Below are 72,089 nucleotides of genomic sequence, written 5' to 3'. Positions count from 1 at the left end.
TTCTTTGCAAATCTTTCTTTGGGAAACCGACTTAGTTCAGATTCTAAGTCTGACTTTTCCTAGCTCTGTGGTCTCATATCCATTGCTCAAAGCTCCCAGAGCTTCAGTTTATGTAAATTGGGATTAAGAATACCTACTTCCCAGGAATCTTGTGACAATCAAATAGACCAAGGCACAATGACAAGTATGAAATGGTAGAAAAAATTCCCCGGGAGCTTAGGAGCCAAATATGCCCCATTTCTGAAGACACCTTTTATCAAGAGGAATCATCACTCCATGAGATGGTGAGAAACCAGAATGTCTGGAGTCCCACAAATCTCAAATTGCATCCCTGTCTAGCCACGGCCCTTTCTTCTTATTACCTTGGTCTCTGGGTCTGCAGACCCACTGACAAGCCTCCATTCAAACCCAGGGCCTGTGCACCTGTAAGTGTTTAGATTTGTATTTTCAAATTGGCCCAGGAAGACTGTTACATGTAAAAAAATGAGAGGCAATCCATAGGGTAGTTGTAGAACCCCTTTGACTCAATGATGCTATTAAACAGCTTTGTATTTTATTAGTTACAACAGATTCCACATGTGTTTGACAAATAGTAGCATGTCCTTAACTTGACAATATTTGATCCCTAGGAAGATTTACCAACCTCATGCAATAACTACTTCCCCAAAAGACACAGTCACTGTGGGAAGAAACACCAAGTTCTGAGCTCCTGCTATTTGCCAGGCAGATTCTGAGATTATTGATTTTAAATCTCAGTTACCCTGCAGAGCAGTTGATAATATCACTGTTACACAATGGAGAAACTGAGGCTCACTGCAGTTAAATGATTCAGCCATGGCCACGTAGATAGGGTCTACATAGGGTCTGTGAAACATAATGAAATTAGCACAGGCCCTCTGGTAGGGGCCTTCATTTGCATGAATTAACATATACCATATTCTCTCTACAAAGTATCCCATTTTTTTAATTTAAAAATTTCTTAAAAAAAATTTCTTTTGGTTTTATTTATTTATGAGAGAGAGAGAGAGAGGGAGGGAGGGAGAAGCAGGCTCCATGTAGGGAGCCCGCCATGGGACTCAATCCCAGGTCTCCAGGATCACGCCCTGGGCTGAAGGCGGCGCTAAACCGGCGCTAAACCACTGAGCCAGCCGGGCTGCCCTCCACATCACTCTTTTTCGGTTATATGATTACTAATGAGTGACTTTTTAAAAAATTTTTAAAAGATTTTATTTATTTATTCATGAGAGACACAGAGAGAGAGGCAGAGACATAGGCAGAGGAAGAAGCAGGCTCCATGCAGGGAGCCCGACCTGGGACTCAATCCCAGGATCTGGGATCACTCCCTGAGCCAAAGGCAGACGCTCAACCGCTGAGCTACCCAGGCGTCCCAATGAGTGACTTTTTTATAATTCATTTACCTAATACCCTTTTGACAGTCATTTCATTTGCTTTACATTTTCTGCTATTGTGTAGATCGCTGTAATGAATGTGATTTTATATTTTTGTGCACCTGTGGAAATGGTTCCTTGAGAATAAATTCCTAGGAGAGAAATTATAAGGTCAAAAGTTATGAATATTTGTTTTCATAAATTCCCTCTTCCTCCCTACCATCTTCTTCCTTCCTTTTTCCCTTACTCCTTCATCCTCATTAACTGAAAGAAAAACTTTCCCCTTTTCTATGGGATGAGAATGCATACCATGTCCTGCACATTCTCTGTACTCAGATCACTGAACCCTGCACTTATGTGTGAAGGGACACATCTGAAATTTTGAAAACCTTCCTTCTCGAAAGAAAGAAAGAAAGAAAGAAAGAAAGAAAGAAAGAAAGAAAAAAGAAAACCTTCCTTCTTGGTCAGAGTCCACTGTTGTCTCATTTGAAACTCATTGCTGAGTCCTGGCCTAGTATTCCAGGTGGCTGTGTCCTCCCCATGAAGTGGAGGCTGCCTTTGACTCAATGAGTGTGTGGGGCAGCCAGAAACTGGGAAGAATCAGAAAAAAAGAGATACATCCTTCTGCATGTGGCTGTCCAATTTTCCCAGCACCATTTATTAAAGAGACTGTCTTTCTTCCAGTGGATAGTCTTTCCTCCTTTATTGAATATTAGTTGACCATAAAGTTCAGGGTCTTCTTCTGGGTTCTCTATTCTGTTCCATTGATCTATGTGTCTGTTTTTGTGCCAGTACCACACTGTCTTGATGACCACAGCTCTGCTCCATTGCCCAAACCAGGTGTGCCCGGAGTTAGCTCTGTGTGGCCTTTCCAATATGGGCTGCTGCTCAGAAAGGGGAAAGTCCCCTCAGTGTTCCTGGGGCCTCTCCCTCCACTCCTGCCCTTCCAGAGGGAAAACAGGCCACAGGGCCTTGTGCCCAGAGTCTCATTAATAAAGACCCCCTTTGAAAGACCTTTCCTCATTTCCTTTTGTTTCCCTACAAGTAATGCTCCTTATATAAAAATCAGAAACTATTGATGAGTGCCTCCCTCTACATACACACACTTTTATAATTGTCAGCATTTGGGCTGTCCAGAAGAAGATTTCCCCAGGATTATATGTGTCATATATATTTGTATAAGTATTAATCATATTTGTCATTATATTTAACTCCAAAGTCATCCATCCAGTAAGTACTTTTTTATAGCTTACATTTTGTTGTGAGCATCTTCTGCTGTCAACATTTAATATACTTAATTTAGATGCAGTGAAACAGCAGGACACCTGCACCCCAATGTTTATATAGCAGCAATGTCCACAATAGCCAAACTGTGGAAGGAGCCTCAGTGTCCATGAAAAGACGAATGGATAAAGAAGATGTGGTATGTATATACAATGGAATATTACTCAGCCATTAGAAACGACAAATACCCACCATTTGCTTCAACGTGGAGGGACCTGGAGGGTATTATGCTGAGTGGAGTGAGTCAGGCAGAAGGACAAACATTATATGATCTCATTCACTTGGGGAATATAAAAAATAGTGAAAGGGAATAAAGGGAAAAGGAGAGAAAATGAGTGGGAAATATCAGAGAGGGTGACAAACCATGAGAGACACCTAACTCTGGGAAACAAAAAAGGGGTGGTGGAAAGGGAGGTGGGTGGGGGTTGGGGGTGACTGGGTGATGGGCACTGAGGGGGACACTTGATGGAATGAGCACTGGGTGATATGCTGTATGTTGGCAAATTGAACTCCAATAAAAAATATGTTAAAAAATTATTAAATTGAATACATTTATTCATTTAGTTGACTTACTTTATTCTATGCACCATATAGAATACACCATGTCACCTCAATAGATCACCTTCTAGTGGACATTCCAGGAGGGGGGGTTGCTTTGTTGTTCTGTTTATTGCTGCTATTCTAAGCGATGCCTCAGTGATCATTCTTGCTAAATCTTTTTTTTTTAAGATTTTATTTATTTATTCATGAGACACACACACACACACACACACACACAGAGAGAGAGAGAGAGAGAGAGGCAGAGACACAGGCAGAGGGAGAAACAGGCTCCATGCAGGAAGCATGATGTGGGACTCAATCTCAGGACTCCAGGATCACCATTCTTGTTAAATCTTGTGACCCTCCTTATTATGTCCACGTGAAGAAACTGCAGCTCCTCAGATTTAAGCGGTCTACAAATCACACTGGTGGCTGGGAACACAGAGAATGAATGAGTTAGGATGTATTCCAGGTCTGTGCTTGGCCGAGTGGGAGGCACGGGGCTCTGGAACCTTCCCATCCCACCTTCACCACTCACCCATGTGGGGCTCAGGGCAAGTTACTTCATCTTGGATTCTTTGTCTGCAAAATGGGGTGAAGCCTATCTCTGAGGGGTGTGGTGAGGACCACAGGAGCTAAGGTAATAATGTATTTGGCCCCAACCCTAGCCCATAATTTGTAAGGAAAATGACGTGTAGGGAAAAGAAGGAGGTAACAGAAAACATTGTAACATCACATGGGATTTTGACTTGATTTCAAAATGTTATCCTGACACTTAGGAAGTGCATTTAATTTATATAATCCTTCATTTTCTTATCTCTGAGCCCCAGAAAATTATATCTCAGTGACTGCATTTCATGAGGATTAAATGAAACCTGTGAGTATATGTGGAATAAGCATCCAGCGAAGCATAAGTACTCAGGAAACAAGTGACTGCCAGGGTGTGGGCTGCTCTGTAGCGGAACTCAGGGGAGCTGGGGTGAGCAGAATGAGTCTAAGGGTCCTCTCCTCCCCGCCACTTCCCCCCTAAATAAGGAAATTTAATTCATGTCGCCCAGGAGAAGGAAATGAAACAAAAATTGGGAAAGGAGCAGATGTGACTCTCAGGTGACACAGTGTTTGTTTGATATTGCTCAGCCTCAACTGTCAAATTACTGTATTTGATTTGTGTAAGAAACTCCCCATTCCAAACCAGAAAACTATCCTGGAGAAGAAACAGACTCTTCAGGAAGCCAGTGTTTGTCCACTGGCTCAGCTGACAGGATGGTGACAGAGATTATCTCTTTCCTTCTGGAAATCATACAGAAGATGAGCTCATTCACCGAATGTTCTTGCAGACCAGAGAATAAATCATGTAAGGTTATACCATCCTCTAGACATGAACCCGGAGCAGGCAGTCTAGGGCCTGAACTCCCCTCCTGTCAGGCCTGATCCTGGCCTGAGGCCTTACAGCCAGGCTCTCTGGGGCAAAGCTTGCCCCCACATTAGCCTGGTTTCCCAAAGCCACGGATACCAGTGTCTCAGCTGGTGGACAGAGTCAAGGATGTTGCCTCCCCCTGCAGGTGGCCGGGGTTTGGTGCAGCTTCCCTTTCTCATGCTTTTCTACAGAGCTGGCCCCACTCCGAATCCCCTAGGAAGGCTTTGGTTGCATATTCTCTTTAGTTTGTCTTGCTCTTTGAGGGGCACCCTATTCCCATCTCCCTGGCCACCTTTCTGCACAATTCTCTACATGGTGCATCTGAACATTTTGAGAAGTCCCTTGGCAAGCTGCACCCCACGGCCCCCAGTTTACCCTCAACCAGTGCCCCAGACCAAACCTTTGGTCCCTCTGAATGATTTTCTTTCTTGTTCAATATGATTTCTTAATCTGTGAGCCATTAATAATTAAGGTCTTGATCCTGATATATGACTCTAAAGCACAAGTTGCAAACTCGGCCAAGCCACTTAGATGGGAGGAGATACTGCTTTGAACCTTTAGGATGCTGGTTACAGTGGCCACTCAGGCCCCTCAAGCATGCCATTGGCCTCGCTGCCAGAGAAGGGATTAGGCTGTGCTTCTGCTGTGGCCAGGATGACGGAGGGATCTCGTCCTAGATCTGGTGACTTTAATACCTTCGTCACAGTCCTTGATTTTACAGCTTCAATGATACAAGGTGGCTTTTGCTCAAATTAGCCTTTGATCAAGTACTCCTCTGCCATTCTAAGTATGTGGTGCATTTTCTCACTGACCCCAAGAAAGGGAAGAGAAGGCAATGAAGTTTGCCATGTGTCAGACTTCAGACACTGGAAAGACCTGGTGTTGGCTCCTGCCACTACATCTGGAATGGTGTCACAAACAGCAAGAGATCTCAGGAGGCACCAGGGCTCAGGGGGCTGAGCAGCAGCACTGTCTCCTTGGTGACAGAGGCCCTAACTGGGAGCCACACTGGGTATCATGCCACCCTACAACACCCAGGAGGGAAGAAGCCACCTTTGTAGATGCAAAGGTGGGAGTCATGAAGGCATCAGATGCCTGGGAGGTCAGGGATGATATGATTCCTCAACTGTTTATGAGTTTCTGCCTTGAAGGCTCACTGGTCACCTCCCTGCAAAAAAGCCCAGTTGTTATGCCTCCCAAAAGACACTCAGATGTATATGGTCCCAGCAGAACCAATCCGAGCTGAATCCATATGTATGTGTGTGTGTGTGTGTGTGTGTGTGTGTGTGTGTTAGGGAATCACAGAGAAGGTCTCTATTCTATATAGACTTCGGGGCCAGGGCCACCTGGGTTCTAACCCCAGCACCACCACTCATAAGCCCTGACTGTGGGCAAGTCAGTTACATTCTCTGAACTCCTATGTCCATGTTTCTTAAATGGGAACTTTATGCCTCCCAACACCTCTATTTTTGTACAACTGGCCATGTACAAGAATGGCTTGGTGAGCATGGAATCCTTCTTCTCCTTCTGTTTTCCTGCTGATCAACAGCATTGGCCAAAAAGCTGAAGCTTATTTCTCTGAATTTTCCTCATTTTTAAAATTTTTTGTTTTTTTCTTTATTAAAGTTACACTTTTCTTGCAAGAGCTAAACCAAAAGGGATAACTCTCCCTACACTCTTACACTCTTGAAATAATCGCCATTAGTAGCTGGGTGAACATTACTTCAATTTCTTCTATAAATATGCCGATTTAGACTTATTTTCACATTATGTCCTATTTCACATCATATTACATTATGTACTATATACTGTTTATAAGCAGGCCTGCTTCCAGATACCTGCATCTGAGTTGCCTTTGTATTCACTGGGTCTTTTCTGATGTCAGGAGCCTACGTGGCTCTCTGCCAAGGCAACCAGGAGTGTGAGGGCTGGAGAACAGTCTATCAGGAGGGGATATGGTCCAATCTACTTCTCAGCTCTGCCCGGATCCCCAAGCCCCACGTAACCCAGGGGGACTTGCTTAGCTCTGCCCACACTTCTCTTTCTTGGGTGGTTAATCCCCATGGTCTCTGCTTTCAGGCTTGTCATTCCTGGGGATTAGCATGACATGGCACTGTGTGTCTCTACTTTTTGAGCACAGAAACCTCTTCTTTTACTTCATTATACAAGTAATGCATGCCCATATTGAAATACTACTAATAAAAAAGAAATTATCCATCATCCTACCACCTGGACAACCATGTTAACATTTAAATAAAAGTTTCCATAATTCACAAATGTGTACACACACAGACTTTTGCAGATTTCACAATGGATAGAGGTTTATTTTGTGGTTACTGTGCTAAGCACTGGAAGGATAATTAAGGAGAGGTCTGTGTCCTTAAAGATCTTATAGTAATTGAAACGTATAAACAAGCCAACAAAAATCTAGGAAATGAACATGTATTTATGATTTTCACAAATGTGATGTCATCCCTAATCAATAAATCATCCCTAATCAATAAATACAGTTCTACCATATGTTTTAAATGGCTTTATTGTGTTAGGAAATAGGTATGCCTTATTTTCCACACCTTGTCCTGCTACACTTAGAAAATCTGTCATTTGGGGCTAAAGTTCTGTAACAAGTACAAGACAAATGTCCTTGAGTGAAATAATATTTTTTTAAAAAAAGATTTTATTTATTCATGAGAGACACAGAGAGAAAGGCAGAGACACAGGCAGAGGGAGAAGCAGGCTCTCTGCAAGGAGCCTGATGCAGGACTCCATTCCAGGACCCCGGGATCACGCCCGGAACCAAAGGCAGACACTTTACCGCTGAGCCACCCAGGTGTCCTGAAATCATATTTCTTTAGGAGAAATTCCTAAAAGTGGCATTGCCAAACGTCCAATTGAAAGTTTTGATGTATGTTGTAAAACTTCATTAGGCATTTACACCCCACATATTTGTAACTTAGTAGACAAATGTCTGCTAACATTTTATGTGTGTATTTAGGTATATTATTGATGTTTTTCTGTTTATATTTGTAAAATCACGGAGAAAATTCTGGAAGGAGTAGACATCAGAAACAGTGGATATCTCCTGGGAAGTGGACTTGGTGGGTTCGGGAAAGGGAGACTGACTTTTTACTTTATATAGTTGAGTGTTTTTTGTCTTTTAAAAATGAAAATGTATTATGAATATTGGCCCACCAGTAACTTTCCACAGCACTGACCCCAGTGCACTGGTAGGAAGCAGCTGCTTCCCTGGGCAGCATCATGTGCCATTTAGACCTCAGCAACATTGCAAGCCACCGTCAGGTGAGATGGTACTACTGTTAAAACCCAACCCTACAGGTCCCCTCTTAATCTCTCAAAGTTAATATGAATAAATATTATATATTATAATACAAATTATGCAGATATCTATATATTTTGAATTGAACAAAAGTTTAAACAAATAACAGCCCTCCCTTGCTCTCCTGCCAGGCTTGACAGTTCTCATTTTCTGGTGGTAGGTCTCTGTGTGGAATAGTGCCAAGGACACTGGGACTGTGGGGTTGACTGGCCATGTGTCAGTAGCCAATGCAGCCACGTCTGTGTGCCAGCCCAAGACAATGGTAAGAGCAACACATCCTGTTTGCATACCTTAGACCGACTGGAGGCCTAGCCCTGCCCAGACAATGGCTTCAGGCCCAACCTGTGCGTGCACACAATAACACACAAACACACACACACACACACAAAGTCGGCTGCAAGGGGGCCAGTGTTACCTCTGTGAAAATTAGAAACGATGTCCCTTCTCCCAGGTCTAGAAGACTATGAAGACAGATAAATAAAATCTTGCTTAGACGTATTTGTAAACCTTGAAAAACCTGGAAGTAGTCTTATTAAAACAAAAATGAAAAATCAGTAAGTTACCAAATTATTCCTCAGCAAGGGCCAGAAGGAACATGGGTATGAACAAGGTAGCCTATATCTCACACCCAAACAGAGGTCTGTTCAATCACTCCACCAATCTTTATACCTGCCCAGGCTGATTCTTGCCTGCTGTGGCTGGAAGTTGCTATTTTACCAGAGACACATGTAGCCTGAACATCACCTCATGCTGGAGTCCTCCGAGCAGGGCACTAGGAACCGAAAGCCAGCACACCCCACAGTGAATGATGTCAGGAGCCAGTAGGATGGATGGTCCAGTGACTAGTCTGGAGAATAATGCCCAAGGCAGTGATAACTGAATTGCTCTTCTAGTCACCATTCCAGTGCTCCACAGCGATTGTAAAGAATAGCCTCTTAGCTTTGGGGGTTTAACACCCAACTGGGTATAAGACATGCATTTAGAGAAGGAAAATATTTTATATAATATATCAGGTGTTAGATTTTTTTCTCTAAGTTATTTCCTTATCCTTACAAATAGCCCCAGGAATGAATAATCTGAGCCTCTAATCCTTGAAGAAACCTGCTGAGACTAATTGCCAAGGATGTAGTAGATTATTATTAGGATGTAGTAGAGCCTGCTTTTAGATCCAGATCTTGGTGGCTCCAAAACACCCTCTTTTTTTCCTATACTTCCTTCAGAAATTATAATTAGGATGTGTATTATCTGGCAACCAACCAATTTGAAAGCATGTATACTCCTTACTCTCCCGTGATGGGAAGCACTGATAGTATCGGGGCCTTAGGAATAGAACTGGAGGGTTTCTTAACATGGTTAGTGACTTGTTATGGGATCTTGATTAACATTTGGGAGACCGAGAGTTTGAAAGACCTGGACCAATTATGCAGTCTCTCTGTACCAAGTTAATTAAATAGTCCCTAAAATAGAGGCTATGGGTCTTGGGTCCTCCTAAAACTTTGAGAGATTAAGAGGGGACCTGTAGGGTTGGGTTTTAACAGTAGTACCATCTCACCTGACGGTGGCTTGCAATGTTGCTGAGGTCTAAATGGCACATGATGCTGCCCAGGGAAGCAGCTGCTTCCTACCAGTGCACTGGGGTCAGTGCTGTGGAAAGTTACTGGTGGGCCAGAAATCTGTGCATATTTCAAATAGGTCCAAATCTAAAATATGTATCATCCTACCCCTTTTCTCTTTTTCATTGAGCTTCACTTTCTCAGTTTCATGAAATCCCAGGGCTCACAAATATTCCCTCTACTATGCCAATACAACGCATGATAGTATAGCCCCAAAGTCCTCGAGCCCCACCCCCATCCCACCACAGCCTGTAGGAAGAAATAAAGTTACATCTAAATGACAGCATGGGCTGATACTCCTTAAATGCAGTAAAAATGTAGTATTTCATAACAGCTGTACCACCACCATTATTCACAAAATATCAATAGTGACTTCAAGAAATTAGAAATCTCAAAAACTGGCCAGCCTCTCTGTTTAGCAGTGCAGTGTGGATGGGGAGAGAGGAGCTGGGGGCAGGAAAGGTTGGACAGGAGAAAGAGATCAAACTGGTTTGTCAAAAGGGATGTGACTGATTAGAATTCACATTACATTAATTAGTTACTACAACAAATAAACTCCCAAGTCTTATGGGCTTACTTCAACTGAGGTTTACTCCCTTATGGTGTGAAATCTAAAATGTGTATTCTTGAACAACAGACAGCTTTTTTCTGAGTGGTAATTTGGGGACCAAGCACCTTCCATCTTGATTCACCAATTTCAATACTTGGCTTCCAGGATCATTAGTCTATGTGCTCAGGCTAGCAAGGGGAAGAAAGGAATGCAGGGTTGCGCATGGTAGGAAGGGAGGGATAGTTGGGCGCCTCACCCTAGAAGTGGTGCATATCACTTCTGTTCACATTCTGTTGCCTAGAACTCAATCACATGGCCATAGCTAACTGTGGGGGAAGCTGGGAACTGTAATGTACTGTTCTCAAGAAGAAGACATGAGTCTACCTGCTGCTCCTGTGGAGGTTGGCCTTCCTGACTATGGCCAAGGCTGCATAGTACTTAGACATTCCACAGAGCCATCCTTATAAGAAGAATGTTCTTCCAAACAGTTTTTCAAAAGGAAAAACAAAAATGTCTACATAAAAGCTGGATCAACATTTCTGAGAAGCTGTAGTAAAAGAAGGCTTGAGGATTCTATGTAAGGTGGAAGGAGGGAAAAAGTTGTTATACTCAGATATGGGGTTTTTCCTGCACCTGAACATGGCAGGAGGCTTTTTTACCTAAGGGAATCTCTACTTGTTAGCATTTCAGATAGCGTGACCAGATGAGGAATTCTAAATAATTCTGTGAAGACTGGGGGAGAAGTAGAGAGGTTCCCTGTTCATAGACCAGGCTCTGAGCCCTGCAATATTAATTTTTGGATCTAACATCTGGTGAATAGGTATGTGTAAGGAAAAGGCATAACTGTGTGCGGAGGAGAGAGCTTAGGATTTAGATCAGGAGGACCTGAGTAATTAGGAAGTTACTGGAGAGGGCCTTCTCTTCATGTGTAATGGCAATAACTGTGGAGAGTACTTTTATTTTTTATTTAATTATTTTTATTTTTTTTTACTTTTTGTTTTTAAAGGGGAGATAGAATGCATATATATAGTAGTTTAAAGATAAATTTATATATACTATTTAAAATAGATATCTATAATATCCAATTTGTATATGTGTATGTTTGTAAAATCTGGCATACAGAGGTGCTCAGTAAGTACCTATTCCCTTTCAGTCCACTCTCTTTCCTTCCGCCATTCACAGTGGCCTCTCTTCTAGGGCATCTGGCTGGCTCTTGTGGAAGAGTTTGCCACCCTTGATCTTAGGGTCATGTGTTCAAGTACCACGTGGGGTGTAGAGATTACTTAAACAAATAAAACTTAGAATAAAAGTGGCCTCTGTTCTTTAACAGTCTTGATTATTAAGTGGAAACTATTTTACTTGGGCTCAGAGAGCTTGTTTGAAGATACACCATTACTCAATATTAAACATGGATCTGTATAATCCTGAAAGGTCAGCTGCCCACATCAGGGCTTAAGCTTCCAAATACCTGTATCTTGACTCAGGTTCCACACCCTGGCCCATCTCAGTGGGAGGAAGGGTAAGGACATCAGCCTCTCTCTGCCCATCTGCATTGTCATCAAAGGAGACTCCACATAGCAATATGGCATGAGGGTGTCCTCTTCCTTGCAGCCCTCCCCACTCTCAGCGTAGAGCTTCAGGGTCTGCCCTCCAAACTTGCAAGGTGATTGGCAAATCCAATCAGCCACTGCTTGCCAATGCGAGAACAAGGAAATGGATAGAAGGATGCGGGTACAAAGATGAGCAGGAGGGGAAGGGAGTGGGGAAGGCAGGGGCACAAGGCATTGTACGGGAAGAGGAAGCCCAGGGTGGCATCTCAAGTACCACCTCCGTCTCTACTCACATGCTGTCCTCTTTTCCAGAGCTCCTTTGCAAGGGGCCTCTTCTGCTCCTGCATTCACTGGTATTCACCACGGCATCTTGCTGCCCACATAGCAATGCTCAAGAGCACTGGTAATATAGAATTCACTTCGTTTAAAGAAGCATACACCTGTGTCTGTGTAAAGGAGAAGTGCTCACATCCCTGGGGTTTCAAAAGGGGGTTGGGAGGGTACTTGTGAGCTTCCTGCTCTAGCAACAGCTCTTAGCAATGAGGAGCCTTTCATCCCACAAAGATGGAATGACTTAACCAAGGTCACACAATCTGAGGCGTAAACCTAAGTACATTTAGTTATAAGCGAGAATTCCTTTTTAGAAGTGCCTGGGTGGCTCCATTGGTTAAGGGTCTATCTTCAGCTCAGGTCAGGATCTCAAGGTCCTGGAATGGAGCCTCCTGTCCAACTCACTGCTCAGCAGGAAGTCTGCTTCTCCCTCTCCTGTTGCCCCTTCCCTGCCACTTGTGTGGTCACACTCTCTTTCTTAAATAAATAGATAAAATCTTAAAAATAAAAGAACTTCTTTTTAAATAACACTGACACTGATTCTGAAAATAGCTATAATTATAAGGTGCTTGCTGTCTTCCAGATATGGTGCTGAATTATAAATATAATTATCTCATTGAATTCTCATCCCAACACTGTGGGGCAGGTACTATTCTTATGCTCACTTTACAGGGGAGGAAACAGAGACTCCCAAGGGTTCAGTAACTTGTCCCTGGTCGCATAGCTACTGAGTGGGAGTCAGGATATAACCCCTGAGCTCAGACTCTTGCCTGCTACATGATCTAGATTTGACACAGCACAAAGAGGAGACATGTTTAGCATTCTTCTGAGGATCAGATGTTATCCTCTCTAGGTCACCTCCACCTTGGTCTCATGCTCTAATTGCAGAGCTCAGGGAGCAGCAGAGCTGGTATTTGGAGCAGGTGAATGTTCACTAGGCATTGCTGATAATGAGCTCCTTGTCCTGCAAAGGCTCTTATCTGGAGCAAGGACTCTTTGGATGGGGACAGTACCTTCTAAAGTGCTATGCTCTTTACCACTTTGAGGAGAAATGCTATAAGATTATGACTTAATTGACCCTCATTAGGCAAAACTTGGTCACATGCTACGTTTCCTGATCTTCAGATGGGAATCATGAGCCTACATACAGTTGTTGAATGGATAGTAATATCCATTAAGTCTTGGAGTCTCTTCATGGTTCAGATTATAATTTCCAGCAGCATAAAATATGGACAGGTTCTGATTCCCCTTTCTTTTGTGATATTTCCTTAATGAGCTGGTACATTTTTGCATGGGCTGTCTATAAGTGCCCTGCTATTGGGAATAGAAAGCTGTACATTCCCTTTCTCTCTCTTTCTCCTTTCTTTCTTTCTTTCTTTCTTTCTTTCTTTCTTTCTTTCTTTCTATCTTTCTTTCTTTCTTTCTTCTTTCTTTCTTTCCTGTCTATTCATGAGAGACAGAGAGACAAAGACATAGGCAGAGGGAGAAGCAGGATCCTTGTGGGGAGCCTGATGCAGGACTCAGTCCTAGGACCCTGGGATCACAACCCAAGCAGAAGGGAGATGCTCAACCACTGAGCCACCCAGGCACCCCCATGCATTCCCCTTCATAGAAATTAATTATAATGGTAGCTGCCAGTTTTGAGGACTGTGCCAGAAGTAGATATATGTACATATATGTTTATTTAATTTGCCCACCAAGCCAATGAGGTAGGAACTATAGTGCCTGCTTTACAGATGAGGAAGTGAGGCTCAGAAAGGGAAATTAATTTTCCCAAGGTGTTATAGCTACCAAGTAGTGGAGCCAGAGGCAAACCGGATCTGTTGCACCCTGGAGTCCTCACATTTATGCATTGGGCTATACTTGTATCGGCCTTAGTGAACAGCCAGAAATAAGGATCATATTGCTGTTCCTCAACTCTCTTAAAATCAAAGTCACAGTTTTAGGTGGATGAGTCCTACCTTTAACCTGATTGGGCATCAGAATCCACTGTAGCAAAGCAGTTGTGCTCTGCTAATAAAACCTTAGCACCAGGCCTATTGCCATGTCTTCAAAACCCATTTACCTGTGTCCCACAGAGAAGTCAAAGTTATTTTCTAGGAACTTGGACCTGGCCTGACAGTAATGTGTACCAGTTAAGAGCAGTCTTTGGCGTTTGATCTTAGTTCTGCTGTATTATTTTGGGTATGTTACTAAACCTCTGTGATTTCATTTTCCCACCTGTAAAAGGGAAGTAATAGTGCTTGTCTGTATTGGAAACCATATGGGGGGTCTTCCTAATTACAATGGCTCCCTCAATGGTCCCCCCCTGAACACACACACATAGGGCCCTCAGGAGCTTTGTTTGTATCATCAACAATCTGACAATCAAATTCTCTCCTGCAGCATTCTAAATGTGGGATTAAAAATATCTAGTACTCTTTGGATTGACTTTAAACTTAGGGTTCCAAAGTGGTCACATTTCCTCCAATATATGGCTTGAGAAGCAGGAAGAATCATGGGTGGGGAACCCTTTGAAGGTTGCTGATTTTTTGGGGGGGGTGGCAGATTGGAAGCACAATCAAGTTTAAATGCAAATGTCACTCCCCTTGGTAGGCCTGGAGGACATTTGCTCAAAATTTGCTTATATAAACAGATTATTTTCTTCGTTTCATACTAGCATGGGTGCTGTTGAATGTTTACCTCTCCGATTGTAAGAGGAAGTCCACCTTGTTCATACCACATCTCCAGCATTTACACAGGGTGTGATACAGAGTAAGAGATCAATAAGGCTTTTTCCAAAAAACGTTAAAGCAATTTTTTCATTCACTAATATTAATATTTGCCCACGAACACACCCAGGAAATGACCACATGGAAGGATTCAAATGAAAGTTTATCAAGCTGCAATACCATGTCTGTCCTGCTATTAGTGCCTTTATGGGGCTTCCATTCGGGCAATGAAAGGGTGCACAATGGGTGCTATTCAGACCCATTCTCAACCCCATGCACCAAAACCCCTTCCACTCTCCCACGCTTCTCTCTTCCCAACCTTTAGTCAAAACTCCCATTCATTTCTCATTGTCTCTACTATGTGTTCATTTAATGATTATTGAGCAAAGTAAATGCTTATCACTGAGCACAGAAGACAAAATATACATAGGATGACTCCCTCATCCTAGCCATCAGGATATTCACAGAAGAGAAATGTAAAAATAATAACAATTAATTGTAATGTAGTGTGCTAAGTGCTATGATCAGACAAGTATAAAGTTACCCCTCCCAGGGTTGAGGAGGGTTTTAGCAGTGATGTTTGCGCTGAGCCTGGCAAGACTCGGCAGGAAAAGAAAGGGAGGGATCCCTGGGTGGTGCAGTGGCTTAGCGCCTGCCTTTGGCCCAGGGCGCAATCCTGGAGACCCAGGATCGAATCCCATGTCAGGCTCCTGGTGCATGGAGCCTGCTTCTCCCTCTGCCTATGTCTCTGCCTCTCTCTCTCTCTCTGTGTGACTATCATAAATAAATTTAAAAAATTTTTTAAAACTTAAAAAAAAAAAGAAAAGAAAGGGAAAAAGGTGTTCCAAGTTCAAACAACAGAGTATGACGTACTGGCAAGGGGCAGCAACCAGAGCATCCCAGAGTGCCAGGGTGAAGAGGAAGGAAGGAGTCAGGGAAGCCGGCTAGGGCTGCATTGCCAAGGCCCTATTCAGCTCTGAGTAACCCAAAGGACAAACAAAGCATGTGCTTAGGTCACTGGCAAAACAAGGCACCCAAAGTAAAATCAGGAAAAAAAGGACATCTAAAAAGAAACAGGCTTAATTTCAACATACTTTTGAGTTTTGTTGAAATTTCAAAATTATTTCAAAATATTTTTTATTTCAAGTTTAAGCATTTTTTAAAAAATTGGAATTGCACATGGAGAACATCATTATAATTTTTTCAGTGTTTAGGACCTCTTAAATGTTTCTCTCTGGCTTTGACTCTGTTATAGAAATTGGACACCAACCAACCTCAGCTTTGGGATAGGCAGGATTGAGTTGAGGCAGTTGGCAAAACTGCTTTGTGAATAACCTGTAACTGTACCTCTTAACCTACATGGGGTTACTAGCAGTTTATGACGTCAGTTCTTTGCCCAAAGGACCTCTCACTGGTGTCATTTCAGGAACTGTGACAGAGGAAGCATGATAGGAAGGGTCTCTTTCTGTAGCCGTAGAATTAAAAACCAGGGCCCCAGGTAAAATGTCAAGGACTCTACTTTCTGAAAAGAAGTCAACCCTCTCCCCAGAGCTATAAGAATCTGCAAACTAGTCCTGCCATTCCCAAGCAGCCCAGTCATCCTTTTACCACATCAAATAAGACATCTTATGGGACACAATATTCATGGTCAGAAGTTACATGTGCCTCCCTCTGTGCCCACTGCCACTGGGGAGGGAAGGAGGGCGTATTCCTCCAAATAAACCAAGGGGAGTATAGGTTTCAGAAAATCACTTACGTAGCTTAAGAACACTTACAAGAAGGGGGAAATGAAATATCACTACCCAGATGGTTGGTTACTGTAGCTACCCTGCCCCTCCTCCCTTCCACCCGAGGGCTGCCTGATGAGAGACATCTTGTATGTTGAGAGTTAGGGTTCTCAGAAAAGAAGGTGGACAAGATAAAATGAAATCCTATGTCAAGAAAAGGACATATATAGGCAAAGACAACCACAACTGCCTAAACCAGACCAACCCAGAAAACTAAGGGGGCCTCATTCCCACTAGCTGGTGACCTAGGAGCATCCCTGCTGGTTCTCCTGACTCTCTGTCCTCAATACCAGAGACTCTAGATCCCAGAGCAGGGAGGGGAGAAGTGAAATAGGGGGCTGCACCCTTGCCAATATCCAGTTCCTAATTGTAAATTCTATAAGGGTGTATTCCATGCCTAGCATGTGCCTGGCCCAGAGGAGACATTTACTTGTGTTGAAAAAGGAATGAGTGGATAAAGTACATAATAAGAGTAAGTGGTCACCCTCACCCGCTGCACCCCTTTCTCTGTCACTCACAGCTTTCCTGCTTTAGGAGACTCTTACTCATCTGCCAGAGAAGGGTGTTCCTTTGGCTCAGAGACTATCTTGGGCAACAACGAGGCCTTACTCAGGAGACCTACTGGTGTGAGTTCTTCAGAAGTAGTTTCTGGGCAGGGCTTAGGTTCTCATGTCCCTAGTCCCACCCCTGGCCTTGTGTTCTAGCTCAGTGGGCGGAGGAGCATAAATTTCAGCTGTTCTCAGTCTTGCTGCCTTTTTACCAAAGACTTCCGACAGCAACATGAAGTTAGGGGGCTTCCTCCTTCTGGTGATGCTTCTCACCCTCAGCTCAGAGGTACAGGAACTCCAGGCTGCGGTGAGACCATTGAGACTTCTAGGTGAGTCTGGGTAGAAGGCAAGATACTTGAGTCCAGGAGCCACCTTGACTGCTGTACCTCTCTCCTTCTGTCTCCATTCTTCCCCCTCCTTTTCTTGGCTGGTTCCTGTGGCTGGACTCTCCACTCTTCCCTTTTGCTCCCCCATCAGCCACCTGCCATCTTCCCCAGCATCTCTTTCCTCCCTGGATTTCTTGGTCTCTTGCTGCAAATAGATCAGATCACTAAAGAACACATTTTCTTAATCATGTTAAATGTGAATCATCTCATTCTCCACTTTTCCCTTTACTACCAACATTCTCAAGGGAGCAGTCTTAACTCTCTGCCCTTACTACTCCACAACTCATTCCTTCACCCCTTGAAGACTGAGTGTCACCATTCCTGTCCCCAGCAATCTCCAGGAATTTCACTCCCAGGATCTGCTGGCAAATCTGCAAATCTCTTGGCTCTCCTCAGCAGTGAAAATCTGTAACTTCTGTAGCAACGGACATTGTTTGCCACTCCCTCAATCCTTAAACTTTCTTCTCTCCTGGATTATCTTCACTGTAGCCCCCTTCTTCTCCCTAAAGATTCTTGGATTCAACTCTTAACTCCTCTCTCTCCCTCGCTGTCCTCCCCCCACTTTAAACCAGTTGCCAAATACCATCTGTTCTTTGAAATTGTTTCTTGCGTGTGCTCCTTCCTCTCCATTCCCCATTGCCACACAGCAAGTCCGGCCCTGACTACCCCATGCTTGGGCCAACACAGTAGTTTCCTGATAGCACTTCCTGGTCCTTGATTGCTTCTCAGGTTTGCTTGCTCACTGAATCCTGTTCCATTCTGTGTCCTCACACCAGAATAGTCTTCTTAAGTGAACTGCAGGCATATCCCTCCCTTGGCCTACCAAATGAAACCCAAACTCCTCAGGTCCTCAAGATCTGGCCCTGGTAACTTTACATCCTGCCTCCTTTTCCTGCCTGACTTCCAACTACCCCCTTATCCTTATCCCGCCTTGCATTTATTTGCCAGTCCTCCTGTATTCCTTGCAGAGGAGTGAGGAGATGAGGCACCAGGGTGCCATATTTAAGGAGGTGGTCACTCTCGGGGTTGTGCAAATGCCTCCTTAAACTAGGTGCCTTGCACACATCTTCCCACTCCAGAACCTGTTACATTTCCCCTTGTGAACTTTTTCTAGTAATTCTTTTCTCTTCCACAAGACTCTACCACCACTACCTACCTCAATTCTGCCTTAAAAAGATTCCTATCCTTCAAGACTCACCTTTTCTGGTTTATCTAATTGGAAGTAATGTCCTCTCTCTTCTGAGCTCCTTTTCCTTTGCATGAAACCTCTCAGGACACTTGTCACATACTGCCTTGTTTTAAATATTTTGAATACAAGTCTTCTCTCCATTGTTAGATTCTAAGCTGTTCTACTTTATATCTTTATATTTTCTGAATAACTTAGCTCTATGCTGTGTGCATAGTAAGAAATGAACAGATTTAATGAATGACCAAACTATTATGAGTGAGGACAAAATCTGCAATCTTTTCACCAATAAATAACAACAGAGAATAAAAGCATGGAGGTGTTGTATTGACTTTCTCTGAGGTCTGCAAGTATATTGTAGACATTCCACCAGGCCCCCTTCTTACAGTCTTACACTGCTGGTCATCACAGCATTCTTTTCCTTCTGAGCTTGGACAAGGTATCCCAGCCTTCTCAATGTAGCATCAGATAGTCATCTCTACTGATCAGAGTTGACACTGGAGAATGAATTTCATTTTCCCTGCTGGATCCAAGAGCTCCATTTTACAAATGAGGAAACAAAACCCAGAGAAGTCCAGACACAAAATCAGGTAGAGAAACTCCTGATATTGGCTGAGTAGAAGCAAAAGCACAGCACAACAGAAGCACAATACGTTTGTCCAGAGCTCTGCATACATTTAACTAGAAGCTCCTGTGGAGTCTTAACCAGCTTCTTGGACCTACTTCACTGGTTCTCAAAGACTATCTTTGAGGCTCTGGGAACCTGGGGGGCTTCCACTCAGGTCAGGAATGACTCCTTGAAGTTGGGAGATGTGCTCTTCATGTTAGAGTCTGTTTCATCATGTGGGACAGCGGAGGGAACTTGGCCTCGGGCCAGGCAGGTCTCGATTTAATTCCACTTCTGTAACTACTAATAGGGGGATTCACCTCGGTGCACCCCAGCTGCCACACCTGTAAGTCAGATTCATCCTGCAAGGTGACTGCAGGGCACCCTTGACGACATTTGGTGGATATGTTTCCTGTCTTCTGTCCCTTTTCCTGCAGAGGAGTGAAGTAAGGACATATGAATGGGCTTCTTTACACTTCTCTTCTGCAAACACAGTTATGCTCTTCTTTAAAATGGGCCTTCCTTTATTGTGAGAATGTGAATGCATTGTTTTTACCTAAAATCTAGAAGATGTTAATGAGTATTGTTCTGTGAGTAATCATTTACAAATTCCCTTATTTACTGAACTAAAAGACAAAAGTGGAACTGGTTCTTTCTATCAGTCTTCTCTGATAACTGTGCTTAAAGCAGAGTCATTTTCAGCTGGTCTGTTCTGACATAGGAACCTGCGTTGAGCTCTGCACAAATGACAAGGATTGTGATCTAGGAGAGCACTGTGTCAGCAATGGGTGTGGCCACATCTGTGCTCCAGCCTAAGGACAGGTAAAAACATCAGGCCCTTCCCTTCTTCCTCAAACCTCATCCAAGCTAGACAGGTTGGCTGTGATGGGACTTTCCAGAAGTGGGTGGGACAGAAGCCTGTCTCTGTGCCCTTTCCCTCTTATACCTTTCCCAAGAAAAGGAAGTATCTATCACTGGATGGTGGCTTCCAAACCTTTAAAATAATTTCATTACCCAGTATATCCAGGACAGAACTCAGACTATTTATTTGAACAAAAAGAATATAAAAATCAGTCACATTATCCCCTACTCCCAAATGATGTCTGCTTAATACTTTGGTGCATATTTTATTTTATTTTATTTTTTAATTTTTTTAAAAGATTTTATTTATTTATTCATGAGAGACACAGAGAAAGGCAGAGACACAGGCAGAGGGAGAAGCAGGCTCCCTGCAGGGAGCCTGATGTGGGACTCGATCCCAGGATTCCAGGATCATGCCCTGAGCTGAAGGCAGACACTCAACCACTGAGTCAACCCAGGCATCCCTGGTGCATATTTTAAACACACATGCAAATATATAATACATAAATTGAAATGAGATAATCTTGTGTCTATTTTGATTTCTTAATTATTTCACTTAGAAATAGTTGGTGAACGATCTTTAACACCAATCTTCTATACCGTCACCTTTAACAGCCTTATAGAAGTCCATCATATATGCTCATATACTTAATAATCTCTGTTAATACACATTTAATATGTTTATTGTTTATGTTATTAACATGGTTATAATGAATACTAAATTGATATACATGCCCTTAGTAATTTCCTTGGGATAAATTCCAAGAATTATAATTTATGACCAAAGACTATGTTCATTTTAAGCCTCTGATGCACACTGCCAGATGGACCTATGAGAATCCCTCTTCTGTAGAAATATTTCAGGATTTTCACATGATAGTTTCTTTATTTTCAGTAGCCATCAAATGAAAAAAAATGCACAATGAAAAGTTACCATGATTTAGTCTTGATTATAAATTAAATTGTATTTATTAACTAATGTAATATTAACACAATAGAATCAACATAAACTTTAAGTTACCCATTTGTGTTTAGAAGGTACTATCTATCCAATCCATCCACAATATTTGGGATGCTTTTGGCCTTGCTGGCTCTTTGTAGGTGCTTATTGATTCCAAGAACTGGGAACTGTCACCTCAATTGCCTTCTGTAATTTCAGGTCTCCAAAACAGCAGGTCTCATGTATAATTTTTTGGTCCATTTTTCAGATGAAGACTTATCTTAAGGCTCATCCTTCTCTAATAATTTCTCATCGCTTCCTATCTTCAAAGATATGACCAGAACTCCTTGACCAGGAAGACAGATGAAAATGGGGGCCTGTGTGTGGAGATTACAAGAGATGTGTTGGGGAAAGGAAAAAGAGTCATTTCTTTTAATAAATCATCATTGTTAAAAGCACCCACACTGCTTGCATTGTTATTTGATTAAGGGTGATGATGACGTAGAGGACAGAGTGGGAGACAGATGACATTTATCAAACACTTGGTATGCAACTGTGTTATATTCTCCACAAGCATCATCTAATTTATCCTTACAACTACCTTGTGACTATGCTTTTCATCAGTGCCATTTTACATATAAGGATGCTGAGGCTTGGAGAGATTAAATAATTTGTTCAAAGTTATATGGTATATAAGTTTCAGGGCCTTACCTCTAATCCTGTGTCAAACACAGGGCCTATGCATTATAGCGTCACAGTTAGGAGCTCTGACTCTGAATTTCAAACTCAGATCCACTACACAATTGTGTGACTTTCAGCAAGTGTCCTAACCTTTCTGTGCTTCAGTTTTCTGATCTTTATAACAATATATACCTCATAGAGCTACAAGGACAAAAGAAGTTAGTTCATGTAAAGTACTTGGCATAGTGCCTGATACAGAAAACATTCAATAATGTTAACTACAATTGTTATGGTTATTATCACATAGTCAGGCTGATGGCCTTAGTGCTAATTTTATAGGACTCTAGAACAGAAGTCTAGGAAAATCCTCCTTCCTAGCCTATCCTAGTTCAGCTGGATCCTGAAAGCCAGCCCCTCTCTTCTGGTTTTCCCCATTATAAAACATGGGTGGTAAAGATAGAGATGCAGTAAAACAATGGGACACCTGCACCCCAATGTTTATAGCAGCAATGTCCACAATAGCCAAACTGTGGAAGGAACTTCAGTGTCCATTGAAAGATGAATGGATAAAGAAGATGTTATATATATCATGATGTTATTGTGTTATATATATAACATTATATATATGTTATACATATTATGTTATATATATAACATTTTATATATATATATACACACACACACACACACACACACACACACACACACACAATGGAATGTTACTCAGCCATTAGAAACGACAAATACCCATCATTTGCTTCGACGTGGATGGAACTGGAGGGTATTATGCTGAGTGAAGTAAGTCAATCGGAGAAGGACAAACATTATATGATCTCATTCATTTGAGGAATATAAAAAATAGTGAAAGGGAATAAAGGCGAAAGGAGAGAAAATGAGTGGGAAATATCAGTGAGGATGACATATCATGAGAGACACCTAACTCTGGGAAATGAACAAGGGATAATGGAAAGGGAGGTGGGCGGGGAGGTGGGGCAACTGGGTGACGGGCACTAAAGGGGGAACTTGCCAGGATGAGCACTGGGTGTTATGCTATATGTTGGCAAATTTAACTCCAATAAAAAATATATACAAAAAAAAAACCCGTGGGAGGTAAAAATAGACTTACAATTTCTTGTCTATGTTCTTCACAATCACAACTGGCCTGGGTTGTAGTCTGAATTTGGCCAATTTACTGCCTGTGTGGCCCTTGACAAACCATATTTTCTTTCTTTAAGACATCTAAACTTCTCTTATCTGTAAAAAGGGGGAAATAACAGTATCTATCTGATTTGGAAGCTAAGATTTATAGAACCTGATAGTTTACAAAGTATTTTCACAAAGATCCCATTTGATTTCCACATCAACCAACAGATGAGAAATAGGAGGCTCTGAATAAATGGTGAATTTATTCATTCTTCTTGCAAGTATTGGGAGGTGTCTACCATGACTCAAGTGCTGTGCTAGCATTGGGGATACAATAGGAACCAGATAGACAATTTGTATGCCTTCACAAATTTCACACTCTAGAGGAAGAAACAGATAATATAATAATAAAGAAGATAACTATACATTATGGTAAATTTTCTGAAGAAAATAAACAAAGATGAGAATTAGAAGGGGAAGGAGGTAAAGCCTACTTCAGTTAAAATGATCCCGACTCTAATGAGGTGATTAAAATGGTCTTGACAGAGTTCCAAAATATGAAAGAGGTGATATTCCAGAATAAGGCTCCAAATTACCTTATGTGCAGAATTTATAAAAGGAAATTGGCTGTGAACATGCTTAGCATCTTTAAGGCCCCAAGGTCACTGTAGGATTAAAAAATATTGAGAATGAGGAGGAGTCAGCAAAAACAAGAGGGCAGTCCGTCGTCTTTGTACTGCTTGCGAATGTGCTAAGCACGTACACTTTCTTCCAGTACCCAGGCCAGTATTGAGATTGGTTCTCTGTATGAAGGAAACAACTTCTTTACCTCTATTACTCGTGCCCAGTTTGAAGAATTAAATGCTGACCTATTCTGTGGCACCCTGGACCCTGTAGAGAAAGCTCTTCAGGATGCCAAGCTGGACAAGTCTCAGATCCATGATATTTTCCTGGTGGGTGGTTCTACCCATATCCCCAAGATTCAGAAACTTCTGCAAGATTTCTTCAATGGAAAGGAACTGAATAAGAGTATCAACTCTGATGAGGCTGTTGCTTATGGTGCAGCTGTCCAGGCAGCCATTCTTTCTGGTGACAAATCTGAAAATGTTCAAGACTTGCTGCTATTGGATGTCACCCCACTTTCTCTTGGCATTGAAACTGCTGGAGGAGTCATGATTGTGCTCATCAAGCACAATATTACCATTCCTACCAAACAGACACAAACCTTTACTACCTACTCTGACAACCAGCCTGGTGTGCTTATTCAGGTCTATGAAGGTGAGCATGCTATGACCAAGGATAACAACCTACTTGGCAAGTTTGATCTCACAGGCATACCTCCTGCCCCCGTGGCATTCCTCAGATTGAAGTCACTTTTGATATTGATGCTAATGGTATCCTCAGTGTGTCTGCTGTGGATAAGAGCACAGGAAAAGAGAACAAGATTACCATCACTAATGACAAGGGCCACTTGAGCAAGGAGGACATTGAGCGCATGGTCCAGGAAGCTGAGAAGTACAAAGCTGAAGATGAGAAGCAGTGAGACAAGGTGTCTTTCAAGAATTCACTTGAGTCTTATGCATTCAACATGAAAGCAACTATTGAAGATAAAAACTTCAGGGCAAAATCAATGACAAAGATAAACAGAAGATTCTTGACAAGTGCAATGAAATCATCAACTGGCTTGATAAGAACCAGACTGCAGAGAAGGAAGAATTTGAACATCAGCAGAAAGAGCTGGAGAAAGTCTGCAACCCCATCATTATGAAGCTATATCAGAGTGCAGGAGGCATGCCAGAAGAAATGCCTGGAGGCTTTCCTGGTGGTGGAGCTCCTCTCTCTGGTGGTGCCTCCTCTGGGCCTACCATTGAAGAGGTTGAATAAGCCAACCTGATGACCGGTCTAGCATTGTTCCACACATTTGAAGGACCCAAATTTGTAGCAAATTCCATGGCAGTTTTAAAGTCAAGCTTCTATAGTAAATATACTGGGCATTCTTGATATGTGAATATGGAACATGTGCACAGAGAAAGGAAATAAACATTGCACTTTATAAGCACTGTATTGTTAAGTGGAAAATGCAATGTCTAAATAAAACTGCATTTAAAATTGGCACCAAAGGGGTGAGAGAGAGAGAGAGAGAGAGAGAGAGAGAGAGAGAGAGAGAGAATAAGGAGGAGTTAGGATGTGTGAGGAGATTTTTTTGGAAGAACTTTCGCCAAGGTCTAAGTTCCACAGTTTAGGGGTGGCTATCATTTAAATACGAGCCAATGAAGGGGGGCTCTCAGGGCTTCCCCCTAGAGCTTGATAAATGTTTTCTTCAGTTGGTGTCACTAAAGGGTAGGAATGTTCATTTCTTTGTCTGCCATCTGCAAGGGTATATTCCATCAGAACTCAACAGAATGGTATCGTTATACTTACAATATCTGGGTCATTTAGTCCTGAGTAACAGTATATGTGGGCTATCCACGTTACAAACTAAGATGAGCCACACTGAACCCAGATCTTTCCACAGTCTACATCACATCACCTCCACTGTGGTAATGACACAGGTCTCACATCCTTCTAACACAATGTGTTGGAAATATCTTGTGCACTGCTTCAAATACTCTTGGCCTTACACTCTCATTTTAATCAATCCCTACAGCAACCAGTTTCTGTCAGGCATCTACTAGTTTAGCACAAGGTAACTTGTCAGAGACTTGCCTTGGACTTGTACCCTAGTACCCTATACCTCTCACTTTTGCTTCAGGGCTTCTTTGTGCAACAAGAAACTCCTGCAGGAACCACCACCCCCGATGCATGCTCAAATAAGAAGCACTGGAGAACTGATGCTTGGTGGGGTAATGCTTGACAACAGAATTTGAAGAATTCAAAGACTGACAGTTACATGCTTCTATCTCCATTCCTCAGGAGGGGACTTCTTAGAAAAAGGCCAATTCAATAGTACATATAGGTACCGATTCCCCTTTCTTCCCTGTTCATTCCTGAATAAATCACTCATACATCAACATCATCTAAGGTTCAGCTTTGGGAGAAATCAAACTAACACATCTGTGATTAGGTTTAGCTCCTGATCTTCTCTGAGCAAATGTTTGAATATCACAAATACACACGTTCCCAAGAATATGCAATAATATACAAGCACAATGGAATCTAAATCCAAACAAAAAATTAATATCTCTCCCCCAAAGAAGTCTAAAGTCTTCAGACAACAAGCTCTTCTATAGCCTGCCCCCAACGGTGACTGCCAAACAAAGTGTTTTAGTCTCAGGATAAAACATGCACATTCAGGTGACTTCAAGGTTTTCGCTAAGAACCATTGCTAAGAATCTGCTTTATATCTGCATAATTCAAAGGCCCAAGAGATGACCAAGTGTAAATTTTATGCCTTCACCTCTTGGGTGACTAAAAACTGTTTACAGCTCTTATTTTATTTTTAAAATATTTAATTTATTTATTCATGAGAGACACAGAGAAAGAGAGAGAGACAAAGACAGAGACACAGGCAGAGGGAGAGGGAGAAGCAGGCTCCATGCAGGGAGCCCAATGCGGTACTTGCTACTCAGTACTCAACCCCAGGATCCCGCACTGGGCCAAAGGAAGGCGCTAAACCACTGAGCCACCCAGAGATCCCCTTTTACAGCTTTTTAAATGGCTATTTTCTTTTCCAGTTTTTTGCTTTTAAGAATACAGGAAATCTCGGGGTGTCCAATCTCAACCAGGTCAAACCTTTGCAGGTTATATTTTTACATGGCTTGGTTTGAACTTCAAATGACTTGCGTGGTGAAGCGCAAGATCTAAAGGAGGATGCACGGCCAGCTGCAATGAACACTGGGAAATGTACCCCTTATTCGGGGTGCTTTTGTGCCTAAGAATCAAGGGCCCTCCCACGATATGAGAAGAGGCCAAGGATGTCGTAGAACTAGCACTTTCTGCTATTGCCACCAACAGCAGCCCTTCTCCAACTCCAGCCCGCCTGAAACGCTAGTACTACTAAATAGGCCTGTCAGCCCTTTCCAGGAACACACTTCCTAGGAGGACAGAGTTCCACTTTTCAGTCGGGGCTCCAAAACAAGTGGGAGATGAAAAAGCCTCCCAGCTCATTTCGCACAACTATTTGCAAAGCATCCCGGAGAGCGTCCCAGGTCTTTCAATCCGAGCCTGGCCTAAAGAAGTAGTTCCGGAGCCGGCGCGCGGAGGCGGGGATGCCCCGGAAGTAGTTCTCTGTTGTCCTACGTAGGCAAGATGGCGGCGGTACAAGTGGCCGGCTCCCTCCCGGGTGAGCCGGCGCGGGAGGTGCCCCGAGAGCCACCACCGGCGGAGCAGAGCAGTGGGTTCCGCTGCTTGTCGGCCAGGCTCTGCGCCCTGCGCCCGGATGACAGCAGCTCCGCCCGGACCGAGATCCACCTGCTCTTCGACCAGCTCATCTCTGAGAACTACAGCGAGGGCGGCGGCGTGGCCCCCGAGGTAGGCGCTGTGCCGGGTGGGGCGGCCTCGGGCCGCGCCTGCTGCTCGTCCCGCCTGCCGCTCCCGGCTTTTCCCAGCCGCGCTTCGCTGGCTCGTTTGCTCCCCACCCCGGACCGTGGCAGCCTCTGCCCTCCTCTCTCTGGAAGATCCTGCAGTGCTTGGCAAACTCGCATCCTGCAAAACCCCGCTTGATGACTTCTCTGATAACACCGCAGGTGTCATCCCTAGTCCCACCTTCCGGTCCCCCAGCTCCACTCTTTGCGTACAAAATACTTTGTATATAGGGACGCATGGTGGCTTAGTGGTTGAGCATCTGCCTTCCGCCCAGGGCGTGATCCCTGGATCGAGTCCCGCCTGGGGCTCCCTGCGGGGATCCTGCTTCTCCCTCTGCCTGTGTCTCCGCCTCTCTCTTGCTCTGTCTCTCTGAATAAATAAATAAGGTCTTTAAAAAAAAACAAAACCCAAAATACTTCGTATATAAAATCCACTTCTACCATTTCGTGTACTGTACCGTGTACGATCCTGGGAATCTTACAGCGTGGGTATTATTAGATCTACTTTACTGATAAAAATACTGAGGCACATAAAGATCCAATGTCATACTGCTGGCAGAAAGGCAGAGGTAAAATTGGAGCCTAAGGCTGTCACATGGTCCCTACCATTTTCTGTTCCTTCGTGCTAGCTCTTCCCTCTCAACCTCTTCTTTAGAAGTACTCTGACTCTGCGTAAAAGTCATAGTCACACACATCAGGCCTTGGATACTACTTACTGAACTCCCAGAACTCTTGACTCAGTCATACCACTGCCTCTGGTGCTCACAGGCACCTCAAACCTGACAGTTCCTAAAAATGAGTTACACTGTCTTGTAGGCACACTGTATCCATAACCCATCCCATCCCCCAACGGAAACCTGCGGAGTTCGCCAAGTCACAGTGGCACAAACACTGGTGCTTGCCCTTTGTCCCTCCCAGATCTATCCAAGTCGAGTTTTTCAGATTCTATCTCATAAATATTTCTCATCCCCTTTTCTGTGTTCCCATTGTCAGGGCCTTAAGCCTTCACACAAGAGGACTCTTTCCTGAACCTTTCCACTGATCTCCTCAAACTTCTCTTCTGGTTCCTCCTGTCTAGCCCTCCTCCAAACCATTCTTTGCTCTGCTGCTTAGAGTGATCTTTTCTTTCGTGGGGGAAAAAAAATTCTGGTTAGAAAGGCAAAATTCAGATTTGGGAAGATCTTCAGTACATATTGGTAGATGGTCAGAGCAAGATCCAGAATGGTTCATTGCAGCATGACACCAATATAGGGTAAGGAGCACGTTGAACAGAATATGTACAGTTATCAATGTAAAGGGTTCAAAAGAATGAATGGAAGAGTTTACAACAAAATGATAGTGTGTGTCACTAGGTGGTGGAGTGGAATTAAAGGGGTACTTGAGAACTTTTGCTTTATTGGTATGATTTGATATTTTTATATCAAAAATATGTGCATTTCCAGTATCCTGTCACTTCTTTTGTGCCCTGTGTGCAGTCATTTTAAACCTGCTATTCCTCAAGTATCTACTAGTGTTTCACACCTACTGGTATTCTAGGTCTTTGCACACTATTCCCTTTGCTTGCAGTGTCTTTTATTGCTTTGTCTGGCAGATTTTAATCATCCTTCAGATCATTCGAGATTATGCTTTAAAATCACTTCTGTGGGCTCCTGGGTGACACAGTGGGCTAAGTATCTGACTCTTAGTTTTTGCTTAGGTCATGATCTCAGGGTCCTGGGATTGAGCCCCACATCAGGCTCTGTGCTCAGTGCAGTCTGCTTGGGATTCTCTCTCCCTCTCTCTCTGTGCTGTCTCTCCTCTCTCTCTAAAATAAATTAATCTTTTTTAAAAAGCACCTCTGTAAGACCTCTCTAATTACCATTTCCCCACAGAGTTTGCACTTAATTCCTTCAGCATTTAATTCACTTTAATTATTTGTGAGTATTTCTGTCTCCCTCATTATGAGCTCTTTAAGATTCAGGAATATGCTTGTTCACCTTTGGAGCCCAAAGATCTAGCATGCTACCTAACACATAGTAGGTGCTCCAAACCGTTTAGTTCAATAAACATCAGTGGACGAATGAATAGTGTGATTTACAAATAGGTGGCCCCCCCCTTTTTTAGAATTACCTAGTTTTACAATAAATTTATACAAGTGTCATTTCTGATTTTTCCCACTAGCATTGAAAATATGGTTTACTTACTTTTTCTTTTTTAAGATAGAATGAATGAGTTCTATTTTTTTAATTAAAAATTATTTTAAATTCCCATATAGTTAACATAGTATTATATTAATTTTAGGTGTACAATACAGTGATTCAACAATTCCATACATCACCTGGTACTCTTCACAAGTGCACTCCTTAATCCCTATCACATATTTCACCCATCCCCCTATCCATCTCCCCTCTAGTAACCATTAGTTTATTTCTATAATTAAGAGTCTGTTTCATGGTCTCTCTTTTTTTTCCCTTTGCTTGTTTTGTTTCTTCATTTCACAGATGAGTGAAATCATACGGTGTTCACTTTTCTCTGACTGACTTATTCTGCTTAGCATAATACTGTCTAGCCCTATCCACAACATTGCGAATGGCAAGATTTCATTCTTTTTTATGGCTGAGTAATAGTCCTTTTTTTAAAAAAAAAAAAAAGATTTTATTTATTTATTCATGACAAACATAGAAAGAGAGAGAGAGAGGCAGAGACACAGGCAGAGGGAGAAGCAGGCCCCACACAGGGAGCCCGATGTGGGACTCTATCCCAGGTCCCCAGGATCACACCCCCGGCAGAAGGCGGCGCTAAACCGCTGGGCCACCGGGGCTGCCCGGTGTATATAAACCACATCTTTATCCATTTATGGACATTTGGGCTGCCTCCATACTTTGGCTATTCTAAATAATGCTGCTATAAACAGGGATGCATGTATCCTTTTGAATTAGTGTTTTTTTTATCCTTTGGGTAAATAGCCAGTAGTGCAATTGCTGGATCTTAGGGTGGTTCTATTTTTAATTTTTTGAGGAGCCTCTGTACTGTTTTCCAAGTGTCTGTGCCAGTTTGCATCCCCACCTACAGTGCATGAGGGCTCCTTTTTCTCCACATCCTCACTAACACTTGTTGTTTCTTGTGTTTTTTATTTTAGCCATTCTGACATGGCTAAAATGTGTGCAGTGTGCAGTGATGTGTGCAGTGATGTCTCATTGTAGTTTTGATTTGCATTTCCCTAATAATGAGTGATGTTCAGCATCTTTTCATGCATTTATTTGCTACCTTTTGGTATTTTTCACTTCAATGTGTGCTTTTACATTCTAGAACCCTTTCTTTGATTATTTAATTGCACTCTCTACATATGTAGAGGCTGGAGTCTTTAGCCTAATAACCATATTGAGTCTTTTACTTTTTTTAGCACATCCTATTTCTGTGGTATCATTTAATTTTTTTTTCCTACTTACTGCCGCAAATTTCATCTTTCCTCATTTTGAATATGAACGTTCACTTTCATTTTTCCATTTGGCCATGTTGGGTGGGGGGTGAGGGGGCTGGTTCTTCAATTGGTTGATAGGCATATTGCCTTTTCATTGTCTTTTTTTTTTTTTGTTTTTTGTTTTTTTTTGGTAGGATGTCAGTACTCTTCTTGTCCAAGCTTGCCGACTGGTGCCTCTTAATCAGAATCATCTTGTTAGCAAAGTGTCTCAACTTATCCACCATTTACTTAACAGATTACAGGTAATCATTGTATGACTTTAGAATTCATCATGAATTAACCCTTCGAAATACTACACCTGTATTAGATATGATAGGCTAATCTTTTGAGAAACTGAAAAAAAACAATTCCTTACTAAGAATGATACTAAATAAAATTCTGACCCAAAAAATATGCTGTACAATTCTAGAAGTTTGTCCATTAGAGGTGTCCCTTTCTGTTTGGTTCAGGAAACCAATATCACTGAGGCCCCAGGTTTTAGGATTTTTTATGGAAGTTGTATCTGACCAAGACATATCTAAGAATAATTTGAAACAGTCCCCTACTCCTTTACTTCTGATATTTATTCCCCTTTCCCAAAGGTACCATTTTTGTGGTCTACTTTTGTTTATCATAAAACATAAGAAGTAGCTTGAGAACAAGAGGACACTAGATAAAAGACCCTTGTTATTTATATCAAGATCTGTACTGTAATCCCCCTTTCTCCAAAACCTTTTTAACTTCCTAAATAAATCTCATCAGAAATTACAGCTGTTACCTACCGTAAGATACCCCATGAGTATGTGAATATAGTTAGCACAAAACTTACAGTTAGCATGATGCAATCTAGGATTCTTTTGGCTATAAGAAACAGAAAAGCCAATCTAGAATACCTTAAAAATTTTTTTAAAAAATTATCTCATGTCATAACCCTCAAAAGAGGCACTCTAAGGGGGAACTGAGTAATGAGAAACTTCCTGACATTTTCCATTTGCTATCAGTGTCTGGGTCATCCTCAGCTAGCATCTCTCATAGTCAGGATGGCTGCCTCAGTTCCTGGAATCCCATGTGAAATAAATAACACCCCACAGAAGCAAAAGAACAATTTATTTTGTGTCCCTTTGATTTAAGAACGAGGCATCTTGTCCTCCACACTATCCATCAGACCTCCCCTGATATCTGGCTGGGGAGACCTAGGTCATATGAGAAACCCTCTACACCCGCCTGTTCAGGGGAATGATATTACCATGAGTGGCTTAAACCAGGGGTCAACTTGTCTGCACATTAGAATCACCTGAGGGCTTAAGTTAACCTAGATGATTACAATGTGCAGCTCAACTCTTATATCAGGGTTTCTTAATCTCAGCATCATTAATATTTTGGATCAGATGATTCTTAGTTGTGGGGGGCTTAGTTATGCATTGTAGGTTTTTAGCAGCATCCCTGACTTCTCAGTAGGCTTCTAATTTTAGAAGCCAGTAGCATGCCTCCAATTGTGACAGTCAAAAATATCTACAGTCATGGCCAAATGGGCAAAAAATCTTATTTCCCTCAGAAATAACATCGCCCCTGTTAGAGAATCATTGTCTTAGCTAATTGGAATTTACCGTCAGGTCTCATGTGTGAGAGATGAGCATTCAAATAAAATCAGTACTCTGCCAGCAAGAGAGAGAAGATGTAGGTAAACAATGTCTGCTATGTCTCCTAAATGAGATGAGGCTATTTTCAAGTTTAGAATTTTTCACACTGATATGGTGGCTTCTGAATGTTTATTATTCTCAGGTATATTAGTACTTTGTAATATTGGCAGTTGGAAAAATTGCTGATCACATATACCTACAGCCCTTAACCAGCTTTCTAGCTTTTGATGACATTTTATCTCAATTATTCATGAATTGATACTTTGATTAGCTGACATTGCCCCAAAAGGATTATAAATTCCTTGAGGACAAGGATATGCCATCTCTTCCTGCTGTATTTCCCATATCATAGTGAGACATAGTAGCTATTTAGCAGACATAGCATTTACATGTAGATGACAATTTCATTGGCTTGAGTCTTATATGTATGGATTTATAGCTGCCAGTGTCCGGTTAGCTCAAGGAAAATTTAAAAGGACTTTGCTGGATTCTACTTTGAGTGGAAGGAGTAAAGGGGAGGAAATGAGCAAGGCCCTGGGCCAAGGAGAAGGCCTTGTCTTGATCAAACTTTCAAGGCCTTTAGAGTTGATCTTTTTGACCTCAAAAAGATGGACACATGTGCTCTCTTTCATAGCCTGATTTAGATGAGCATACGTGTCTGAAAGAATTAAAATATTTTTTTACAAGTTAGATTATGCATATTTTTTCCTCTCCTGATAGGTGATTGTGGATGAACAGAACCTGGATTTCCTGCTGGCATATGCTATTTCTGCTCTTCAGCAGTGTAGTTCCTGGACACACATGGAAATTCTTCAAGCCCTGGCAGCTCTGGTTTACTGCAATGGCTCAAAATGTCAAAAGGTAGTTTAAACTGTGTTCTTTCTTTCCTTCAAAAGTTAGGAACACAGGCTCTGAACCTGTGCTGAGGTTTCTATCCTGTCATTCAAGAAATATGTGACCTTGAGCAACCTTTACTCAACCACTGTGAGGCTCATTTCTTCATCTATACAGTAGTTCCTCTGAGGATGAAGTAAGACAATCCTTGCAGAGTGCTTGGCATTCGGTAAATATTACCATTATTATTAAATACTGTTATTATCATTACCCTTCAGCTATGCGCCTACAACTAAAGAGTTTCAGCAATTACCTGGGCTGGGAGTGGTGATCCCCACTGGTGTTCTGGGGGCACATTTTTGTATGCCCATCTGGAAGATTTACCTGGCAGCTAGTCTTTTGGTACTTAACTGCCCTTTAGTTTAAAAAATGGCATGTCTAAAGAGTAATATTTTTCTAGAAGTTTTCTTTGACCAACATTAGCTATTATTTTGTTTTAGTATCTCCCAGACTTGCTAGGCAAGAGCGGGATTTTGATGAAGTTGAGTGACTTGGCTCAGCCCGACCCTGAAGTTAGGAGAGCTGCAGTGCACTGTATGGCAAACTTATGTCTCAGGTATGTGGATCCAGTCACATCACTCAGCTGTAATAAGGTAGAGCCTCTCATGGATCCTTTATAGGTAGTTCAATCTGTCTGAAGCCAGAGCCAACTTAGAAAAATTACCTACTTTGTGTTTCCTGTGTTCCTTGCTAATAAGATCATCATATATTGTTTATTTTTTAATTTTAATATTGCTGATAAAAAAGATAAAGGAAAAATAGACTAGGACTTTATCCCTAAAATAGGGTAAAAGTAGTCCATGTGCAATATGTCAAGGTTTTGTTTTCTTCTGATATAAATTTTAACCATATTAAGTCTTAGAATATAGTTGTATAAAGTTAAGCTTTGTTGAGGCCTCTGTCAAGGTCAGTTTCTTCTAAGAAATTGGAGCTAATCCCAGCCACCAAGTTGTAGATTCATGCCATGAAAAATCTTGTCCTAGGCTCAGGCCGGCCTAGGACAGCCGGCTCAGCTGAGTGACTCTAGCTTGACAGGACCTGTCTGCATTATTTCCCTTTAAGCACTGAAAAAAACTAAAAAAGATTTCTTTCTCTATAATTCTTCCACTATAGACCTGTAACTTTTCCCTTTGGATACATACTGCTCTTTCTCCTTCTTATTTATTCCATCCTTGTTCTGTCCCATAGCCATAGTTAGTCACCCAAAGTGAATAGTCTTCCTTAATACAGTTTCATACAAGGGTGTATTCCAGCTCCATTGGTTGGTATTACTGCTGTTTTTAATTCTTACTCTTTGCAAGCCCCATTTAAAGGAGACTAAGTTTGAGTCACTTTTTCTATGTGTGTTTTAGTGTGCCAGGACAGCCATACTTGGAGGAGCCCTACCCAAATATCTGCTTCCAGGCTTTCTTGACCACTTTACAGTCTCCAAAATCATCTGATATGGATGATATCACGTTTTGCATGGTAGGTGGGGCTACCACTGATCCTTGTGAATGTTACAGAGATGTCTAGAAGCAGCAGTAGAACAGAAGCTGTTACTAAAAAGTATAATTTGGTTGCTGCATTAGTTTTGTCTAGAGATAATAGGCATACATGGAATATTTAAAACTTCCAAAGATGGACATTGTATCTTTCAAAGTTAAGTTATAAGACAGTTTCTGTTTGGGCAGCCCCGGTGGCTCAGCGGTTTGGCGCCGCCTTCAGCCCAGGGCATGATCTTGGAGACCCAGGATCGAGTCCCATGTCGGGTTCCCTGCATGGAGCCTGCTTTTCCCTCTGCCTGTGTCTCTGGCTCTCTCTCTCTCTATGTCTCTCATGCATAAATACAATCTTAAAAAAAAAAAAAAAGTTTATTTTGTTTTGCAGTTCTGGATTCTTAAAAGTATTTTTTTCCTCCTGACTATAAAAGCAATATAATTTTAGACTAGTAACTTTTATTTTATTTGTTTATTTTTTTAGAGAGAGAGAAAGAGAGAATACAACAAGGCGCAGGGGGCAGGAGAGGGAGTGAGAGAATCCCAAGCAGGCTCCACACACCCAGTGTGTAGCTTGATGTGGGGCCCAATCTCAACCCCGAGATCAGGACCTGAGCTAAAATCAAGAGTTGAATGCTTAACTGACTGAGCACTCAGGTACCTCTAGTAACTATCTATCCTTTTGATGGTAGGGAAAGGAGTAGATTTCAACAGTATGTGCAATAGTATTTCTTTTTAAAAGTTTTGATGCAAATATGACAATGTATTACCATGTTTTAAGTTCAGGGTGACACATAGCAGAAATTACAGATCTTTGACGCTGAAAGCTCCTCATAGCTCCATGCTCAGATATAACCACCTGGAACAATTTGTTCTGCAAGTCCCCAAATATTTTTTTTCTCTATGTAAATAAGCATATTTTATAATTTTCAGGTGGGGTCATATTAAATATGCTGTTTTACAACTCTCCTTTTTAAAGTTAATATTTCTTGGGCATCTTTTCCATACATGTTGACGTACCTCATGCTTTCTAACTGCTGTCGCTGGGAGACCTTGGGCAAGTTACTGAACTTCTTGAGCCTCCATCCCTTCTCTCTGAAATGGGACAAATGATGCAATTTCCTTGTGGGGTCCTATGAGCAGTATATGAAACACAGCATTTAAAGTGCTTGGCAGATGCTTGCTGATACTGTGGTTGAATTTCCCATGTAGTAGAGGAGGGTCAGCTTCTTACACCATCATTGTTGTAACTGATGGAAATGGAATTTCTTCAGTGTTTCTACTATTTCAGAAAAAAGGCTATGGTTCACATCCTCTCCATGGGGGGAGTATTTCTTAAGGGTGGTATTTCTCAATGAGAATGCTGAGTCAGAAGGTCAGTCTGGATCAGAATTGCCCTCTAGAAATCTTCTCCCACATACATGCCTTTGCCTTTAAGATCTAGTGAGGTTCCTGCATCAGAGAGCTTCCCCGCTTCCCATCTCCACTGCCACTTTCTCATCCCTGTCACCTTCTTTCCACTACACACCTGCTTTTTTTTTTCTTGCTCACCATTTGTACATGCTAGCTTAAGAACATGTACGATAAGACCACTCTTCTTTGATGAAAGCACTCTATACTTCTAGAAAATAATTAGTAGTAGCTCATCAGATCTCTCTCCTCTGGATCTTCATTCTTTTTTCCTCCTTTTGAATGTTTTTGTTTTTTTGGTTTTTTGGTTTTTTTGTCATCTAGAGACTTTTTCCTCTAGCCTCAGTGATGGTAGAAAGTTGATCCCTGGATAACCACATTTCCTTTACCTTTAAACTCATCCTCTTCTTTCCCCTAGTTGTTACAAAATGCATTAAAAGGCATACAGTCTCTTCTAAACGGGGGTAAGATGAAACTGACACAGACTGAGGAACTTGGAGCTCTTCTGGCTGTGCTAAAGGTAAGGCATTGCCCTTTAAACCCAAGTCCTCATTATGGCAAGTGTCTTTCCTACTTTATACCCTGGCTGTAAAGACCACTTTATATCATCACTCCAATATTTTAGGAAAGATCATTCAAATGTTATATTTTAGGAGAGATCATTCAAATGTTCATATACAAGCATACTTAAAATTAAGAACTGAAAAACAGTTTTAACTAATGTTTCAAAATTCTAAAACTTTATTTATGAATCTTAACTTAGGAAAAGAATAGGTTATGATCTGTAGATAATTTAATTTCAGATCGTCTCAAACCTGTTTGTACTTGAAAGAAGAAACCAGGGCTTCCCTTTGGCTCTTGCCCCATGCAGTAGGCAAACCAGTCAGGTTGGTGTCAGTAGGCTGCATGCTTTGGCTTCTGAGCCTGCCGGTCAGTGGGAAGGTCAGATCAGCCTCTTTGGGGACCCACCTTTCAGTTCAGTCAGGAAGCGGCCTCGGGTCAAAGCCATCCATGTATGATAACCTAGCTTGATCATGACTAAAACTTCAAATCTTTACCTGTCCTATCTCCCAGATAGATAGACAGCTGGGTCTAGACACAGATAAATGAAATAATGATAGATTGGTTAAAAATTATAGATAGACCACAAAGAATTGGATAAAACAGGTTGGACAAATTTAAAAATTAATAAATAAAAAAATAAGTAAATAAACTAAAATCAAACTTCACCTAATCTAGACAGACCAGATCCATCCAGATGAGATTAAACTTTTCTATAAGCCCTGAACCTCCAAGGTATCAATTTTCTATCCATTTTAGTTTCCTTAATATGCTTCTACACATTAATCTGTTCATTGATGTGATGTAGAACATGGTGAATCATTCTATTTTATGATTAGTTTTATGTGTGTGTTTTCTTAATCATCATTATTAGAAGTCTATGTTTCATGGACTCCCGGGACTAAACATAGAGCTGCCGACGGTCTTATACCCCACTCCACTTCCTCAGTATGATGGGCGACCACCTGTCAAACCACAACAATCTGAATCTAGCGCTTCCGGACCAACTGCGGTATGCTTCTGTCTGCTTAGATTTAAATTGTAGATTGTCTTTAATTGCTTGTTATATGTGTTTTCTCTGATTTGTAACATGACTTGTGCCAAAGGCTCCCCTTGAATTTGGCTTCAGTTTAGAGTTTTTAGCATAGTGAATTTAAATTCATCAGACTGCTGAAAATACCAGTTAGAGCGTATTATACTTCTAAGATGTCTAGACAGTGTAGCAGCCATAACAGTGGACATTCACTTTATACCCAAAGCTGCATATCCTTCGTTCCCCAAATGCTTAAGACTATAGGCAAACCAACGTTACCAATTACCAAGGCTAATTGGTGGGATCCCTGGGTGGCGCAGCGGTTTGGCGCCTGCCTTTGGCCCAGGGCGCGATCCTGGAGACCCGGGATCGAATCCCACGTCGGGCTCCCGGTGCATGGAGCCTGCTTCTCCCTCTGCCTGTGTCTCTGCCTCTCTCTCTCTCTCTCTCTCTGTGACTATCATAAATAAATAAAAATGTATTAAAAAAATAAAATAAAATAAAAGGCTAATTGGTAAATATTGTAGGTCTCTGTTTCAACTGCCAAACTGCCCAGCCTGTCCATATAGCTGCCATCTCCCTCATGTTCCCACTGGAAAACCTAGAGCATAAAGATAATACTGGCCATGGGATTACATCTAGAAATGTATCAGGTATTACCTATAAAATGCCTGTAATTAGAAATTCTTTCATTCATTGACTTAGGCAACATTAACTGAACATCGCATTAAGGATATAGACTCTGCTTTTTTGGAGTTTGGGAAAGAAGAAGAAAGTGGATAAATAAAAATACAATGCAGTATTGTGATTTCTTTCATCAGAATATTCACAGGGTACTCTGGGATCACATTCAGGGCACCCAATCCAAATAGAGGCTTAAGAGGGGGCTTTTTAAAAGTTTGGCAGGCAGACTGAGACTTAGGAATGAATAGACTACAAAAAGGAGTCAGGCTTCCTGCATGGAGCCTATTTCTTCTGTCTCTGCCTCTCTCTCTCTCTCTCTCTCTCTCTCTGTGTGTGTGTGTGTGTGTGTGTCTCATGAATAAATAAATAAAATCTTAAAAAAAGAATACAAAAGGAAGGAAAGTATTTTATTTGGAGGGAACAGAAGGTACGTAAGCATAGAGATCAACACAGCCCATTTGTTAACCAGTAGGCTAGAGTGTCAGGTGTGTGCAGGGAAGGCTGGGACACGTGGTAGCAGAGGCCATATCATAAGGGTCTTACACAGTACGCTAAGGAATTTTTATCTTACACATGGTGGAAACAAAGACTCTCGTATAGGGGAGTGAGGTGATCAGATACACATCTTAGAAAAATCACTACAGTAACAAGTAAAAGGGTTTGAGTCTAGAGCCTTGTTAATAATCCAGAAGAGAAGGGATGAGGACCTTCCTTACTCAAAGTCAGGGACCTTGAGAATTCAGAGGGTAGCACAAAGATACATGGAAAGGAAGTAGGAGAAAGGGAAAAAAAAACCTGGCTTTTACTTAGTATCTATAAAGCCCCAGTGCCCTAACACATGCATTGTATATGGTGGATAAGCATCTCTCTACTACATCTAGAGTGGCGCTTGCTATGTATCTTATCTGGGAGAACTGAGAAAATTGTCACTCAGGTCGTTTTCTATACTTTAATTCTCTTGTGGCTGAATGCTTCCACAACTATGGCAGGAAAGGTGCCCTTAACCCCATACTTACAGATGAGGATGGTTAGGCTGAATGGAAGGCTAAGTGATTTGCACAGAGTGACAGGGAGAATATAAACTCGGGCCGCACGCATGGCCCTGGTGCATGTACTTTATGCCTTGTTTCCTATGGCCCAGTAGGGTGTGTGCATAAGCGCTTTACTACAGGAATTAAGTGCCACTTTTTTCTCTTCTCCTCTTTTCTTCTTTCCTCATATTGGGGACATACTCAGTAATTATCAAGTGGGAAAGGTACCAATAGCTGTCATATATATGTTTTCATTTGCTCCTAAAATCAGAATAAAAAGAAAAAATCAAAAGTAAAATCAAAGAAAATCCAGCAAGGAGAAGAGGAAGAGGAAGAATCCAGCGGTGAAAGAGAAGTAGCCCGTGTTCCTAGCTCGGGCAGAGAACACATGCATGAAGGGAACGCTCCCCATTCCTCCCCGCTCGGAGGCCAGAGTTTACCGGTGGAGGGAAGCGCTGCAGGAAAAGACCGAGTCTCTCCGCCGTTCCGTTCTGCCAGTTGGAAAAGGGTCAGCAGTAGTGAGTCTGACTATTCTGATGCTGAAGGAGGCATGCAGAGTAAAATGAGGTAGTAGTATTTGGTTATGTTGTTATGCTTTATAATCTGTGTTGCTTCTAAGTTTATAACTTTGTTTAAAAACCTGACCTGTAGGGATTCCTGGGTGGCTCAGTGGTTTGGCGCCTGCCTTTGGCCCAGAGCACGATCCTGGAGTCCCGGGATCAAGTCCCTCGTTGGGCTTCCGGCATGGAGCCTGCTTCTCCCTCTGTCTGTGTTTCTGCCTCTCTCTCTCTCTCTCTCTCTCTCTCTCTCTGTCTATCATGAATAAATAAATAAATAAATCTTAAAAAAAAAAAAACAAACCTGATTGGTATGTGGGATTTAACTTGAAGATTCGTTTATGTGGGGCTTTGCCTTACTCTGCGTTTTGCTGTGTTTCCTTCATCTGCTTTGTGTATGTGGTTCCTCTGCCTGGAATTTCCTTTCACTCGGTTTGCCTTCTTGCCATGTTAACCACTACTCCTCTTCAGTATGAGCTCAGCAGTCACATCCTCTGAGAAGTCTTTTCAGTCTCCCTACCCCCTGCCCAATTCTGGCTTATTTTTGTGACCCTTTGACTTATCCCTGCCTTAGTGTTAATCACAGTGTGCTGCAGTTATCTCTTTAATTGTCTTGTTTCTCCCACTCGTGAGCTCGTCAGGGGTGGCTTTATGTCTGCCGGCCTCAGCCCAATGCCTGGCACATCCTTAAGTACTCCAGGCATGTTTGCTGGATGACTAGATGCTCTGCAGTGTTTTATATCTAGCAGTAGTTTCCTGATGTCAAACTGTTGCCCTTTTTCTATTGTTGACTTTATTAACTTGTTATATAAACTGTTTTAACACGTTTTGATTAGGTATTTTGAAAAAAAATATTTTTTTATTACCATGCTGGCATCTATACCTTAGGGTTTATTCAGAATGTTGAGTTTTCAGTGTATCATTTGAGTTGGCTGAAATAAATAGCCTTCCATGTCTATATTTTTTAAACTTAATATCAAAAGACTTTTTTCTTCCTTCTCTTGGGCAGGTCTTACCAAGCCAAAGTTCGCCAGGGAGCATTAGCTTGTTTTCTTTCTACTATAAAATCAATAGAAAAAAAAGTTCTCTATGGCTACTGGTCAGCCTTTGTACCTGATACACCTGAGCTTGGCAGCCCTCAGTCCGTGTCCTTGATGACTCTTACATTAAAAGATCCTTCTCCGAAGGTAAGAGCATTTAAATTCTCAGTATGATACTAGGAAGAAGAACTTTACACATCTTTTTTATTTTCTCTGCCTTACCTGGTCTCATCTGAATATAGCTGTCATTAATACCAACCCAAGTCCTGTGTTGAGAATCAGTGGACAGGGAGGAGGATGGAAGTGGGCCCATGTGAATAACAGGTTGAGAAAGATCATAGTGAGATGGCCTCCTGCCCAGGGCTTGCTTAAAGCCTGAGCACACTGAGTTAGAACTTCAGTGTCCAAAAAAAAAGAAAAAAGAAAAAAAGAAAAGAACTTCAGTGTCCCTTTTGAGCTACACTGAAGCATCTGTGTGCATCCTTCCCTGTGATGAAAATGTTGATTGCCATGGTATTTGTACTAGGAAAGAACAAAAAGCAACTTAAGTATTTAGTGGAATATCTTGGTCTGCAGTGGTTATGAAGGATATGGAAAGCTTAGAAAAATGTTTATGATGGGAAACATAAGAAAACTTTTAGATGACCCTTCAAATGCTCTTAAAGGGTGAAGAAAAAATAAATGGGCTTCAGTCGTACACAAAAAAAATTTGCAAATACCCAATATCCTGAGTAGTTAAAAGCAGCAGAAATTTTTCCGATTGACTGAATCAATAGCAAATGAGGACCTGGGAGGAAAAAGGGAAATGAATGGTAGCAAATAAGTCAGTAATGAAGCCATTCTAGTAATTGAAAGGAAAACTACCATAAAAGTTAAAAGTACATATATTTGAAGAGCCTTCAGCTGAGGGGAGCTGCTGGCAGTAGCCGAGGAGATGGTGCTGTGGAGCAAGTAGCAGGCCAACTAAACCACCAGCTAAGGGTGCAGCTTCCCAGCTAAGGGGATGTGAGACATGTGAATATGGGGTATGAGTACAGAGAGTTTATGGAGTCAGATCTCATGAAAGTGGATTAAAATCAGTTTCATGATGTTTATATATCTTTATAGTTGTAAATGTTTACATTTGACTTAGAGTGTCATTAGAAATTTTACATACTGCAAAATACTCCTTGATTTGAGTATCTTTCAGATATGTTCTTGCTTTTTAGCTTTGGTGAATGCAAGGAATGTGGTAAGAAGAAAAGTTATAGAACTATAAAACTTCCTCCTAAAGATGTCCTAGATCCAGTACAAAAGCCACATGAAGGCCCTAGAGAAATGGAAAAGAGTCATCATCCTTAAAAAGTATTAAAGAAGGTCGAAGTAATGATTAGAGTTTGTGGGTTGGTTCAGTATAATGGCAAGTGAAATTATTGTAATCAGCAACTTTGTAGCAAATTTTAGGTTACAAAGGTGTAAATAAGTGTGACAGTCATGGTCCACAGTGCGGCTTAGCTTCTGCATATTTCTGCAGACTGTCCATGTGCACCAAGACGTATACTAGAAGAAAGTATATACTAGAGAGGCTTTTTACAAAGACTCCTAGAAAGCTATGTGCAAAAATAAAAAGATGTAAATGGAATGGAGCAGCATTCTGCATTGATCAGAGCTAGATTAAAAGGTACAGCCTTGTGTAAAGGCTGAATGGTCATCTGCTCAAAGGCTCATTGTAAGTGTAGAGTTGGGTGCCTAAAGTTTCTCTTAGCCAGGATGAAATGTGACAAAACAATAGCACATCTTGTTGAAGTGCAGTAATGATACGACCTAGGGTAGATTCACTTGGAAGCACAATTTTCACTGGTAACACCGAGAAACTTTCCAGAGAGAAATGGACAGAAGAAGAGGGGACTGGACTCTTCCATTCAAAACACTGACAATAGATTATTTTCAGGAAGTTGCAGTATGAAATGCTACAGTGATTAATTGCAAAGGAGAAAACTTACATATTTCTTTTAGGATTTGGCAGCAGGGCAGTACTTGGGAATTGGTCACATTTTTATATGTTGGAAATGTGCTTCAGAAAGCACATCCTGTATGCCAGACACACGGAGCAAATTATCAGTAAAAATACCATGATTAATTTATAGATTTCTTCTATGTAAAATCCTGAGGTGTTACAAAAAAGATTATGTATATCAAGATTTGATCTAAGGAACAAACTGTGGGACATACTTTCCTCTTGGTACCTTGAGAATTACCCTGATTTTCAAATACCATGATGATTATTTTTCTTTTGGAGAGCTATGAAATGTGGAAACAAAATCTAGAGTAATAGCATAACTATGAAAGGGAATAAAGCAAGTTTTTAAATATCATGAACTAGTAGGTAATCAGGTTTTCTCTCATAAGGCCAACAAAGAACAGATGACCTTGGCTTGGATATCTCCAGATCTAGAGACACTGATGTAGTGTTCAAATGCCTCCACCCTAAAGGCAACCAACTTTGGGAATACACTCAAATAAAATTAACGTTGAATATGGGTGCAGAATAAGCAATCCTGGGATGAAACCAAACAAGGGAATAGCCAGGTGTATCAAAACCTCACTGCTATCCACTCCCAGAAAGATTGAGACCAAACATAAAAAAAGGAAAACATAAGGATTGACTGAGCTACCTTAGCAAATATTTCTGCCATACACATTAGTAGCAAAAAGAGGGAAAGTGCTTTCCTGTTTCATTACCTTTGAACAAGACTGCCTGTCCAAAGAGGTGAAACTACCCACTGGTGAAACAGAGCACACTGACATTTATCACATTGAAAAGACCTCAACCATCATTGTTAATATTCTGACAATAAAAACTTAACAAAATGAACTCTCTGGAGAGCTGCACCTCTTATGGTTTGTTTGCACATCAGTAGTTTCTGCTGAAAGTGCTGATCAGAACTGATAAATAGTATATTAAATATTGATATAAGACCCAGTGAAGCAGAACTTGAATGATTCAGTGTCATAAATAGCTTTTTTTTTTAGCAAGATATATTAAACAAGGTTTAAAGGAAAGTAGAACTAAGAGAAGTAGAATTTGATATAAGATCACATTTTTTTACATAGATTTCATACCTCAGTGATATATTTCAGTGACATTACTTTTGTTTTCACCTATGATGGTCACGGATATTTTTTCCCTCTTAGGATATCAAAGTTAATTTAGCTAAAATTTTTTTATTTTTGAGCATTAGTTCATCTCTCTCCACAACTTGGTTTTTAATTGTAATTGATTTGTGAGCTGTTTGGGGAATCATGGTTTTTAATTGCCATCTAAAGAAATGGAAGTTTAGCATAACATCTATCTTTTTCAGTTCAGATCAGCCATCCAATCAGGTGTTGGGAAACTATGTTTTTGTAAGACCTATGAGCTAAGAATAGTTTTATGCTTTTAAATGGTTTTTAGGGACGCCTGGGTGGCTTAGTGGTTGAGTGTCTGCCTTCAGCTCAGATCGTGATTCTGGGGTCCTGGGATCAAGTCCCGCATCATAAAAATTATATGAAATTCAGATTTCATTGTCCATAGTAAAACTTTATTAGAACATAGTCCGATTTATTCTTCATTTAGTGTCTCTGCTACTATGGCTGGGTGGTTGCAACAGAGACTTTTAGGCCTACAAGGTCTAAAATGTCTAAAATATAAAGTATGTGCTGCTGGTCCTTTGCAGAAAATGTTTGCCAGCCCTGATCTAAGTAATTTTTGAGTCAGCTGACTTGTGACTTGTGCATGAGTTCTTTCTCGCTGTCTCTCTCTGTCTCACACACACACACACACACACACACACACACACAGAGGCACACAATTTCTTAATACCTTGTCAACTTCCTAACTTCAGCAATGATGCTTAATTCTGGAGACTCATATTGCTATACTATAAATTTATTCTCAAAGCAGTCAATTTTCAGTTTTTTGTTTGTAAGTCCACTCTACAAAAGGCATGCATAAGTGACATATTCCTTGTTACTTGGAGGTGATATAGTTGATGTTTTTCTGGAAAACCTTTTTACACCAAAGTTAGAGATGCTTCATGATGAGCACATACTTAGATTCGAATTATAATGTTGATTCTTCATTTTAAAAATATCTGACAGTGTTTAATTGGCATTTTGGGGGTACAGTATTACATTATTAGCCCTGCATTTATCACCTACGTTACATTTTGGTTAAATTGGCTTTCTTTTTATTTCATTTTTTTCTTTCATGCTTTTTAAGACCACGGAATCATCGAGTACAAATTGAAAGTCATCTTTTAACATTATAAACACAGTCTTAACTCCAGTGAGCCTTTTCCTGACACGCACAGTAGACCATTGACAAAGGGGCACATACTTTCCTCTCTATCCCTCAGCTTATAGTTAATGATTTTCCTTTATTTGCTTATCAAAGACTCACTGCAGGCAGCGTTTGTTTTGACACCTATGAATGTTTCTGAAAAGTTGGATCACTAATGATGCCCACTAAGATGAATGTACATAAAGTTCCTGATACTCTCTTTAATTAACTTTGAGCACTCATGGATGCATCAGGAAAGCAGAGAAAGCAGCGTGTTTAATGTAAAACAGACTCCATACTCATGTATTTTTTTTTCTACCCCATGAGTATTTCACTGTCTCTTTTCACTTGTCCTTATGCTTGAATAAACTAGCCTCTAATCTTTAAGTTATTCTTACATTCATGATTTCAGGTTTTCATACTGTGGTGTAGCTTAGACTTATTCCTTACCATAAGAAAACCTAACAGCAATGTGATGGAAGTGCAAGTGGCCTAGTTCATGGCTACTGTTAGGACCTGCTAGATAACCCTACTGCCTCTGTTTTCCTAAATGATTGGAAATACTTTGAAAATTAAAAACAAAAATAGGAAGAAGGGGATTTAACTCGTGATTAGTAACTGATTGGAATCATCCTGAAATTTCAGACACGTGCATGTGCTCTGCAAGTTTTATCTGCTATCTTGGAAGGCTCAAAGCAATTTCTTTCTGTTGCTGAAGATACCAGTGATCACAGAAGGGCTTTCACGCCCTTCTCCGTAATGATTGCATCCAGCATTAGAGAATTGCACAGATGTCTTTTGTTAGCTCTGGTGGCCGAATCATCCTCACAGACCCTTACTCAAATAATTAAGGTAAGCATGCCAAGTTACCCATAGGTTCTGGAGGGTTTTCTCTGCTTCAGTTTTGCATAATGTTTTATGCTTTCCAAAAGTAATTTGACTTAAGAATGTAACTAAGTAGTAATTTTACTTAAAAGATATCCTATTTGGAAGTCTAACTGGTGATTTTATTTAAAGCTACCCTATTTATTTAAAGCTATCCTGTTGTGCCTACTTATTTGATCTTACCCATAATTTCTATATGTCCAAATAAATGATTTACTAAAATACTCCTATTTTTAGTATTAAGTTGTACCAATGAGAACATAAGTACTATTCCCCTAAAAAAAAAAGGACAAAAAAGAGAAAAACTGATTTTCAAATGAATATGAAGACTTTGCTTTTTAAATTAAATGCTATAAAGTTTTGTGTCTCTGCTCTGGCTTAATCAGACCTATTGATAGGCTATTCTTTATTTTGCAGTGCCTTGCAAATTTAGTGTCAAATTCACCTTATAACCGTCTGAAACTCAGCCTGTTGACCAAAGTCTGGAACCAGATAAAGCCTTATATCCGCCACAAAGGTTGGTGGTAGTTTAAAATCAATTGCTTTTTTATTTTTTTATTTATTTATTTATTTATTTTTATTTATTTATGATAGTCACAGAGAGAGAGAGAGAGGCAGAGACACAGGCGGAGGGAGAAGCAGGCTCCATGCACCGGGAGCCTGATGTGGGATTCGATCCCGGGTCTCCAGGATCGCGCCCTGGGCCAAAGGCAGGCGCCAAACTGCTGCGCCACCCAGGGATCCCTCAATTGCTTTTTTATATCCATCAAATGTAGATTGTTAGTTTAAAAAAAATTTAAGGCATTTTTATAGCTCTAAGATATCTCTACTTGTTCTCATGTTTTGGGGAAATCAGCTATTGCTAGAAACCCACTTTTGACCACTGAGCCCCAATGGACACCACTGGAAGGAAGAGAGAGAATTAACTGTAAGGATTACTAGTTCTTTACTACTTCGGTACAGTGACTTTAGAATTAGGGATGAGGCAAGTGTGGGGGTGTGGGGGCAGGCTCTGATATATAATGCACAGTTCATGTCCTTCAGGCAAAAGTAAGGATGGATAGGGGTGACCAGTTGGTTAAGCATCCAACTCTTGATTTTGACTCAGGTCAGGATCTCAGGGTCACTATGCCGGGGCGGGGTGGGGGACGGCTGAGGGGGGTGCAGTTTGCACTCAGTGGGGAGTCTTCTTGGGATTCTCTCTCCCTCTGCCTCTTCCCCCACTTGTGCGTATGTGCTCTTTCTCTAAAATAAATATTTAAAAAAAAAAAAAGGATGGATGGATAGTCACATAGACATCATCTTTTTAGAAAAAAAAAAAAAGAAAACTGGAATATAAAACCTAACTTCTTTAACATTGTCTCCTCTGAATTTCAGATAAAATTCTAGAACCTCAAATCCCCACTGACACAGAATCTTATTTCTTATTATTTCCTGGCTTACTCCCACACATAATATATATATGCTGTAATACTTGCATGGAGAACATTTGTTTTTCTTTTGGTTGCAAGCTTTAGGATCAGACCATATTTCAGTAAGTTAAGTTTTTCGGTGAGAATTCTGGTACTTGAAGGAGGTGGTAATGTTTCTGTGACATCATGGAAGAGCTAGTGGACCTGGAGTCAGGCTGAGGGTCTGCAGCCCATATCTGTTTTGCCATCTCATAATTGCAGCTATCAGAACCCTTGTTTCCTCCTAACAGGAAGAAGTAGACCCACATCATATAAGATATTTATAAGGCTTAAATGAGTTAATGATGTGTAAACTAAGTCCAATTCACTTGTTTTCCCAATGTGTAAAAGGGGACCCAGAAAGGTAAGCCTTGCCTTGGGGTCTCTTATCATGTCAGTGGCAGAAGTAAGATGGAAACAACCCACGTCTTTGGGCTTAGTCCCTTGCTCTTTCCACTGCACCAGCTTTTCTTTATGTGCAAACTGAGAGCAGTAGGTCATGTCTCAAAAGTCCTTTCCAACTTTGCATAGTGGCAGTATCATAGCCAATGAGGTTTATCCGAAGCGTGATTATTAATCAAAAGCCCCTTCCAAGTATCTGGCTTGATCTTCCAATATTTTTATTATTAAAATAGTCAAACCCACAGAAATATGAAAGAATAGTATAGTGAACATCAGCCTACATCTACCTAGATTTCACAGTTAACATTTGTTATGTTGGCTTTGCCTCCATCCACATATATGCATCTGTGTATGTTTATGCATATACGCGTATAAATATATTTTTGAACCATTTGAAAGTCAGTTACAGACACGATATTTCATCCTAAATATCTCAGCATGAATCTTTTTTTAAGAATAAAGACAATCTCAAAAAAAACCACACCACTATTCTCGCACCTAAGAAAATTACATTGGTTCCATGCACCTAAGAAAATTATACTGGTTCCATAATACTGTCTGGTATCTACTCCACGTTCAGATTTCCCCATGTCTCAAAAAGTCTTTTCCTCGACTTTTTTCTTTCTTTTGTTTTTTTTTTTTTTTTTAAAGATTTTATTTATTCATGAGAGACACAGAGAGAGGCAGAAACATAGGCAGAGGGGAGAAGCAGGCTTCCTATAGGGAGCCCATTGTGGGACTCGATCCCAGAACCCCAGAACCCCAGGATCATGACCTGAGCCAAAGGCAGATACTCAATTACTAAGCCACCCAGGTGCCCCATTTCCTCATTTTTTGTAAGCACTTGAGTTCATTCTGGGTTTATGCATTACATATCATCATGTCACTCTAGTCTCTTCTAACCTAGAACAGTCCCGTCACCCCTTTCTTTCTTTCGCCACGCTGATTTACGGATGAGTCCCAGACAGTTGTCTTCCAGCACGTTTCACATGCTCAGTTTCTTTACAGTGTTGTTGAACTTCTGTTTGTGTCCCATGTATTTCTCTAAGCTGGAAGTTAGGGCTAGGGATTTAACTTGATAAAGGTTAACCAAGGATGCCCTAGTTCTCCATTGCCTGCAGTGGTAATTACAATCTCTATGATAGCTGTTTCCACAGTGATAGTGATTCCCACTAACTTTGACAGATGTGAATGTTCGAGTGTCAAGCCTCACTCTTTTGGGAGCCATAGTCTCCACTCACGCACCTTTACCTGAAGTCCAGCTGCTTTTACAACAACCCTGTTCTTCCGGACTCAACAATAGCAATTCAGCGACTCCCCACCTCAGCACTCCTGACTGGTGGAAAAAGGCCCCCTCAGGACCCTTTCTGGAAGAAGCAGCAGTTAGCTCCCCAAAGGGGACTTCAGAGCCCTGCTGGCTCATCCGACTCTGCATTTCCACTGTTGTATTGCCCAAGGAGGATTCCTGTTCAGGTAGCGATGCTGGCTGTGCGGCAGGAAGCACCTATGAACCATCCCCTATGCGGCTGGAGGCCTTACAGGTAAGAGGTTTCAGCTCCTCATTTCTGAAATGGAAGAAATAATTCTGCCTTCAAAGGATGCTGGATTGTGAGAAGTGAGTCCATGAAAATAATGTAAAATGGAGCCACAGGGCAGAGGTGTTAGGGGAAGTTGTATTTTAGGTGTGAGTGCTCTATTATTTTGTTTTGGGTGGAGGTTGGGAGAAGACTTGGTTGTAAATATCAGATGCATTCCTTTTTGTTGCAAGCCATTTTAGTCACCTCTGTTTTTATGTGACAGGTGGGTATGCTAGATGATACAGTAATTTTTTTTTTAAGATTTTATTTATTTATTCATGAGACAGAGAGAGAGAGAGGCAGAGACATAGGCAGAGGGAAAAGCAGTCTCCATGCAGGGAGCTCGATGTAGAACTTGTTCTCAGTACTGCGGGCTCACGCCCCAAGCCAAAGGCAGATGCTCAACTGCTGAGCCACCCAGGCGTCCCATGTTGATACAGTAATTCTGAAAGAAATTGTACAGTTCATCTTTGATTTCTGCAGCTTTAAGTAAATCTGTAACTCTCCATAATTTCTCTTTCATCTTTTGTCTGCTTAGAGACTACAAAATAAATGCTCCTTCAAAGGAAGAGAACAATCTTAGGTTAATGTACTCACTTCTTCTGTACTCAGCTGTGATCTAAGACACGGGTTTGGTTCTGCACTCTGCTGCTAATTGTTGGATTGATATTAAACATGCCCTTTAGCCTTTAACTTTTGCAGCCTTAGTTCCTTCAATTGAAGTATTCAGTTAGTCCTTGCCTCAGAATTGTTCCCAGCTTCATTAATGTCGACAATCTTAATGAAACACATTTCATAAATTATAAAGCATCATGGAATTATATGATATAGTGAATTGATTTTAGTTGTAAAGATTATGGTGGTTCATTTCATTTAACATTAGATCACTGCCCCTGGTTAAGTGTGAGTGATTTCTGAAATCTTAAAGCACTTTTCTGGATATTGTGGCCCCACATTGCATTCAGGTCTTGGCGTGTATTCTCTTTGCAGGTGTTAGCTCATCTGGCTAGGGGCTACTTTTCAATGGCTCAAGTGTACTTAATGGAGCTTGGAGAGGTGATTTGCAAGTGCATGGGGGAAGCAGATCCATCCATTCAGCTTCATGGAGCAAAGGTAACTTTCGTGAAAAGTCTCCTTTTTTCTTCTCTTCCTTTATGTTGTTCCCTCTGCTACATGTCTGTGTATTCTGAGGTTTTTATAGAGGTTTCAGGTAGGGAAAGTCATACATTCCTTTATTTTCAGCTCTAATATAAACCCAAAGAATTCATTTGACAGTATACTAACAATATATATCTGGTGATTTTGTTCCTGAAAGAAAGCCTCTGACATAGGAATTGCTAAGATAAGAAAGAAAATTCAGTTGGAAATTAATTTCCCCTTGATTTGAGGTCATCTCCAAACAAGTGAGGTTTCCTACCTCCATGCTTCTAATACTGGGCTTTGATAATCTGTTTCCTTTACCTCGGCAGCTTCTGGAAGAACTGGGTACAGGCTTAATACAACAGTATAAACCAGACTCTTCCATAGCATCTGATCAGAGAGTTCCAGTCAGCTTGGTAAGTACATGTCAGTTCACGGTTTTCTCCTTTCTTAGTACTTCAGTCAGATTTGAGGCTCAGTGATAAAGTGAAGGAAACAGTATAGTTTCTTCCACTGTCAAAAACTAGTTTATAATCTGTGATGACATGATACTAGCATAAATAGGATTTATTTGGGCTTCGGTTTATTTGCATTTCAGTGTGTGGTCAGATTATGTGTAATAGAGAGCCAGCAATTGAAACATCAATATTTCTTCTGCATAAAACCTAATTTGGTTGTTCATCCTGCCCAAGAGGCAGACTGAAATAATGGGAAGAGCCAAGGATTTGGAATCAGAAGGCATGAGATCAAATGTAGGGAGCACCATTAATGGATGTATGAGCCTAGTTTCCTCATAAAGAGGAATAATAATCTTTAACTCCTGGGGCTGTTGGAAGATTGAAATGTAAAGATGCTGGCACATAGTAAGTGCTTGATAGATTTCCATTCCCTTAACTCCCTAACCACTGCACCCCCCTAGTTCCTATTAAAGTCCTGTGATCTGAGGTTGTTTCTGCTGCCCCCACACTGGCAGGCCTTTAGAAGAGGAATATGTGGACCTCTTAAAAGTGATGGCTTTTCCTCCTATCCTCCTTATCCTGCCTGTTCTCTTCCCTTTGCAATTTCCATCATCCTTGCAAGGAATTAGGGATACCTAGCCCTAGTCATTTCATGAGACTGCCATAAAACTGAAATGTCACCATTCACAGGGAGGTGAGTTGAACTTTGCTCAGACAGACCTGAGTTTGCATCCAGATGTCCCCCTCCTGCTCGTCAAGTGACTTTAGGCGAGACTCATCTGTTCACACTTGGGTATCGTTTCACCCATTAAAAAAAGATACAGAGACACCAGGTTGAGCATCTGCCTTTGGCTCAGGGTGTGATCCTGGGGTCTGGGATCGAGTCCCACGTCAGGCTCCCTGCATGGAGCCTGCTTCTCCCTCTGCCTGTGTCTCTGCCTCTCTGTCTCTCTCATGAAAGAATAAATGAAATCTTAAAAAAAAAAAAAGAAAGAAAAGAAAAGATACATTTTCTATATTACTTGTCAGTTGCTGAGTAGTAGATTATACAAAACATTTAGCAGCTTAAAACAATATATATCCTCTTACATGGTTTCTGTGACACAGGAATTGGGAGTAGCTTAACTCAGGTCTCCCTGAGGTTGCCGTCAGGATCCCAGGAGGGGCTGCAGTTACCTGAACTTGACAGAGGTTCGAGGATCTTCACCATGGCTCACTTATTTATACCTAGCAAATTAGTGCTGCTTTTTGGCGGTGGGCCTCACTTCCTCCTCCCCATGAGGACCTCTCCAGAGGACTGCATGAGTGTCTTTTTGATACAGTGGCTGGCTTTCCCTGCCAGAAAAACAAGAGAATCAAGAGCAAGACAGAGGGGAAAAAAAAAAAAAAGAGCAAGACAGAAGCTGCAGTGTTTTTATGACCGTGCTTTGGAAATTTCATTGTCATTTCCATAGCACCCTACTGGATACACAGGTCAGCCCTAGCCACTGTGCGGGCAAAGGGCCACCTCCTTAACATAGGAGGTGAGAATCACTGTGAGCCATCATACCTGTCCAAAGTCTTCTGGTTTGGGGTGAGAAAGGCCCAAATTGGATTTTTAGGAGCTGGGATTTAGGGGAGGACAGAACTGTGCTGTGGGATACATGGTAAAACTCAGGACTAAATCCATGGGGCAGAAAGTTGAGATACCAAACCACAGATAGGTTTGCAAATGCACGTGAATCCCCAGGTTTTTAGAACACATGGGAAAGAAAGTCTTCTAGGTACTCTTTGGAGGCCTCTTGAGAGCCTTAGAGTGGAGCTCATTCCTCAAAGTGCTCACAACAGAGCCCCCTGTTCAGTTAAAGAGTTGCCATTATGCATCAGGCTCCAGGTGAGGAACTTCACACACAGCATTACATTTTACTCTCACCTAGACTCTGCCAAGTAGACAGCTTCACCCTGTTCTACTGAAGAGGAACTGACAATGAGACAGGTTCAGTGACTTGTCCAAGGTTGCAGAGATGGGATGTAGCCACTGAAGGATCCAGCCCCAGCTCTGACTCTGGATCCTGCGTTCTTTGGGTTCTGGTACCAGCCTCTGGGCTCTGTGGGACCCTGACGCCATCCCTTCACACCTCAGTTTCCTTGTGTGAAAGTAGAGATAATGACTCTACTTCATTTAATTGTGCTGAGGACTGCGGTGGATAGATGCACTGAGGGCAGCGCCTGGCATATGAGATGCTCTCTGGAAAACTTGAGGGGCCATGGCTGCTGCTGTTACCGCCATCCTTTACCCCCTTTGTCATGATTGTCTTCTCTGGCCGCCTGACTGTAGCAGACCATTTTCTGGTCATTAAAGTAGAAGGAGGCAGTCATTGTTTTCTGAAGTTCCTTCCATTGCTGTAGAAGAAGGACTAGCAGAAGCACTTAAAAGAAGCCACTACTTTATATATATATATATTTTTTAAAGATTTATTTTTATTTATTCATGATAGAGAGAGAGAGAGACAGGGAGAGGGAGAAGCAGGCTCCATGTCAGGAGCCCGACGCGGGACTTGATCCCGGGACTCCAGGATCGCGCCCTGGGCCAAAGGCAGGCGCGAAACCGCTGAGCCACCCAGGGATCCCCGCCACTACTTTATAGAAGGATATTTCATTACTACAGCCTTCTGTGGCAGTCTGCATTGAGTTGGTTCCATTGTTGGTTCATGGTGGCGGTTTTAACTGTGGCCCTGTTCCAGGTGGTGATGTTCTGGACTATGATGCTGAATGGCCCTCTGCCTAGAGCCCTGCAGAATTCCGAGCACCCAACTCTGCAAGCGAGCGCCTGTGATGCTCTGTCTTCTATCCTGCCCGAGGCCTTCAGCAGCCTGCCGGTAAACTGAGGAGTACTTGCTCAGCCCTGAGTGCCCACCCTCCCCCCACCCTGCCCCAGCATCAGAGCTTCTGTTTGATTCAGATTCTTTTTCATTATGAGCCAGTATTGAACAGGCTGAGAAAGGGGGGCTTAGTCTACTTGAGTCTGGGGTGAGGGCAGTGGTACAACTTAAAGTCCTGGGAAGAGCCTTTCCTCCCTGTGCTTAGAGGGTGGGTGGTGGAAGGCAGGCGAGAGGCTTGGAAGTCAGAGACATTTCAGAAAAGCTTTCAAAGCCAAAAGTTAAGACCTGGATATAAATCTGCACTCTTATTCTCTGTCTCTCTGATGATCTTAACTTCTGTAAAACTGAGTTTTATCATCTGTAAAGTGGGCACAATGTGAGGAATGACATGAAGTGTGTGATCATACTTGGCTGGTGCCCACTGTACAGGGTATGCAGGCTGTTCCCCTTCTTTAGTCCCTGGTGGCATTTGTGTCTGTTCTAGCTTATGAAGGAGGAAAATGCACTGACCCAGTTCACATAGTGGTAAAGGTTACTGGTCACAGATGCTGTGTGTGCCCGGCACCAAGCAGGCACTCACCTCATGCCTGGGTCCAAAATGAATCTCTGTACTCTGCCAAAGTCGTTTCAAGATCTCAGTTGTGTTCAGCTCCTGAATACAAACTCAGACACAGACGTGTCACATTCACCTGTTGAGAACAGTGGCTCATAGTTCTTCTGGTCTCACTTTTCCTTTGCCAATCTTTCTCACTGCAGAGTGACAGGCAGATTCTGTGCATCACCATGCTGCTTGGGCTGAATGACAGCAAGAACCGATTAGTGAAAGCTGCGACCTCGCGGGCCCTTGGAGTCTACGTGCTTTTCCCTTGCCTCAGACAGGTCAGAGGGAGCCTGTACCACCCTCTGTGCCTCTCATGGGCCAGAGTCATACTGGTTTGGGTGGATAGAGAGCTCCTGAGTGAGACAGTAAACGATGTTACATTGCTTTTGATCTGGTTTCTTTAATCGCTACTAAAACATGGTAGTGCCTGTAGTTCATTTATTTCCAATTACTTAGCACATTACCCCAGACTAAGAGAGACGGGAAAAAGAGAAATGGGACATTACCTTGTGATAGTAATAATTTAGAAAGCTGATAAAGTTTTTACTAAGAAAGAAAGAAATTTCTCTTTCACTCTGTGACATTTATCTCTCTGAGAAGTGTGTAATAAATAGGGTGTATTTTAGAAATATATTTCATTGTCAGCATCATTTCCCAAGGTAGAAATCAGTGTAAGCCCAGAATTCATAGATAACAGTCACAGACTAGGTTGTAAGATGTTCCACAAGAGCAAAATCCATAGGCTCCTTGAATGTGCATGGCACATCCTGAAATCATGGAAGACCTTCCCCTGGGATTTTTAGTAGATGTCCAAATTGTAACATAGTAGAAGAGTAAATTGAGTAAATAAATTTTGATTTTCAAATAGAGATTTGTGGTAAAGGCTTATATCTTTCTCTGAAAATGAATTTCAGAATTTTCAAGGCAGCATTGTGAGCTCATAAAGTAACTACAGTGTTTTATCTTCTAGGATGTCATATTTGTTGCAGACACAGCAAATGCAATATTGATGTCACTTCAAGACAAATCTCTGAATGTCCGGGCCAAAGCAGCCTGGTCCTTGGGCAACCTGACAGACACTCTGATTGTCAACATGTAGGTGACTCCGCTCACTTCTCCCTAGGTGACTTCTGAGGCTTAGGTCCCCAGGAGGATATCTTACCTCTACTATAGAAGAACTAAAAGTAATTCTCCCATGTTGTATATCAGTCTTCCTGCTTTGTTTTATATTTCTTCAAGTAATAAGATTAGGAAGTTATCCTTTATGTATGTTTGTGTATGTATATATATTTAATACTGTATGCTAAAATAAGTAATATATCCACATTATAAAAATGTGGAAAATATAAAAGTAGAAATTCAAAACCATAGTATCGCTGCGTTTTTAAATGTCAAATTTATAATTTTTTAAAGTAATGTATTCACAGGTTAAAAAAAAATTGAAACAGTACAAAGGGGGTATTCATTATGAAGCCTTTCTCCTACCTCACTCCCTTCCCTAGAGGCAACTGTTGTTCCTCGTATACTAGCATCCTGCTGTTTATTGCTTAGCTCTCACATATGATGTGTATAAGCATTCTCCTGACTCTTTTTTTTCTCCTCTTTATAAATGTTAATTACTATTACACAGCCATTACTGCACTGTGATTATTTAACCGTTTCCTTGTATACGAACTATTTGCATTATTTTAGGGTTTGATATGCAGTGAACATTTTTGTGCACAATATCTTTATTTTGAGATACACCTTTTGGTCACATTCCTAGATGTGGACCTACTAGGTCAAAAGGTATAAACTAAATTCTTGGTATAATCTAAACAGATTTTTTGAGCTGTTTTCCCAAATTTTTTATAGTTATACTAAGTGAATGTATGTGTATATGTGTATACTTAACTGGGTTTTACCATTTAACATGTTTTGCCTGCTTTGGATGGAACAGGGAGACACCAGACCCAAGTTTCCAGGAAGAGTTCTCTGGTCTCCTGCTCTTGAAGATGTTGCGATCAGCTATAGAAGCATCCAGGGATAAAGACAAGGTAGATTCACAGCAAAACCTAGTGCTTCTCAGGTGGATACATACTATATTATAGTTTTATCCCACCAAGTTTATCCCTGTTCAGAGGAGATTGAGAGAATACTTGGTATGATGTGGCCTACTCTACCTTGCATAGTATCTTTTCTGTTTCCTGTCTCCTGAAAAATATCAGTGCTTTTGTAATACTACTCTGTGATCTCTCCATGTTTGTTTTAATTTAATATGATCTATTTTTGTTTTGTTTTTTCCAAAAAATCTTTAAGTGTCAAGTTAGAAAGATGAGCAGCCCTTGGCTTTAATAAGTTGAAAGTATAGAAATGGGCTTTAGGGCAAGTCAGACATGGTTCAAAATCTGGCTTGCCCTTTAATGGCTGGGTGATGTTTGGTGTATTATTTAACTTCTGTGAAGGTCAGTTTCCTTATCTTGAACATGGAAGTCATGACCTCTACCTCAGTGGCCTCAGAGATGCCTTGTGTCAAAGCACCTAGCATAGCCCCTGACCCATACTGAGTGCTTAATTTAGCACAGTGATTCTGAAACTGGGAAGCCCTGTGTGGGACTAATTTGTTCAGAATCTCTGGGATTAGGGCCTGGGAATTAGTTTTTGAAAAAGAAAGCTCCCCAGATGATTCTAGTAGGCCACAAAGGTTGAGACTTGGGAAAATTGCCAGACAAGAATTTTGAAGCCTGGCCTCTCCTCACCTTGCTGCAAGCTAGATTTGCCCTCTTGCCCCTGGGCTTTCCATGCCATCTCTGCAAACTTAGGATAGACCTCTCTGAAGTCTAATCTAAAGATACCAGTGAGGACCTATGGAGAACTTCACCTTTCTGATGGTACAGGCTGTTTACCATGCAAGTCCTTTCAAGAAGCTACAGCTTTATAGGCTGCTTGTGTTGTTGCTTTAAGATGTCCAAGACTTCTGGGTTTTTTAAAGCTGAAATTATACTTCCTGTAACATCTCTTTGGCAAAGCAGATTTCTAATGCTTTTTTTTTTTTTTTTTACATTTTATTGTAGGTAAAAAGCAATGCAGTCCGGGCCCTTGGAAATTTGCTTCATTTTTTACAACCATCTCATATAGAAAAGCCCAGGTTTGCTGAAATCATTGAGGAGTCTATCCAGGCCCTGATTTCTACTGTTCTAATTGAAGCTGCCATGAAAGTCCGATGGAATGCCTGTTATGCAATGGGGAATGTCTTTAAAAATCCTGCTCTTCCATTAGGTAAGAAAGTCTCAAATGAACTAGGGGTGGTGGAAGGGGAGGTGGGTGGGGGGTGGAGGTGACTGGGTGACGGGCACTGAGGTGGGCACTTGACAGGATGAGTACTGGGTGTTATTCTATATGTTGGCAAATTGAACACCAATAAAAAATAAATTCATAAAAAAAATAATAACCATTTAAAAAAAAAAGAAAGTCTCCCTTTTCTCTCTGGTAGAGAACCCTAGGACAACACACACCAGCCTACATTGTTATTAAAGATATTCCTTAATATGTTACTTATCACAGTATTAGAAAAAAATGGAAATGTTCTGAACACCTAAGTTTAGGGGAATGGTTGAGGTAAATCATAGTGTATATATTCAAAGGAATCTCTTAGAATTATGATTACAAAAAGTTTTTGATAATCTTGGGAAGTACTTCTAATGTTAAGAAAATTAAAACAGGATATGAAATTGTTTCTACAGCTTGATCTCAATAAATGGGTAGAAAAAAGACTGAAAGAAAATTAGTGTAATTATTAACAGCAATTGCCTCTGGAGGGGACAATGAGTAGGATTTTTTTCTGATTTCACTTACAAAAGTGTATGTTGTTTTAACAACGGGGTAAAAATGAAGGAGAAAAAGTGGCACAGTAAAAAGGGTAGAATTTGTAAATCCCGTGTGAGCCCTTGGTACTGAAGTGGGCTGCTGCGTTGTAGGAAGCCATCTAAGTAATGACTTGCTATGTGTCGTGATAGACCATCAGTGGCTAATAGCTGCTTAGGCAGATGGATTGTGGCTTCCAAATCCCTTCACTTTCCTTACCAGCATTTGCCTTATATGTTTGTCTCAGATAAGGTTTGAAACAAGGTAAGTTCCTGGAGAAGTTAAATCCATCCTGGGCCAGTAGACCATGCATCAGGTTAGGGAAATCTGGCCCTCCTCCCCTTCACTGCCAGGAGCTCCCAGCCAGGGAGCACCTGGCTGGCTCAGTCAGAAAAGCATGTGACTCTTGACTCTTGATCTTGAAATTTTGAGTTCAAGCCCCACATTGGGTGTAGAGATTACATACATAGACAAATAAACTTTTTTTTTTTTTTTAATTTTTTTTTTTTTTTTTTTTATTTATGATAGTCACAGAGAGAGAGAGAGAGGCAGAGACACAGGCGGAGGGAGAAGCAGGCTCCATGCACCGGGAGCCTGATGTGGGATTCGATCCCGGGTCTCCAGGATCGCGCCCTGGGCCAAAGGCAGGCGCCAAACCGCTGCGCCACCCAGGGATCCCTAGACAAATAAACTTAATAAAAAAAAAAGAGAGAGAGAGAGAGCTAGCTTCCAGCCTATTCCAGCCTAGCACTAATGGAGAAGTAGCTTCTTAGCTTTTCCATGGAGGAAATAGCCTAACATGAAATAGCCTTTGGAGTTGGAGCTCATTAAGGTAGGTGTCTGCTTGCATGTCTTTAAAGGCAACAAAGAAAGGGGGAGGAGGTGCTAAGAGAGTTAAGGAAGCTGAAATCTATTCTCTTGCCCATCTTGAGGAATAAGAATACCCCCCAAAATGGAGTGATAGCTCTGATGAGAAAGAAAGCAGGCTAATCTCCTGAGACCACCAAGAAGGGAGAGACAACAGAAATCTGGGCATTATGTTTCTCAGAATTAAGACAGTTGCAGGTTTTGTTAATGTGAGTTCTCTGTTCCCCAGTCACTTCCTAAATAGTATTTTCTTTCTCTTTTTCTTTTTTTAAAAAATATTTATTTATTTATTTATTTATTTATTTATTTATTTATTTATTTATTTATTTATGATAGATATAGAGAGAAAGAGAGACAGAGATACAGGAGGAGGGAGAAGCAGGCTCCATGCCGGGAGCCTGACGCGGGACTGGATCCCCAGACTCCAGGATCGCGCCCTGGGCCAAAGGCAGGCGCCAAACCGCTGAGCCACCCAGGGATCCCTTTCTCTTTTTCAATAAAATGCATGACTTGCTATGTTCAGAGCAGTGTCTGGATGCTAATCTTGGTAATGAAATGCTCTTTTGTCAGCATGAACAAGGCTGGCATAACAGTTGTGCAGTGTACACAGTGCTCAGAAGCATCCGACTGAGAGAACAGGTGGGGCTACAATTCAGTCTGTGCTCCTCCCATCAAGCCTTATGCCCTCAGGACAGCCTCTTCCCACAGAAGAAGCCTCTTTCACAGTTGCCAAACTCCCCATTTAGAGTAACAGAGGCCCTGAGCATGCAGCAGGGTTGTTTAGGGAAATGAGAAGTTTGGGAATCAGTACTTGGCCCCTTCGCCAGAATCCCATAGTCAGCACTGATCACCCTAATCTATAGGGTTAGTGTGAGAATTAAGTGAAAACATAGTGATTAGCTTGAGCACTAGTGTGTGTGCTTCCTCTGCCCCTCTCTTTCTCCCGTTTATTTTTAAGCCTTCATTTGTTTCAATGCCAGTGGATTCTTTCTAGGAACAGCCCCGTGGACCTCCCAGGCCTATAACGCCCTGACATCAGTTGTGACATCATGCAAGAACTTCAAAGTACGCATCAGATCTGCCACTGCCCTTTCCATCCCAAGCAAGAGAAAGCACTATGGGTCTGTTGACCAGTACATTCAGATCTGGAATGCATTGGTCACTGCCTTACAAAAGAGTGAAGACACCACAGACTTTTTGGAATTCAAGTACTGTGCCAGCCTACGGACCCAAATCTGCCAGGCACTGATTCACCTATTGAGCTTGGCCAGTGCCTCAGACCTGCCCTGCATCAGAGAAACCCTTGAATTGAATGGGGACATGGTTCAGTCCTTTATCCTACAGTTTTTAAAATCAGGAACAGAGGGAGAGGACACTGGAGCACCCCACAACTTGCATGAAAGAGACCAGCTGGTCAGAACAGCCTTGGAGCACATAAGCAGTATCCAGGCACTGGCTGGCGACACAGCCAAGAGGGCCATCATGGGCTTTTTAGAAGATATCCTCACCATTTACTGTGACTTGTCTGGATCACAAGTAGCGCTCCCAGGATTAACAACAGATCGGTGAATAGTCCACCATACTTCCAAGTGTCAAGTGGTAATAGAAAGACCCAAGCTTGAGTATCAGATATGCAGGATATAAGTTTAGGGATAGAAACAACCCACTTGCTTTTATTTAGAATAGGCCTAAATTTTTCTTGAAGGGCTCAACCACTTTAGAGAGTGGTTCCATGGCACTGGCCACAGTCCAGATTGTTGGAGCCTCTGACCTGTGCCGCCAGAGCCAGAAGACAGAGTTGAATGTGGGCCAAGCAGACTGGGCGGTTATGAAGCGCATTTAGCCTGAGAAAATAGAGACAAAAAGCAAAAGAATTTAGGAATGAGAATGTTGTGTGTTGTGTTTCTGTGAATTGTTTTTCTTTTATAATAAACTAATGAAAAATAGTGTGCCTAATCTCCTCTGTTTTCAGATCAAGTTGCATTTATAGAAAGCTTCCCGCAGAGCTGATGTTCAGCCAGTTTGCATTGGTGTAGCTGCTTCAGTCGCTAAAATACTGCAAAGTTCCTTACAGGTTGGTAACAGCTACTGCACTGAGCTCCCCAGGACCAACCCCAGAACCACCCCCGCCGCCTCCCTGCAATCCACTTAACAGAAGAGGATCCTGGCTTGCAGAGGCTGCCAGCACGGGCCTCTGTCTGTTGCATCCTGGCCGTAATGCCGACCTCTCTCCATTGCCTGACATCCCTGAGGAGACTGTGGCCCCCGGTACTAACTTTATGGTGGTTCTACCACTTCTGAATGTTTGCCTTAAAAAAGAATTATTTAATTTAGATGATTAGAAAGAGAGGTTTTTAAATTGTATTTTGATAATGTCTAAGCAATTATAAAAGTCACTTCTCAGTGAATTATTTACATTTGAATTTACATTCATTTCTTAGCCTCCAACAGTATGGGAGAATTGATTTCAGATAGGAATTTAGATAATATAACGGAACCAGTCAAAATGATTCCATACTTATATCTGACCTGGGATACATAAGAATCAAGATGCATAGAACAGGTTTTGGCAATACATTATTTAACTATTGTTATTTAGCTTAAAATACTATATTTTAGGGTATACATATGTCCTCAGCATTTCTCCTTTGCCCCTAGAGAGTTGCTCTCTTCCCTCTGCTGTGTTCTTGGTTGCTCAGGAAATACTCCAGCAGTTTGGGGAAAAGAGTAGTCCAGAAACTGAAGGCCCGCTTTTCCATTGGTAGAGTACCAACCGGTTTCCAAAGAATTAGAACACAGGTACAGTAGAAACACCCCTATAGCACATTCTTTATTTTTTTTAAATTAATTTTTATTGGTGTTCAATTTACCAACATACAGAAAAACACCCAGTGCTCATCCCGTCAAGTGTCCACCTCAGTGCCCGTCACCCATTCTCCTCCAACACCTGCCCTCCTTCCCTTCCACCACCCCTAGTTCGTTTCCCCGAGTTAGGAGTCTTTATGTTCTGTTTCCCTTCCTGATATTTCCCAACATTTCTTTTCCCTTCCTTTATATTCCCTTTCACTATTATTCATATTCCCCAAATGAATGAGAACATACACTGTTTGTCCTTCTCCGATTGACTTATTTCACTCAGCATAATACCCTCCAGTTCCATCCACGTTGAAGCAAATGGTGGGTATTTGTCGTTTCTAATTGCTGAGTAATATTCCATTGTATACATAAACCACATCTTCTTTATCCATTCATCTTTCGATGGACACCGAGGCTCCTTCCACAGTTTGGCTATTGTGGCCATTGCTGATAGAAACATCGGGGTGCACGTGTCCCGACGTTTCATTGCATCTGAATCTTTGGGGTAAATCCCCAACAGTGCAATTGCTGGGTCGTAGGGCAGGTCTATTTTTAACTCTTTGAGGAACCTCCACACAGTTTTCCAGAGTGGCTGCACCAGTTCACATTCCCACCAACAGTGTGAGAGGGTTCCCTTTTCTCCGCATCCTCTCCAACATTTGTTGTTTCCTGCCTTGTTAATTTTCCCCATTCTCACTGGTATAGCACATTCTTTAAATGTGCTTTTCTTTGGAGATGACTCTAGACACGAATTGTTACAGAGACTGGAGACTGAGTTGAACCTGTACTGATCTTAGGATGAATCTTGGAACTTGTTTACTTATCACTTCCATAAAAGCAAAAATGTAGCATAGCCACTATTTGGGGGTAGGGGAGCTCTCACTGGTGAATTTCTTGATAAAATATTTGTGAAAAGACTTTGAATGGTTTGATTTGATGATTTGCTTTTTGTTTAAATTAAATCTCACGTTTTAAAAAAAACCTTTCACTTCAGTAAAGGTTTCCAGATCTCTGAAAACATATGTTAGGATGTCTGTATGGAGGGAAAGACCAAGGGTAAGCTGCTAGAAACTCCAGGTGTCTGGGGTACGGGATGCTGATTCTCACTGTAGCAATATGGGAGGACCCCAGAGGCCAGAACTTCCTCAATGCCCTGGACTGGGGCCTCAGAAAAGCCACCATTGTGAAGGGAAGCCACACAGCCAATGAAGAGTTAGAACTGAGTCTGAGGCAGAAAAATAGGAGGTCCAGCTCCAATTCCGAATTCTAATTCAGAATGCCAAATTCTGAACTTTCTTTTGATATTTAAAAGAAAAAAAATTGGAGAAGGGGTCATTAGGTACAGATGGCTAGAGCCTTTGTTTAATAAACTGACCGTATTAGGACACCTCACTTACTTTTGAACCTTTTCTGTGATCACTGAAAGAAACTCCCTAATTTCTATCCACTTTTAGAACTTGAGGAAGGCACATGTTATAACCTCTCCTTTGGTGTTAGTTAACAGGAAAGCAGTGATTACAAGGCAGCAGAAACCTCCCATGGAATACCAGGGCAAGGGCTTTTTTGAGTCTGACATTTGTGCATGAATACAGACCCTGAGCAGACTCACTGTCTTTCCAATATAAGAGCTCTGTGAGTTATAGCTACTCTAGTTCATTTGGCCTTCACTTCATTAATACAGTGCAGTGGTTAAAAGCCTAGGCTTAGATCCTGGCTCTGCTGCTTTCTATCTGTGACCATCTTGTACCTTAGTTTTCTCATCTGTAAAATAGGGATAATAGTGCCTACCTCATAAGGATGCTCTAATGATTAAGTGATTTAATACACAGAAAGTTCTTAGAATAGCTTCTGGTACTCAATAAACGTCAGATATTTATTTTCCTTGAATTTTCAGAGCACTAGACAGAAATACTGTCAACACACCATGAACCTCTCATGATGACAAATAGCTGGATTCTCCTGACTGCTCCTTCAGGTGAGGTGTTACCTGGGATGTCTTGGGAAGCTGAATCTAGCAGTATGGAGAGGTACTACCCCAGGACCTGGGTAGCCTGCTAGACACAGCCCTGCATCTTGCCCCTACAGGTCCCCTTGGACAAGGGAAAGGACGAGATGTGTGGGAGGCCACATACCTAATAGAACCTTCCCGAGTTCTGCCTCTTGACCCATCGCTGCGGGCCAGTCAGAAATTATAGACCCAGTTTCCAAAAGCTTTGGAATTATACCTGGGTTTTAAAGAACAACTGCAACTTAATAACCACATCTGTGGGCAAGTTACTTGACCTCTCATCTGTAAACTGGGGATAGCAGTACCTCAGAGTTTCAGGAGTATGTCACATGGTACATGGAAAGCATCCAGCTTGGAGTTGGCACAGAGCAGGTGTTCAATAAAAAATGGTGCCCTCCTGGGTGTTATACTATATGTTGGCAAATCAAACTCCAATAAAAAAATATACAAAAAAAAAGAAAAAGAAAGAAAGAAAGAAAGAAAGAAAGAAAGAAAGAAAGAAAAAGAAAAGAGAAAAGAAAAGAAAAGAAAGAAGAAAAGAAAAGAAAGAAATGGTGCTCTCATTACACTTTTGACATCTTTCCTGGGCTTTTTTTTTTTTTTTTTTTTTCTTTCTTTCCTGGGCTTGAATGTCTGTCTCCTCATTAGAGAAAGATCATTGGAGTGGGATCTTGAGGAAGAAGCATATGTCTACTACTAAAAGTACAAACTTTGAGTCTTCAGGTCAAAACTAAAGAGATCTTCAGCTCCAGTGGACAAGGACATTATCTTAGTGTTGGGGCCAATGTCTCAGATACTTAGCATTCATTTGCCTTTCCTGTACAGCACACCCAAGGACCACAGCATGGCCACTAGAAACAGCAGCACAAATGCAGTTGGGGGTGGTGGTGGTGGTGGTGGTGGTGGTAGTAGTACAACCCCTCTACAGTTAGGATTCAAAGCAGCAGCAGCTTGGATCATTTGCAGAAGCCTTTCCTTGTGAATTACTGCTTTGCAATTGATTCCATGACCAACTAGGATTTACTGTAGGAATGCAGACATTTTTTGAATGAGCAGTTCAATTAATAAAGTGTTATCACATTAACATGTCAAGTAAGAAAAAACCCCAATAGCCATTTTTATGGGTAGTGAAAGAGCATTTGATAAAGTTTAATTTCCTTTTCTGATCAAAATTCTTTTTAAAGGGACACCTAGGTGGTTCATTGGTTGAGCATCTATCTGCCTTTGGCTCTGGACGTGATCCTGGGGTCCTGGGATCAAGTCCTGCATCAGGCTCCCCACAGGGAGCCTGCTTCTCCCTCTGCCTGTGTCTCTGCCTCTCTCTGTGTGTCTCTCATGAGTAAATGAATAAAATACATTTTTTAAATTTTTTTAAAAATTAAGATAAGGGGATCCCTGGGTGGCTCAGCAGTTTGGCGCCTGCCTTTGGCCCAGGGCCCAATCCTGGAGTCCCGGGATCAAGTCCCACATCGGGCTCCCAGCATGGAGCCTGCTTCTCCCTCTACCTCTCTCTCTATGTCTATCATGAATAAATAAATAAAATCTTTAAAAAAATTAAGATAATTGTTAACATCATAAAATATACCTCTCTTATCAGTGTCTTTCCGTAAAAAGTCAGCAATGACAAGCAAGCCTGTCATCACAATTATTACCTAATGCTATACAAGATTCAATGGCCAAGGAGGGGATTAATCCAACAATAGAGTTTTCCAAAAAAAAATTTCAAAGAGAGTTTCTGAATTATCATTATTTATAGAACAGTCTGAGACCCTGAATTCACAAATCACTATTTGCAGAAAGTCAAGATAATAAGCTCAGAAAATAATAGAACTAATAAAAGTTCTTAAATCCTTAAGGTAGCTGTTTACAATTTGCCCAAATCAATGGTTCTTCCGTATGTCAGGCCATAATTGGATGCAATTTTTTATGTCAGAAAATATTCCATTCACACTAGTAACTAAAAGTAGTATGTATCTAGGAATAAATTTAAACAAAGCCAATGCAAAGATTTTGTGAAAAAATAAAAAATGTTCAAAGGTCACAAAATAAGACATTAAAAAGAGAAGGTATACCATGTTCTAGATTAAAGGATTCAATATTATAAAAGACCATTTCTCTTCAAACCTATAAATTTAAATTTCCATCAAAATCAAAATAAGATTGTTTTTGAATGACGAAACTATTCTCAATCTCATCTAGAAAAGTGAATGCAAAAATCCAGACCTAGGAATCAGGCTTTTAGCCACCAGGCTGTGGGAGAAAAGAATTTCTCCCTAAATTAGTGTGCCTCATGGAAACACTCCCCAGCCTTTGTAAACCCATGCCCCTGTTTGTGAAATAAAAATTCAACTCTCATTCGAGGCCTTCTCCGTCCTGTCCCTCCCACTGGATGCAGCTGTAGAGTGCGGACTAAATGCGTGGAACAGCTATCCCAAGGGGAAGGAGTAAATAGGGAACATCTGGGGGGGACAGGCAAACTCAGAGCGCCAGCAGACTGGCACAAAGTTTGCCATTCCCCCCTCTGGTCTCCCCTGGCTTAGACCCCCAGCACAGAGAAACCTGGACTTGCAGACCAGATGCAGATCACAAGAGAGAAGGTCTCTGTTTCCTGCTCTAGGAAAGGCAAAGAAGGCCGCATTGGTCATGGTCATCAGTCAGAGCGAGTGGGGAAACCCTGTTTGATGTTGCTTCTTACACCAGCCCCTGGACAAGCCCGCTCAGCAGGGGTCCTTGCAGCTAGGCTGTTGCCTAAAACTCCAGGGAGGGAACTCTTCTCTCTGTCCAGAGGAAGTGCAGCCCTAGCCTCAAGGGAGTGATGGCCATTGCTTTCTCTCTCCCTCTAGGTTTTCTTATCTGACCTCTTAATATGATAATATTTTGTTAATAGAACTTTGACACCAAAGGGAAATTTGAAACTTTGGGAATGAAAGAAGAACAACGGAAATGGAAACCATGTGGGTAAATATAATCAACTATTTCCCTTGGGGACACCTGGGTGGCTCAATGGTTAAGCCTCTGCCTTCTGTAGGGCATGATCCTGGAGTCCAGGATCAAGTCCCACATCGGGCTGTTTGCAGGGAGCCTGCTTCTCTCTCTGCCTATGTCTCTGCCTCTCCCTGTCATGAATAAATAAATAAAATCTTTTTTTAAAAATCAACTATTTCCCTCATCTTGAGCCTTTTATAACGTATTTTCAATGAAAGTGAAACAATGTCTGTTGGAGTTTTCGTAAATGTAGGAATAGTACGTATGAAAATTTTAAGAGGTAGAGTATTGGGATCTGTATAGTAGTAATAAGATTTCTACACTTCACTCGAAGCGATAAAATATTAATCCTAAATAGATTATGAAAAATTAAGTGTTTTTGCAATCCCTAAGGACACCATATTTAAAAATTACACAAAAAGATAGTAAAAAAAAAAAAACGATTACTTAAAATGAAATAAAAAAAATATTCAGTTAATCCAGAAAAAGACAGGAAAAGAGAAAACAGGAATGAAAAACATAGGGAACAAATAGAAAACAACAAAATGGAGTAGCCCTATATCTAAATATGTCAACAATTGAATTCAAAAGGTCTAAATTATACCAGTTAAAAGAGATTGTCAGGATGTTTTGTTTTTTTTTTTTTTTTTAAAAAAAAGGCCCTTAATACCTAACTATTCACTTTATAAGAGATCCATTTTTTTAAAGATTTTATTTATTTATTTATAAAAATTCTACTTATTTTTTTCATGAGAGACACACAGAGAGAGGCAGAGACAAAGGCAGAGGGAGAAGCAGGCCCCCTGCAGGGAGCCCAATGTGGGACTCCATCCCAGGATCCTGGGATCACGCCCAAAGGCTCAACCACTGAGCCACCCAGGCATCCCAGAAACCCATTTTTAGTAAATAGTGTAGGTTAAAAATAAAAGAACAAAAAAAGGAAACTATACCATGCATATATATTAATCAAGGGAAAGCTGGAGTAGCTATGTTAATATCAGACAAAATTGACTTCAGAGCAAGGGTTTTTACCGGTGATAAAGAAGGACACTATAGAATGACAAGGTCAACAAAGAAGACACAATAATCCTAAATGGCTGTATACCTAACAATAAATGTTCAAACTACATAAAACAAAAACTGGTAGCATTGCAAAGAGAGATGGTGAATCAGCCTACAATTATAGTTGGAGACTTCGATACTTCTCAGTAACCAATATAAATAGACTATATATTCTGAATCGTAAAATGAATGTCAAGAAATTTCAAAGAATTAAAATTATATACACAATGTGATCTCTACCCACAAAAGGAATTAAACCAGAAATCAATAACTGGGGAGAAAACAATCTATAAGCACTTGGACATGAACATATTTCTAAGAAATCCCTGAGTCAAAGGGGGAAGTCTGAGAGGGTATTAGAAGATTAGAAAAAGGGATCCCTGGGTGGCGCAGCGGTTTGGCGCCTGCCTTTGGCCCAGGGCGCGATCCTGGAGACCCGGGATCGAATCCCACGTCGGGCTTCCGGTGCATGGAGCCTGCTTCTCCCTCTGCCTGTGTCTCTGCCTCTCTCTCTCTCTCTGTGTGACTATCATAAATAAATAAAAATTTATAAAAAAAAAAAAAAAAAAAAAAAAAAAAAGAAGATTAGAAAAATAGTTTAAAAATGAACAAAAAAATACAACATGTCAAAACGTACAGATACAGCTAAAGCAGGGCTTTGATGGAAATTTGCAGCATTAGGAAAGAAATTAGGGCGGAAGAAAGGTCTCAAATCAATAATCTCAATTTCAAACTTAAGCTCTAGAAAAAGAAGAGAAACCTAAAGCAAGCAGAAGAAAGAATATTATGCTGAGTAAAGGAAGCCACTTTCACAATGCTACATACTGTATGATGCTGTTTACATGGCACTATGAAAAAGGCAAAACCAGACTTAGGAAAAACAAATCAGTGTTTGCTAAGGTTTGGGAGAGACAAAACATTCAATGGCAGGGAAGCATGAAGGAGCGTTCTGGGGTTGGTGGAACTGTTTGGAATCCTTACTGTGGTGGTGGTTACATAAATCTATATGGAAATTCACGGAACATATGCTCTCTCAAAAGTCTATAATAATAATTTTTTAAAAAATCTGTCCCTTTCTCGATGTCTTTCTCAATGTACAGACTGTGTCTGTTTACACTAGGTACCCATAGCCAACAAGGTGCCAGATATAATAGCACTCAGTATATTTTTTAAATGAATAAGAAGCATTCCTTCAGAAATGATTCAGTGTACTCAAAAGATGGGGTCCAACATGCCTAACTGATAATGGTAATAGCTAATGTTTATCGGCTGCTTTTAATTTCAAGCACAGAAAAGATCCTAGATGTGTTATCCTATTGCATTTATAACGTAGACCATCTTATAATATACAAAAATACATCCTGTAGGTATTTTTATTACTTAAAAATTCAATTCTTGGGGCACCTGTGTGGCTCAGTGGTTGAGCCTTCAGCTCAGGTCATGATCCTGGGGTCCTGAGATTGAGTCCTGCTTTGGGCTCCTGGCGAGAAGCCTGCTTTTCCGTCTATGTCTCTGCCTCTCTCTGCCTCTGTATCTCATGAATAAATAAATAAAATCTTTTTTAAAAAACTTTATTTTTGGTTCTTTGATTCTCTTGGCAAATGTTCTTAGAAATACAAACAGCAGTGCCTCTTTGCAGGTAAATTATGGCAAGGCAGGAGAATAGCCAGCAGATGGAGACAGAGAACACAAAGTTATTAGACTCAGGGCTCGCTTCTCAGGCTCAGGAGCCATAGCACCTGGATTCCAGGTAGCTCTCAGCAGAACAGTGAATCGCAAACCTGGCTGCATTGGAATCATCTCGGGGACTTTAAAGTTCATAGGATCTGGGTTTGGCGGTCTTGGGTGCCCTCTTGCCAATTAGCAGGTTTGGGTTTTTTTGTTTTTTTTCAATTAGAAGGTTTAAAATCTGCACAAGTGTTTCTAACCACAGCAAAGTTCGAGAGCCACTACCCAAGCACGAGCAGTAACAGTGTCTCCAGCTGGCGAGTTTCAGACTCATCTGGAGAACTTGTGAAAAACAGAGACTCTGGCTGGGCTGTTGTAGTCTTCACTCTTTTGAGAAGCAGTGCGTACTGAAATGATGACATATTAAACTTAATGGAGTTAAATATACAACCAGGGCTAAATCTGATATCATCTCATACTAAATTCTAATGTATCAGTACCTTTAGGCATCGAATGTTTAAGAAAATCTTATAGGGGATAAATTTTTATTGAAAAAAAAAACCCACTAACCATGAACTTCATTTTTCGTCTGAGTTGGCTGGGACTATCTTCAGGACACAGGCAGAGATCTCCTCTCCAGAGAAGCACAAGTTTCTGTCAGGTCCTAGGAACATTAGTAGTCATATCTGGTCACTTCGTGGTGGGGCATTAGGAAAAAGTTGAGCTCATTGGGCAACTGGACTTTCAGTCCTCATGAGGTATGCTCCTCAGATTTGTTTTCACTTTCTTTCACCAAAGTGTTTAAATTATTTTAATATTAGAGCCAGCATAGATTAATTTTCTAAGTAACATCTATCTCTTTTCCATATTATAAAAGCAATGAATCTTTACGGTAGAACTGTTTTAAAGATTTCATTTATTCATTTGAAGGAAAGAGAGAAAGCTAGAACTGGTGGGGGGAAGGGAAAAGGGAGAGAGAAAAGCAGACTCTCTGTTGAGCGGGGAGCCCTACGTGGGGTTCAATCCCAGGATCCTGGAATCGTAACCTGAGCCAAAGGCAGACACTTTACCAACTGAGCTACTCAGGTGCCCTTCACTGAAGAATTTTTGCAAAAAAAACCCAATAAGTTATGTAAGTAAAAATGACTTGTGATGATTACTATTATCATTTTGGTATATTTCATGTTAGACTTATGATACATGCATGTGGGAGTTATGAGTATGGCCATCCACATGGACTCACATGAGCACTCTTCCATATGTATGTGGGAAATCAGTCTACAAAACTCTGATCATAACCTATGTAGCTTTTGGTAGCCTGCTATCTTACCTTTTATGAGCATTAAATGCTCTCCTAAAACATGATTTTAATGACTCAATAGGCGTCCACAGTATACCAATACATCACATTTTAACCATTTCTTGCTGGATATTGTTTTCCAATTGTTTGTTGGTTTACATGTAACTCTTTACCAGATGTTAGATTTTATTTGGATGTGTGATTTGAGGCAGAGATGTAACTTTGTCTTTCCAATCATCTCTCTATTGCTGCTTTAATAATCAAACCATCCTTCCCCTGGGTATGATGTACCTCCTTGCTCAGATCCTACCTGCTGATGTACCTCAGTCACACAGCAGAGCTGGACTCCCTTTGCAAGACAGATCATTGGCTGCATAGGGCTGGGGTGCTGGGGAGACTAGGAGCTGATGGCTAGGGGCTATGGGGTTTTGGGGGAGAGGTAAGGAAAATGTTCTGAAATTAATGATGGTCATATGATGGGTACCCACCTGATTAGGAAAGCTATCGAATTGTACACTTCCAAGTGGATGAATTATATGGTATGCAGATTATACCTCAATAAAGCTATCAGAGGGAGAAAGAGAAGGTACCCGGCCTAGCTAACTCTTTGCAGAAGAAAGTGTGGGTTTGCAGACAACAGCCTGCAGGGCTGTGGTATGCTTCCCAGTCCATTGCC

The 72,089-nt window shown here is 41.3% G+C and overlaps 1 protein-coding gene, 1 long non-coding RNA gene and 1 pseudogene across 3 annotated transcripts; all 3 read left to right on the top strand.

Annotated features, from left to right (window-relative positions):
• Nucleotides 1–17,230: 17,230 nt before the first annotated feature.
• On the top strand, nucleotides 17,231–21,495 carry LOC140593709 (uncharacterized). The gene is made up of 3 exons (XR_011998046.1): nucleotides 17,231–17,384; nucleotides 19,956–20,056; nucleotides 21,304–21,495. It is a non-coding gene; the product is annotated as an uncharacterized lncRNA (long non-coding RNA).
• A 664-nt stretch (nucleotides 21,496–22,159) lies between these two features.
• LOC112918158 (heat shock cognate 71 kDa protein pseudogene) lies at nucleotides 22,160–24,846 on the top strand (annotated as a pseudogene).
• A 2,198-nt stretch (nucleotides 24,847–27,044) lies between these two features.
• On the top strand, nucleotides 27,045–61,480 carry HEATR6 (HEAT repeat containing 6). 2 transcript variants are annotated; one of them, XM_025996124.2, is made up of 20 exons: nucleotides 27,064–27,329; nucleotides 30,977–31,084; nucleotides 33,182–33,322; nucleotides 33,796–33,911; nucleotides 34,708–34,822; nucleotides 36,662–36,763; nucleotides 37,679–37,816; nucleotides 39,824–40,119; nucleotides 41,119–41,296; nucleotides 46,095–46,301; nucleotides 46,752–46,851; nucleotides 49,373–49,728; nucleotides 50,755–50,877; nucleotides 51,234–51,320; nucleotides 54,086–54,220; nucleotides 54,980–55,102; nucleotides 55,795–55,919; nucleotides 56,764–56,860; nucleotides 57,878–58,082; nucleotides 60,529–61,480. In XM_025996124.2, the coding sequence occupies exons 1-20, from the start codon at nucleotides 27,108–27,110 to the stop codon at nucleotides 61,101–61,103; spliced, it is 3,549 nt and encodes a 1,182-aa protein (XP_025851909.2). In that variant the 5' UTR covers nucleotides 27,064–27,107; the 3' UTR covers nucleotides 61,104–61,480. The 2 variants fall into 2 exon arrangements, with proteins under 2 accessions (XP_072603788.1, XP_025851909.2); XM_072747687.1 differs by lacking the exon at nucleotides 30,977–31,084 and having other exon boundaries at nucleotides 27,045–27,329.
• Nucleotides 61,481–72,089: the final 10,609 nt, after the last annotated feature.

The sequence above is a fragment of the Vulpes vulpes genome, chromosome 2, assembly GCF_048418805.1.
Source record: "Vulpes vulpes isolate BD-2025 chromosome 2, VulVul3, whole genome shotgun sequence".
Taxonomy (NCBI): domain Eukaryota; kingdom Metazoa; phylum Chordata; class Mammalia; order Carnivora; family Canidae; genus Vulpes; species Vulpes vulpes.
This window is presented reverse-complemented; position numbering and strand designations above follow the sequence as displayed.

Coding starts and splice junctions, on each gene's coding strand:
- HEATR6 (XM_025996124.2), top strand. CDS start 27,108: ATGGCGGCGGTACAAGTGGCCGGCTCCCTCCCGGGTGAGCCGGCGCGG. Junction 34,823..36,661: donor ATGATATCACGTTTTGCATG/GTAGGTGGGGCT, acceptor TCTTTCCCCTAG/TTGTTACAAAATGCATTAAA. Junction 46,302..46,751: donor CCCTTACTCAAATAATTAAG/GTAAGCATGCCA, acceptor TTTATTTTGCAG/TGCCTTGCAAATTTAGTGTC.